The sequence below is a fragment of the Tasmannia lanceolata genome, unplaced genomic scaffold (assembly GCF_043159265.1).
Source record: "Tasmannia lanceolata isolate RefF3 unplaced genomic scaffold, GAP_Taslan_0.1 ptg000011l, whole genome shotgun sequence".
NCBI lineage: Eukaryota > Viridiplantae > Streptophyta > Magnoliopsida > Canellales > Winteraceae > Tasmannia > Tasmannia lanceolata.
The window spans coordinates 10,083,503-10,155,591 of NW_027518688.1; the positions used below are offsets into that span (position 1 = coordinate 10,083,503).

The window sequence follows — 72,089 nt, forward strand, 5'->3', positions numbered from 1 at the left end:
AATCCAAGACCGATTATTAGACTCAAAATTGCATTTAATTTTCGGCATTGATATTCACCACCCACCCCAGGATAACATCCCAGTACAACACTACTCCGACCCGTCTCTCTCTCTCCACTACGGAAATGATTTTAGGGGCACAACCTATTTATATTGCCCATCAAATGGATGGCTTGTATCACCCTATGGTGTGGGTCGTGGAATAACATTAAGGCCCAATTGTAGGCCCCACCCATATTTTTCAAAATGAAGTGTAAAATCACACCATAGGATGCTCCAAGCTGTCCATTTGATGGGCCACAATCATTTCCATAGGATGATCGCAACCCTTTTATCTATAGAGATTTCCATAATATCCAGTTTCTCTTTAGATCGGAGGGCTAGGATCATCCTAAGGAAATGATTTTGGGGGCACAACCTATTTACGTTGTGGCCAATCATATGGATGGCTTGGATCATCCTATTGTATGGGGCGTACAGTTCATTTTGAAAAATATGGGTGGAGCTACCTTGTTCAAAGAGTTCAACAAATTTATGTTCAGCCCACCACGGTTCATGTTGGAGAGAGACATCGGTTGGAGTAGTGTTGCACCGGCTGTGGACTAGAAGGGGGGGATTTTATCAACCCCATAATTTTAACTGAAAGTCAATTCTCAAAATCCAAAACGAAATAAAAGATGGAGAGACATAAAAGAAAGGGGGAGTAATCCACTAATCCAGTGCAACTCGCTTGCACCATATGATGGGCCCACACATCAATGGAAGGACGTCTTGATTCATCCGGTGGGTCCCACTGTGGATGTGCTTCGTAGGACAATATGAACCATCCGATGGTGGCATGCCATGCAGCAGATGGATACAACATCCGTCTCTATTTGGAGACCACCGACCAAAGATTAAGATCTTCTACTCATAATGATTTTTGGGCCCGCTAGATGGACGGTAGAGGATGATCGGGTCCAAAAGTCCACTGTATGGGGTTGGTGCAAATGAGTTGCACCTGTTCATTTATCTTAAAAGGGGATATTTGCCCGTAAATCTCTAATCTACAGAATAGTCATGCAAAATTATGAAATGGTGAAAAAGCTTATTAAGGGCTTCTTTGGGTGCCCACTAAATTGGTCTATATTTGCATGTAATATTATTAAAATATGATTTTATTTGCAAATGCGACAAAATGGCCATGCTTAATTTGGAAAAATATTTATATAAAAATGAGTTTTCCAGCCCATGGCAAACTCATTTCCCACGGATTTTTTTTTTCAAAATAAAATAAATACTTGTTTTCTTATAAAATTACACCCTGCAACACATTTGTAACTTTTTTGGGGTGATGCTTTAATAGTTTTTCCTTTTTTATAAGACTTTTTCTGCAGCAATCCTTCTGCAATTTCAGCACTTGAAGGGCATCTAGACTTAGTATCCAGCTATAAGATTTATATATACATCCTTCAGTCCCTCTATTCGATACCCTCAACTACAATAGCCCCTTCCGCTAGAGTTTCCCAAGTAGATGACGCTCGGAGATCCCCCCGGCGTTGACCAAAGTAGTCCCGCACCATCATTCACACCCCAAGGACTCCAGCTTTTTTACAATAGAAACCCCCTCCTCATGCCCAGAGAGGGACAGACTTGGCAAAAGGATTGAATGAAGTTTTCAGAGGGGAGTGAATTAACTTTCACACTCTCCCTCTCACGCCTCTCTCTCTCTCTCTCTCTCTCTCTCTCTCTCTCTCTCATTTCTCTCTTTAATCTCTCTCCTGTCTTTCTCCTCCACCATGTAGATTAACAGTTACAAACCTAAATTAGTTCGCAACATGATTGATCTTCTTAGAGGGAAGATCAGCCACTTGATTCGCTTCTGAGTGAATGTCCGGTCCTCTGTGCACAAAGACACTTTCTAGATTAAAACAACATATTATGTGATAAAAAATAACCAGTTGGGACAATTATTCCCATCCCAGCCTTTGCACACTTTTGAAAACAAGAAATTGTGTGGTGCTGTTACTGATACTGGGTGTGCAGATATCAAAAGCCCAATCAGTAATTGCAAATGAGATTATTTCTTCTTCGATAAGAGCTAATCTCGTTACAATGGTTAGAATGAATTTATATTTACATTTAACTGATATAGAATGACTTATAGAGAGGCACACTTTTTTTTAGATGTAACGAGTTATTTTATTAACAAATTGCAGCCTACAACATGGACAATGTGTCCCACAAAGCGATTATAAGCCACCACCGATGCCCACTCTACCAAGATTCCCTTTTGAGCTTCCCTTGAAATTTAACTTCACCCACACACCTAGAGACGAATTTAAACCAAATCCTTTTCTCAGGTAAGACCATCCTCCAATTTCTCATAATATCCTCCCAAGGTGTATTACAAGGACAAAAGGTCCACTACTCCAACATAGGATCGTCTTCATGATGGTTCAATGGGAAACCCTAGTCAAAGTGACCCTACAGTTCCATTTGCAAATTAGATCAACTTACTAAAACCTTATTTGCAAATATGATGTTATTTTGGTGGTATCCAAAGAGGCCCTAAATCAAACAGCGTACCACCCCAGTGCTCAACATTTAGCTAATTATCTGTGGCTGTTAAGTGGACACCTAAAAAAAGGGTGCCTAAACCATTTTAGACACTTCAAATTTTCGGTTTAAAGATGAAATACATACCGATATTTCGGGAATATTATTTAGAACTGAGGGAAGAATCAAATTAATCAAACTCAATGTCAAAGTTGAGTCTTTAATACATGTCAGTAATTGGTGATCACACCGCACTTTCGAAAGAGAGCTTCTCCCCACCATCTGAGCAAAACTATAACAGGACTAACCTGCATAGTAAACCACAACGAAAATGAGAATGATTAACATCTAGAAATCAATAAATATACCTAATTAAGCTTTTTTTTGAATGGCAGATACATAAGTTAACTGATTCAAATAATCAACGCATTACCCAGAAAAAATTGGTTCTTGGGATTTGTTATGGGTGAGGAAGGAGATTATTAAACCAACATTTACTAGTTTCATTCACAAAGCAATGGGAATTAAAGAGAAATCACAATCAATTACTTGTACAAGTCTCGAGATCAAACTGCCAAAATGAATGTTCCACATAAGAACGATGCAAATGGATGACTTGACTACCTTTTTTTGAATGGGAAATATATTAAAATAGAGCGAAAAAATCGCGACCAAGAAGGTCAGGAGTACAAATAATGGGAGGAAACAAACTATACAAAAACGAGAAGCCCGCCCAACTCAAACATAAACTGGGCACGCGACAAATCATGGCAGCCAATAGTCAAACATCTCAATAGTAGCCCTTGAAACACCTTCCCTCGGCATTTGATCTACATCCCTGTTGGCGGATCTCTTAACATCGATGAAATAAACATCTGAACCACCAATTTATCCTAAATTTCATCGAACCAGTGTGCAAATCTCCAAGGGATAGGAGTAGTACCCTTGAGCCATTTGATGACATTGAGGGAATCCCCTTCTATCAACACTTGGTTTAATAGGTTAGAGTGAAGCAGACCCTGAAGCACTACTCTCACTTCTGCTTCATTAGAATCCACTACTCCTATTGAACCTGAGAAGGCCCATAAGGTATTTCCAGAGTCATCTCTTAAGACACCTCCTTTTTTTTTTAAATGATAACCAATTTATTAAAAGGGATGACCGAGATGGTCGAAATACACGACAAAAATATCAAAAAAGCAAGTAAAACAGGAATTAAAAACATCAACAACAAGAGAAACAACACAATCATCAGGGTGGGAGCGAATCAAAGAGCGTCGGGTCTTCCATGAAAACACCATCTCTGGGAAGCGCATCAGCAACCGAGTGTAGACACCCCATTTTGTCAAGACTGGACTAATGATAGGTTGCTGCGATGACAGATGAGTCCTGGAGCTTCTCTGGCCTTTCTCGCGATATCTCTCAGTATTTCTCTAGGTTTTTCCAAGACACAAAGTTTTCCAAGCCACCCTAACAACCCAGACACCCAATACCCAAGACCGTCTGCAACCAAGCTTGCATTTAGAACCATCCGAGTTTACCAAAACCTTTAGAAAGAGCCCTGAAATGGTCAAACATAGGTCTCGACGCCCACTTTTACAGCAAACACAACATCCTGAAGATCCAAACACCAACACTCAGCAAAAGCTCCACCGGAAGCCATTTCTGGGAACCGGAACCACCTTTCTGTCACCAGAAACCACCTTTTGGAAACCGGAAACCACTTTGGCTACTAGGAACAACCTTTTTAGCGCCAGAGACCACTTTTCAAGCCGCCCACAAACCAGAACAAAAATTCGGGAACTCAGTACCAACTTAGAGGGACCCGGAACCTATTTCTAGGGCCCGAAAACCACTTTTTGGGAACCGGAAACCACTTTGGCTATCAGGAACAACCATTCTAGAGCCAGAGACCACTTGTCAAGCCACCCACAAACCAGTACCAAAAACCGAGAACCCGATACCAACTTTTAGGGACCCGAACCCATTTCTAGGACCAGGAAACCACTTTTGGTTACCAGAAACCACCTTCTGGGAACCGGAAATCACCCTCGATTATCAGGAAATACTCCTTAGGAACCAAAAATCACATTTGGCTACCTAAGATATTTCATTGGGAACCAGAAACCATTTGCCAATAAACCAGAGCAATCGATCGTTTTGTTGCTACCAAAAACCATAAAGTAACTACCAAAAGTTACTTTTTCACTGCTCGAAACCATTTTCCGACAACTGGAGATCAGTTTGGGATACTGGAATAATTGTAATGGAACTGGCAAGCATCCCTACAGCCAAAAAACCACTCTCGGAATCCCAAAACCCATTCCCGGTGCCTCAAAACCTTGACCGCGTCCCAAAAACCCAAAAATCGGGAGGTGGGACCCACCCCTTGCGATTTTGGGGAGACTCCTGCAATTTTGGAGCCTCCCAAAATCGCAAGGGAGGGGTTCCCTTCGATTTTTCCAAGAAAATCTATAAAAGGGACCCCTCCCTCATTTCTCATCCCTTTCTCCCGCCACTTGCTTTTGCTCTGGTTTTTACAACCCCCCTTTTGGTTAGTTCACCCATTTAGCATTAGTACCCCCTTTTGGTTAGTACACCCCCTTTAGCCTTTAACACCCCTCCTCCTTGGTATTTACACCCCTTTCCCCTTTGGTTTTAGAAAACCCTAGAAAGAGAAAGAGATAAAAGCTTGGAGCGATTTCCAGAACCAGTTTCGGCTGAAATCACTTTTGTTGTATCACCGGGTATAGGAGTTCTGCCGAATTTCTGATGATTTAAAGCAGCACCAACCCTAAACTAGGTACTTTTACAGTTTTTTGCACTTTCTTTCACAAAAACAGGTTGTGGGTAGCTATAGGGTTTGGGGATCCTCTCGCCCCAAACCCTTAGCATAAATCCCCTCATTCTCCCCCTTTTAAACAAAGGCTATTTCCTTAATTCCGGTTATTTGTATTCAACAATCAATCTGATTAGAGATTGACCATGCATCTAGGTGCCTAACAGTGGTTAGAGCGAAGTGTTGCATGGTCCCTCTCAATCTTTTTAGTATTGTTGTCTATGAACATACTAGATTAAAAAAGTTCCTTTACTGCCTATAAAGTCTAAACAAAGGCTATTTCCTTAGAGATTGACCATGCATCTAGGTGCCTAACAGTGGTTAGAGCGAAGTGTTGCATGGTCCATCTCAATCTTTTTAGTATTGTTGTCTATGAACATACTAGATTAAAGAAGTTCCTGTATTGCCTATAAAGTCTAAACAAAGGCTATTTCCTTAATTCTGGTTATTTGTATTCAACAATCAATCTGATTAGAGATTGACCATGCATCTAGGTGCCTAACACTGGTTAGCGTGAATTGTTGCATAGTCCCTCTCAATCTTTTTAGTATTGTTGTCTATGAACATACTAGATTAAAGAAGTTCCTATATTGCTTATAAAGTTTAAACAAGGGCTATTTCCTTAATTCCGGTTATTTATATTCAATAATCAATCTGATTAGAGATTGACCATGCATCTAGGTGCCTAACAGTGGTAAGAGCAAGTGTTGCATGGTCCCTCTCAATCATTTTAGTATTGTTGTCTATGAACATACTAGATTAAAGAAGTTCCTTTACTGCCTATAAAGTCTAAACAAAGGCTATTTCCTTAATGGGAGTGATAGATATGTCCCTTCTCATTACTTGGGACACCCAGTTGTAGTGTATCTATGACTGCAAAAGGCCTATCGTACTTCACATAGGAAGGATTCAACGGATTTGATTGTCACGTACACTGCAGCTGGGTGTCCAAACTAATGAGAAAGGGCAGATATATCACTTCCCTTTCCTTAATTGTGGTTATTTGTATTCAAAATCAATATGATTAGAGATTGACCATGCATCCAGGTGCCTAACAGTGGTTAGAGCAAAGTGTTGCATGGTCCCTCTTAATATTTTTAGTCTTGTTGTTTGTGAACATAATAGATAAAAGAGATTCCTTTACTGCCTATAAAGTCTAAACAAAGGGTATTTCCTTAATTCCGGTTATTTGTATTCAACAATCAATCTAATTAGAGATGTACCATGCTTCTAGCTGCATGACTTGGTCTGAGCGAAGTGTTGTATGGTCTATCTCAATCTTTTTAGTATTTTTGTCTATGAACATACTAGATTAAATAGATTCCTTTACTATATATAGTCTAAAGAAAGACCATATCTTTAATTCTGGTTATTTGTACGCAACAAACAATCTGATTAACAATAGACTGTTCTTCTAGGTATTCGACAGCGATACAGGGAAGCCTGGGCCTCGACCTCCCCGATGTCCGAAATCCGCAGTGACATCTATCTCAATCATTTTAGTGTTGTCTACAAACACACTAGATTAAGGAAGTCCCTTGAAATGTAAATGAAGTCTCAAACAAAGACTACTTTAAATATAGTTATTTGTACGCAACAAACAATCTGATTAACGATAGACCGTTCTTCTCAGTATTCGATAGTGATACGGGGAAGCATGACCCTCGATCCTCCCCGATGTCCGGATCCGCAGTGACGTCTATCGCAATCATTTTATTGTTGTTGTCTACAAACATACTAGATTAAAGAAATTCCTTATTTGTTAACAGAGGGGTTCCGTACTGCTTTTAATACAAAACCCTTTGCCTCCCTCGTAAAGACTTTTCTTTAATTTTCACTCTTCGCTTTCGGTAATTGACTAGCTTGAGATCTCCTTTGCTTCTAGATGCTCATTTGACTTGTTCAAAAAGGCTAACGCCTGAGAAGTAGATTTAGTGGCAATCTCAATCTTCTAAGCATTACCGTCCGTCAAAGGTTGAATTAAAGAAAACCCTTTGTTTTTCTGATTAAATTAAATCCAATCTCCATGCCGAAAGAGCTTTCTTTCATTTTACTTAATTTCTTTACTGCTTTATGTATTTATATTCAGCATAAGCAAAAGACCCACTTTCCTTACTATTTTTACCCTTCCTTCAGCTTGAAATCCAACTCAGGAATAAGCTTAATCGTAAAAGAGAGTTTAAGATCAATTTTGCTAAAGTTTTCCTAACATCAACCAATTCAACTCAAGAGGCTGCATTTTCCGGGCGTGAGGGGTGCCTAACACCTTCCCCTAATGTAACCATATCCCTTTACCCAGATTTCTATCAAGACCATGCCGAAATAGAGTTAATCAGGGGCTTAGGCCCCAAACTAGACGGCAACATGGATCATTGCATTTCTCTTAAAATTCGAATTTTTATCCCGAATTCATTAGAAATGTAGATCATGGGTCCTAGGCCTAACCTAGGTGGCGAGTCCGGAAACCTCTCTTTTCTCGTGAAATTCGGATCCTTATTCCAAGTTCACAGGAAACGCAGACACAAAAACACGCCTGACAAAAAAGGGAACAAGAGAGAACAACACAACAAAACACCACCTCCACCACCGAGTGTGGGGAGACGCATGTGAGAGGCGACATCGGCGATGCGCCAAACTGCCCTCCGCCCGTCTGGGATCCACAACGAGTTGGCAGATCTTTTTTTTTTTTTGAAAAGTAACGATTTCATTTCAAATAAGGTAAATGCAATCACGGGGAACAAGACGACCCTATAATTACATAAAGAAGCAACAAAATGCTAAACAAAAGTTTAAACAATGATAAGCCCAATGGTTCCCACCTTGGCAATCTTCTATGTTTTGATGATTCCAAACACAAGTTGATTTGTGTTGTATTTCTAATGTGTTTGATGTTTAAGTGCATCTGTTGGAGATTCAAGCAATCAAACACAAAAGTCAAAGACATTGCATGGATCGTGGCATGAACCAAATGGAGAAGATCATTTGGTTCCAAAGGAAGATGAAGGCTCGGAGCATTTCATGATGACCTTGTGAAGCAAAAAGAATGGAAGAGATGATCCATGGTGACAATGAAGACTTTAAGAGATGAAGACATTGAAGAAATCGAGTGTTTGTCAAGTCTTAGAATGTAAAAGTCCAATCCTTAGCTTGGGACCTATGAGAGGACCAATGAGCACTTAACAAGGCTTAAACATACACTATTAGGGTTCTAAAATATGATAAATATCTTGGGACGAACCTTAGAGAACACACCCAAAGATAGACATCATTGGCACTTGCTTAGTAGTTCATTTAGTGACCATACACCTTAATTTGATAATAATTGATCCAAGACATTTTAAATATTTTTGAAAATATTTTTAACATATAGATCTCCTCCTTCTAATGTTCGTAGAGCACAAGTACGTCGAAATCCGATAAGAAACGAAGGAGATATGAATATTACAAGTTGCCCGCTGAAATCTGAAAACCAGTTACGGAATTCCATGAAATCCCACCTCGGAATTCCGTGGAGGCTTGTGTTCCAAAATAAAAAAGCCATAACGGCTAGGTCAGAACTCCATCTGTAGCTTCCGTACTAGCCGTTAGGAGCCCTATAATGGCTAGTTTTTGTCTCCCTTGCCTATATAAAAGCCTCTAACCTTTCTAAACACTATTCTAATACTCTTGAAGCCTCATTTGAATACATATTGAGTTAAAAAACATACTTGAGCCTCTCTTGATTCAAAGACAAGGATTGGATTAGGAGTTTTCATTGTGCATCTTCTACATCAAGATCGTAACCCTTTGAAAGGGATTTTTGCTTTCTTTCTTTCTTCATCAAACATTGTAAATGAGCGAGTGTTCGGAGATGCGTAGCCTTCTCTCCGTGGTGGGGATCGCCACCAAGGTTAAAGTGGTTGGTTGCATTTTTGGCACCGATCATCGCTAAAGTTAAGAAGATCAAATAGTGAAGCCATCAACCTATTTTGTTGGAGTGGAGTAGGCCTCATGGGTTTGAGGACCGAACCACTTTAAATCTTTGGTGCACTTATTCTACCTCTCTCTTTATATTTCTTGCACTTAGATTTATCTTTCTTGGTTTAATTTGTTAATTGATCTTCTAACTTTAATTTGGGCTAAAATTGGGTAGTTATTTTGAAAAGGGAAAATTTTTTTTTAACATCCAATTCACCCCCCCACCCACCCCTCTTGGGTTGCCACCATCATACTTGTGCCTATCGTTGAGTTCTCACTTGGTGACAGAGCATTGGCTCTTAAAAGAGATTTTTCAAAACTTTGGTAAGGTTTTCAAAATATAACAAGGGAAAGATCGTTGGCAACTCTTCTATTTGTGAAATGGCTAACATGATTGGAACCGGACTTCCTGAAGGCCATTCCACAAGTAGACCTCCTTTCTTTGATGGGTCCAACTATGGACATTGGAAGACAAAGATGCGCATCTATCTTCTTTCCATAGATGTGGAGCTTTGGCATATTGTCAACAATGGATCCACTTGACCTTCCAAGCCCTTTAAAGAAGGGAGTGTTGTAGAAAAAAGGCAAGCAAACTTGAACTACAAAACTATTAATTCTTTGTTTTGTGCCTTATCTACGGAGAAGTTTAATAGGATAGCTCTTTTTTATTCCGCCAAGGTTATTTGGGATACCCTTGCCGTTACACATGAGGGAACATCTCAAGTCAAGGATTCCAAAATAAACTTGTTAAAGAGCAAATATGAAATGTTTAGAATGGACCCAAATGGAAGCATCTCCAAAATGTATACCCGATTTACTAGAATTACTAATGAATTGGCTAACCTTGGTAAATCTTATTCTAATGATGAGCTTGTGAGTAAGTTGCTTAGGTCACTTCCGCCAAATTGGGATCCGAAGGTAACCGCCGTATAAGAATCAAAGGATCTCTCTAAGCTCACTTTGGAGGAGCTTGTAGGATCTCTTATCACTCATGAGATGCTCCTCAATAGCCGGCAAGAGAAGAAAAAGCCAAAAGAAAAAGAAATCAAGTCCCTAGCACTCAAAGCCTCAAAGGCAGACTCATCATCTTCAAGTGAAGCGGATAGTGATAAGGAAGAAGCTTTGAGAAAATTGAAAAGCCTATGGAGAAAGAAGCACAAGAAAGATAAAAGGAAGAAGGAAGAAAAAGAAAGTGACTTAGGGGGTGGAATAAGATGCTACAATTGTAAGAAGCCGGGACACAAGAGGCCGGAGTGTCCACTTCTCAAGTCATCATCCTCGAAGTACAAGGGAAAGAAGAACGATTGGAAGAAGAAAAAAGGACTTGTAGCCGCTTGAGATGAGTCAAGCTCTTCAACCAAAAGCTCAAGTGAGAGGGGAACTAAGAAAGATTTGTGCTTCATGGCACTCACCCATGAAGATGAGGTAAATTCAAACCCCTTTCATAGTTCATCTAGTAGTGATAGTGGAAGCATGTCTTATGATGAATTGTGTAGTACTTTGCATTCCCAAATCTAAAAAAAAACGTTCTTAAGAAATCTATTTCCAAATTAGAAAATGAACTTGATATTTTGAAAAATGAATCGTCTTCTTTCAAATCTCAAGCTCAAGTGCAAATTGAAAATCTTAAACTTGAGATTGAAACCCTTAAGGATAGTTTGGATGAGAAAACTTGCCAAATAGTTAAATTCCAAAATGTGGCAAGCTCCTCCAAATGTTATGAAGATGGGAAAAGTGAGTTTTTAAAACAAATAACCCGTCTTCATAATGAAAATGAAAGACTAAGATTATGTCTTCATGGTTTTTTAAATGGTGATAAAATTATTGACATAATCTTGAAAAGGGCAAGTCAAGGGCATAAACATGCATATTTTGATAAAACTAGTCTTGCAAACCCTTCTATTAGATGCCATTATTGTGGGATCCGTTACCACTATCAATTTCAATGTGCATCTAAGATTAGGGATAGTGGAGGAACCAAGAAAGCTTGGGTTCCCAAAGCCTCCACTTGATTCTACTCATGTGATTATCCTCGTTTAGGGGCTTGCACTTCAATTTGAATATCTTTCAATTAATTTCAAATGCCCAAGGTTCTTCTTTGACTTGATTTATCTTTAACTCGGCAATTTTTTTATGATCCCCAATAAAAAAAATTCTATCTTCAAATAGGGGGAGATTTGATTTAGGGGGAGCCTGTATATGCTTTACTTATAAAACCCATTTTGTTTATTACCCTCGTTGTTTGAATTTTTATAAGGAGTTTAGATTTGATATATGCCTTGACTAAGGGGGAGTTTATCTTGCATATTTTTATTCCCTTATGTTTAACTCTCACCCCTTCTTTTTGTTGATGACAAAGGGGGTGAAGTTTTAGGTAAATTGTGCTAAAATGTGGCAATCACCTTGTGTGTTGTCATCATAAAAAAGGGTGAGACTGTAAGCCCAATGGTTCCCACCTTGGCAATCTTCTATGTTTTGAAGATTCCAAACACAAGTTGATTTGTGTTGTATTTCTAATGTGTTTGATGTTTAAGTGCATGTGTTGGAGATTCAAGCAACCAAAAACAAAAGTCAAAGACATTGCATGGATCGTGGCATGAACCAAATGGAGAAGATCATTTGGTTCCAAAGGAAGATGAAGGCTCGGAGCATTTCATGATGACCTTGTGAAGCCAAAAGAATGGAAGAGATGATCCATGGTGACAGTGAAGACTTGAAGAGATGAAGACATTAAAGAAATCGAGTATTTGTCAAGTCTTAGAATGTAAAAGTCCAATCCTTAGCTTAGGACTATGAGAGGACCAATGAGCACTTAACAAGGCTTAAACATACACTATTAGGGTTCTAAAATATGATAAATATCTTGGGACGAACCTTAGAGAACACACCCCAAAGATAGACATCATTGGCACTAGCTTAGAAATTCATTTAGTGACCAAACACCTTAATTTGATAATAATTGATCCAAAGCATTTTTAAATATTTTTAAAAATATTTTTAACATATAGATCTCCTTCTTCTAGTGTCCGTAGAGCACAAGAACGTCGAAATCCGATTGGAAATGAAAATGATATGAATTTTACAAGTTGGCCGCTGAAATCTGGAAAACCAGTTACAAAATTCCGTGAAATCCCACAGAATTCCGAGACTGTGGGATCTCACAGAATTCCATGGAGGCTTTTGTTCCAAAATAAAAAAACCATAACAGCTAGCTCGGAACTCCGTCCGTAGCTTCCGTACTAGCCGTTGGGAGCCCTATAACGGCTAGTTTTTGTCTTCCTTGCCTATATAAAAGCCTCTAACCTTTCTAAACACTATTCTAACACTCCCTAAGCCTCATTTGAATACATATTGTGTTAAAGAACATACTTGAGCCTCTCTTGATTCAAAGACAAGGATTAGATTAGGAGCTTTCATTGTACATCTTCTACATCAAGATTGTAACCCTTTCAAAGGGATTCTTGCTTTCTTTCTTTCTTCATCGAACATTATAATTGGGCGAGTGTTCGAAGACGTGTAACCTTCTCTCCGTGGTGGGGATCGCCACCAAGGTTAAAGTAGTTGGTTGTATTTTTGGCACCGATCTTTGCCGAAGTTAAGAAGATCAAATAGTGAAGCCATCAACCTATTGTGTTGGTGGAGTGGAGCACGCCTCGTGGGTTTGAGGACCGAACCACTTTAAATCTTTGGTGCACTCTCTTTATATTTCTTGCACTTAGATTTATCTTTCTTGATTTAATTTGTTAATTGATCTTCTAACTTTAATTTGGGCTAACATTGGGTAGTTGTTTTGAAAAGGGAAATTTTTTTTTAACATCCAATTCAGCCATCCTCTTGGGTTGCCACCATCATACTTAGGCCTATCGTTGAATTCTCAAACAACTTATGTGGCTTGATCGTTAAAAATGGCATCAGTATCCAAAAGCCTCACACCCTCGTTAGCTAGTTGGTCCGCCATAGTATTTGCCAAACATCGTCTATGCACCAGCGAAGGATGGATGACACAAACTAGGTCACGAATCTCGCCCACCGAATTTGCCAACCGCCATGGACGAGCACAGCGATTCTAAAATCCCAATAGGCAAATCAAGAGGGGGGTGAATTGGGTCTAATTCAAAATTTTGAATTTACAATGTGTTTAAACCCTAGAAATTGATAATGGAACTAGCCCTTATTGATTAGTAAAAGAATAAGTAAAAGATATTACCAACAATATTGCACAATGAAGATAAGAGTGAAAGAGACAATGAACACAAGGATTTGCGCGGTTCAAAGCAAGTCCTACGTCCACACTCCACATACGTGCGGGTTCCACTATCTCGATCCTTTTTCAAATGGCCGAATCAATGAGCCAATTACAATCAACAAGCTTCACCTTTCTTGGGTAAAAGCGTAAGAGCCTCTTATAAGAAAGCTTCTCCTTTCTCAAGGGCTGAAGCGTAAAACCCTCTTACAAGCTTGATTCACCATTGCTAGCGGGCCGAATCGAAGACCCTCATTACAATCTTGAAGAAATAAGAAGAATATATAGCCTCTAAGTAGGCTTGATTAGAAGTTGAAGCTCACACAAAAATTCTCTCAAAGAAGATTACAAGTAAGGTTTAATCCACTCACAAAAGGGTTTAATCAAGATCAAGGCACAAATGACATGGAGAGAGATATTCAATGCAAAGAGGGTTTGCAAGTGTTTGTATAGGCCTTAGATAAGTTGGAAAACCTTTTTCTTGAGTTAAAATGCAAGTTTAAACCCATATATATAGCCAAAAATCAAAACTAGCCGTTATGGGGACAAAACGGTAATTATGTGCAACTTTTAGAACTCCAACGTCTATATTTTTTAAGTTCCAGCGCACTTCACGGAACTCCGTGGGATCCCACGGAATTCAGATACCGAATTCTGAATTCTAGATTTCAGCTTCTAACTTGTAAAATTCATATCTCCTTCGTTTCTTATCGGATTAAACGGTGAGATCTTTGTGTAAAAAATATTTGAAAAAATATTTGAAAATGTATTGGACCAGTTATGATAGGATTTATATGCAGGACCCATTTTTCAAGTGCTAATTTCATTTTTTTTTTGAAATATGACAATTGTATTCATTCCATGAGCATTACATTGGGGATTACACTGGGGACCAGGAGTCCCCACTTGCTTTTGCATAGTATGATTGGTCAGGGTGTACCCTAAACCAAAAGAACAAAACAAAAAATACCCACAGAACCCCTCATAGCTATAGTTACTATAGATTGACTTTTTCTTTATACAATACAAAAACTCCACCCCAAAAGCTCCAGCAGCACCATGAACCAAGAACACCTGTGAGTCACCAAGAGATGCTTCCACTGCTATAGACCTAAAATACCTATCTGCCTTCTACTGATTCCAAAAAGTAATGACCGTTTCTAACCTTTGCGATCTTCCCACAGAGATCTTGAGTAACTATGCCGAACACTTCTCCAATTCCTCCACGATGTGTCGGATTTGGAAATCCAGCATATCAATGAGTAATTCCTCCGGAATCCGATCTAGGAATCCTGGGTTTTTCTGCTAGTGATCATTTCTTCCACAAGCTGGATGCCTACTATCTTGTTAGCTTCCCAATTCAGCCTCCTCGCGGCCCTTTCTTCACTCAACATTAATTTGAAGAAAGGGTGTTATATAGTGGCGAATGGGTATCTTTGACCGAGCCCGTCCCACAGAGACTGTACAAAGTGAAGGGGCGGTCTTGAGTCTCTAATTTGAATGATCTCCACTGCTTCCGAAGAAGATCTCCCGACATCTCCTCGTGAGTTGGGTCATTGATGAGAGCCCTCTCTTCATCATAGGTCATCATCCTCATCCTTTTGAGAATATTTTCTAAAACAAGAATCTCCATAAATAGCCGTCAGCTCCTACCTCCAGCGCAACAAGAATACTCGTTATCCATACCTGATTGATTGAGAGTGAAAAAAATAGCCCAGACTCCCAGAGTACCAAATAAATCCAAAAAGCTCTCCTTTGCGCGACTTACTTCTTATCAAGAAACTATACTAATGAAGCCCTATAAATCTAATCCCAAGACCTTACACCTTCCCGCTCCTAAAAAATGAAGAAGGGATCGCTCAAAACGCGGGGACGCGCAAAGACAGGTGGCTTAGACCTAACAGAACATTTTTTTTTAGCATTAAAACTTAAATAATTTAAGGAATAAGGCCCGTTCCCCAATGTCAAAAAAATAATAGAAAAAGGAAACTTCCGCAACACGTTTTGGCCTCTATAACCTCACGTCTACTGAAGGTACTAGATGGAGGGACTCCCGTTCACAAAAAACCAATATCTTCTAGAGATAGGGGGAAGCTACTAGTGACTTATCCGTAAGCTAAGCCTATCCCGGGTGAATGGGAAAAATATTTGAGAGGTTTCGGAAACCGGCTACGGCTTTTTTCCTTTACCCCTCCTAAAAAAGTTCCTGAAGATTTCACCAAAATACTTGTAATAAACTTTTCTTTTGGTCTTGTCACCCTGGCCTTGAGTCCTAGGTGGCTCTCACCAGAAGAAGAGTTCCTTACCCTTGAGTAATAGCCAGCTTTTTTACTCATCTTGGTGGACAGGTCCATCCACGTAACTTTCCGCCTAGGGGCAGGAGGGTCATTTGACTCAGGCTCCACCAGAGACAGGCAAGTCTGACCAAAAATCTTGTTTCCAGGTCCCATAACACCTTTCTCAAGGCCTATCTCAGGTCTAGCCTTGGGCAGCACACCAATGAGATTTGATTGGTTTGGTTTGAAATTTAAAATCTGCAAGGGGTCCGAGGGTACGTCGAAAAGGCAACCCTGAGTCTTCAGAGGGCCTTCAACCGGTGACGATATCGAATTACCCAAGCCCGACCGCCGACCCAGGGAGCAAAAAGGCTCAAAAAATGTTGAACATTCACCTATTTTTTTCGGGATTTCAACCCCGATGGTATAGACGTTATCTAGGATCCTAATTTTAACAAAGAAATCTGAAATCTTCTATCTGGGAGCTAGAATTTTGGCCGAAACAAAGCTCATAGAATTTTGGTGACTTCCTTCCATCTTTGTTTCCAAGACCTTACCAAAAAGATTCCCTATAGCCTCCACCGTTGATATGGCTACCATAGAACTTGACCAAAAGAGCTTCCTCTCCTGGGAGAAACTCCCAATTCCATGGTGAGAGAGAGAGAGAGAGCAAATGAGTCCCTAGAGCCTCAGATCCCTTAAAGAGGATCTGTGAGGCCTGCAGTTCTGATTCAAACATAAACAGGACCTCATCCTTAGCCAGGATGCATGGGCATTGTAAAGATGAAATATCCCAAGACTTTTGTGCCCAAAGCCAAAGGTCCTCTAAAGATCCATTGTGTTCTTTCTATTTCCCTATCAGACAGGCTTTGAGGGTATCCATTCGAACTTCCACTTCCCTACCCGAAATGGATAAGATCAAGATCCCTCCTTCCTCGTGTGAGGAAATTTTACCAGTGTCAGGCCACCGATCACCCCCCCCCCATAATCAGCCTCCGGATGTGGTATTGGACTAGAACGAATTACCCATTTAGAAGGGTTTCTAATCCGTCGACACCAACGGCATTTATCCCGCCACTTGAAGTTGAGATACGTACAGGAGGAGCACCACCAGTCCCCAAGGGTGTTACCTACCCCTGATTTAGCTCTCCCTTTGAGGTCACCCCTGGCCCGCAAATAGCGAAACAGATTTCCATTTGGTTTGCATGCAGATTCTGCATTTTTTCCGCCAACTGAAATTATGGTAGTGGCAATAGGGGCACCGCTGGGCAGCGGACTGACCTCCCAGCGCCCAGGCGTTTTTAGGTGTTTTTCATTTATTTTAGATATTAATATATTTTCATAATATCTTGCACTTTTTTATATAAAATATAAATACTTGAATACATAACAATCCAAACCATTTTATGCATAAGCACTAAACAATAAATAATAACAAAAAGTCAAAAACATAATAAGAAATTAAGCATAAAGTACTTAATAATTTAAGTATTTAACAATACAACACAAATCCATGACAAAAAAAGATTAAAATCCAAGCACTTCTTCAGTCTTCACCAATCATTGTCCTCTCCCTCCAAGACCAAGACTCTATCTTCATCTGAGTCTTCAAACCCGCCCCGCCCAAGCGCCGCCTCATCACTTGGGCGGCTGCCTAATAACACCCAGGCGGTGAGACCGCTTTTTTAAACGCCCAGGACCTGGGCGGTGCGATTTTTCTGCGCCCAGCGCCTAGGCGGCCTGGGCAGCCGCCTTTTAGAACAGAGCCGACCAGATACCATCTGCTCGACTTAACCTTAATCTCACCTCCGGGCATTTCTTCCCCTTTCATCGCTTCCTCCTGTTACGCAATATGCCTAAGAGGGATCCTTCAAGTGTTAATTTCATGTATTTCGATTTTAAAACTTAACTTAGCACTTGGGCTTTGAGGTCACTTAGTTTTGAGTCACTTTTGAAAACATTTTGGAGTATTTTTTAGGTGTGTTTTAGGTCCTTTTATGAGTGCCTTGACCTTAGAAGAAATCACAAGAGATGGAGTGTACAATCTACCATTCTGTGCACTCTCGTGAACATTTCTTCAACTAGCCTTCATTGATCTTCCTTTATGTTCATGGCTTGCTTATGGGATCTTCAACTCGGGCTACTTGATTTGACATCTTCCAAGGATGATGCCGCCAATGTGTTCAATCTCGTTTGACCTTTGTGCAAGTTGATCCTCAAGCTTTGGCCTTCAATGATGTTCCTTTGAATGTTCACTTGCTTGAGATGCTTGAGATTGAGCTCCTCCTTGGTTGTACCTCCAAGGCAAGATGATTCAAGTTTGCTCCTGCTCCTTTGACTTGTATTTGGATCATTCTCAAGCATAGGCCATGTATGGTGGTGTGCTAGCATATGTTAGCATGTTAAAACCTGTCTATAGCACAACACTCAAGGCAACACATTAGTCTATAAAAGAACTAATCAATTTGTGTTTGTTGATCATCAAAACATGGTGATTGGATGAACCCATGGGAACCCTTAGGCTAACAGATTCTCTGCCCAGGCAATAGCATTAGCGGAATCCCCTTCCACGATTAGGGGTCCCAAATTGTGAGATTGATACCACCAAAGTCCAAAGAGCAAAGCTTTGGCCTCCGCCTCATTTGTATCACATGACCCTGCTGGACCAGAATACGTCATAATGATGTTACCATTTGCGTCAAGTATAACGCCTCCAATCCCCGCCGGACCAGGATTCTCCAATGAGCTCCCATCAAAATTAAGCTTGAAGTAGCCATTGGGAAGGGCAGACCATCGTGGATTAATACAATTAGTGGCCTTCTTTTCCGCCGTAACTGTGAAACCATTACACAGAATGTGAATAATGGAGTTGGCGGTACCCCCATTACAGTTGACCCACATTATAATGGCAATCTTGGTACAAAGGCAAGTATGGCGAGCAGCCTTAGACATGTCATTAAATATTCTATTATTTCTTTCTGTCAATAGAAACCAAATAACTACGTAAGGTACGACAGTCCACATTTTCTTGCCTCAGGAGTTCTGTGCAACCGTAAAATCCCTACCAAGTTGAAGGGAAAGTTTTATAAGACAGTTGTGAGGCCAGCCATGCTGTACGGCTTAGAATGTTGGGCCACCAAGAAGTAGCATCAGCATGTGCATAAGATGAGTGTAGCGGAGATGCGAATGCTTAGATGGATGTGCGGCCACACAAGGTTAGATAGAATTAAAAATGAAGACATTCGTAAAAAGGTGGGGGTGGCACCAATTGAGGAGAAGATAAGAGAGCACTGCCTAAGATGGTTTGGACATATCCAACATAGGCCTTTGGATGCTCCAGTGAGAAGAGGCGACTCGTGCCAAGTTGATGGAGTAAAAAGAGATAGGGGAAGACAGAAAACAACTTGGGTAGAAACAGTGAGGAAAGACTTGATAGCTAGGAACAAAATAGAGAACATGACATTGGATAGGAGAGAATGGAAGAAAATGATCAATGTAGATGAACCCAACTAGTGTCAGGATTAGACTTAGTCATTTTGAGCTTGGTAGATTCTTTCACCTTCATCATGAAAATTTTCTAAAGCATTCATTAGCCGACCCCAACTGGTTTGGGACAAAGGCTTAGTTGAGTTGTGTTGCAGCCATAGAATGCGCTCGCCCAATGCATTAATGTATCTGAGATGCTATGATGCAAAACCCATGACATGCCAAAGAATTTGATAATCTCTATCCAAATAAAGAAAAAGTACGGGCATAATAAAAGCACATGGTCCAGCGTTTCGATGTCATTGCGGCATAGAAAGCACCAACTAGCAGGCGTATGCACCTCTTCTGTAATCTTTCACATGTATTAATTCACTTATGTGAAACCAACCATGCGAAAGCTGCAATTCGAGGAGGTACAAAAGATAGATATAAGCACTTCGGGTATGAGATACGACAATCCCCCTCACTAAGCTTATGGAAGAATGACTTCACGGTGAAACCCCCTTGCGTATCGGGTGTCCAAATCCATTTATCCGCCTCGATTGTGAAAAATACCATTTGGATAAGATGTTAAGAAGTGCCGTAAAGGATTCAATTTCATTCTCCTTAAGATCCGGGCGAAGCCGGATGTCCCAAAAATTTCCACCTCTTTCACCACCGCGGGATAGATAGTCGAATATTGTTGCTTGCCAATTGGTTGCAAGGCGGAAAATCTCCGGAAAGGCATTGGCCAAAATTGAGTCCCCTATCCATAAGTCACACCAGAATCCCACCGTGTCACCCCTCCCCGCCCTGAATGTTACAAGTGGTCGAATGTGTTCCTAAGTGGAATAAATTGAACGCCATGCTCCAAACCCCTTCCGACCTACCAGAGCACCACATTCCAAATCCCCCCATCCCCTCCCATATTTGTCCCCAATAATATCATGCCATATAGCCTCTTTTTCCACACCAAACCTCCAAATCCACTTGCCCAGTAGAGATTTGTTGCGCAGTCTAATTTTTCCGATGCCAAGCCCGCCACGCCGTTTCGACCTGCAAACTATTTCCCATTTCAGTAAATGCTTTAGTCTCTTCTTTTCCCCCTCTCTATCTTCCCAAAGAAAATCTCTTTGAACGAGTTGGCAGATCTTCGAACGTGCTAAAATACAAATGCTGCAGACCCCACCCAATCCAATATCTCATTAAAATATCGGTCAAACCTCCGGGATGCTTGGTTGAGCCATTAAGCCATCGGATGACGTTTAAAGAGTCCCCTCCCTATTCAAACCTCCAGGGATACTTGACTATTGACGACTGGGAGTTCCGATACGGATGGGAATAGCAGAAATGATAGTGTGAATTTGGATTTGTAAAGGGTGGTGATAAAGAAAGTTCGTTATTAACAAAAACATAGAAATAACTGGTTTATAAATATTCAGACTGCAATTAATTTGGTGGTGGTGTTGATGGTGGGGAAGAAAGCTAACTTTTAATCCATGGCGTCAATGTCTGGGGATTCGGCTCATACTCAATGCGGCATGAGGCTCGATCTTATAATGACTGAAAATTTCTTTGGGAAGTTTTAGGATGTAACCTGTGGAGCAATGAACCCAAATGAATGTCCCGCAAGTAGATAGCAGGGCCACTGGATGAGCTATTCTATGTATATAATGCCTTCATCTGGGTCGTCTTTGTCCCAATCACCATCATCTCGAGATAGATGGGAAATATCAGATTGCACTTCCTCTTGATCTTCAGAAGTGCTCTTTTCATTTTTTAACCTATCCAATATTGCAATCACCTGTGAAAGTAAACATTAGTTAGATTATATTTAAAACATTCAGCCGAAATGATATTCCAAGTCACTAGATCAAAAGGATGCAGAAGGAAAAGAATATCACAAAACGACCAAGGAGAATACAGGGGCCAATAGAGCAAAGAAATAACCACTGATTTCAAATACTTGACGGGCAAGTATTCCTAAACTAGAAGGTGCATATGCTATATACATGAATTCTTCTTTTGTGAGTAAATCGCACGAAGAAAAGTCAGATGCAATCAAAGGACTTCAATCAGTAACTGCAGCAACTACTTAGAAGTGTTAAAACACTAAGATTCACATTTACTTGGACCATCAGACATTAATTACCCATTCTACAATTTGCTTTGGTCTCCTGCATGAGAGCGTGTTCTTGCCGCAATGGGGAACTCATAAATTCGTATCCAAGGTTTTAGGAATGTCAAGTTTCAGGATGATAGGTGTACTTCAAACTTAAGACATACAGTTTTCTGTGGGTATGTCAATGGTAAGACAGAAGCACCTTTACTCATGGGGCAGGTGTATGACTTGGGTGGCAAGCAACCTCATTACTCCTGAATTTGAAGTCACAATTATGGGGACTATCCTCGGGCCCATATTTTAATTTTTACCGGTTTTTAGGTGTCTTTTTCTTTTATGGGTAAGCTGGGGTTTGGCGGGGAGCCCTACTGGTTTTTAGGTGTCTTTTTAAGTCATTTAAGTTATAGAAGGGGTATATAACTCAACTCAACTCAACTAAGCCTCTTTCCCAAACTAGTTGGGGTTGGCTAATGAATCCCTTAGAAAATTTTCATGAAGAAGGTGAAAGGGCCTACCCGGCTCAAATTGACTAAGTCTAATCCTGACACTAGTTGGGTTCGTCTACATAGATCATTTTCTTCCATTCTCTCCTATCCATGGTCATGTTCTCTGTTATGTTCCTAGCCATCAAGTCTTTCCTCACTGTTTCAATCATTTATAGAAGGGGTATCATTCAAAAAAAAGTTATAGAAAGGGTGCCAATATCAATTAAGGTGGGTGCATTAAAGTACTTTTGGGGTGTCCTTATCAAAATTACTAAATATAACAAGTTCGAATTTACTAAATATAGTAAATTTAAATTTACTAAAAATAGTAAGTTTGGGTTTACTATATTCTTTATCAAAATCAGCCCATGTGTGCTTATGGGCCCACTAACTATTTGTTTTGGAATAGGAGTTCTAGTTTGTGGAGATTCCATAATTTACATGTAAATCTCAAGTAAACGGACAACAAAATGGAATAGGTACCCATTTCGTATCAGATTTCAGTCTGGAATTAAGCGTTTCGTGATGAAACGAAACGGAATTGATAGCTGAGATTATTTTACATTATTTTAATTTCGTTAGAACATAGTTAAAAATTATGAAACTGTATTTTTTTTTAAAACATAATTATATATGTATGTTATCTTCTTTTTATGAGTTACTCTTGTCCTATCTGCCGATTATCAGAATCAAAATTTTCGCATCAATTCAAAATTAATTATTTTATTTATTTTTATTAAAATTATGTAAATACAAAGTCATTGATAGAGAGAAACTCCTCATAGCACTTGTATGGAAAAATGATAAATAAGCAATTCTACAACATTAAATGCATCAGTATAACTATGTTTCAACACAAACAGTCATTGATAGAGAGATACTCCTCAGAGCACTAGTATGGAAAGATGATAAATAAGCAATTCTACAACATTAAATGCTTCAGTTCAAAGAAAGTCAAACATATTGAAGGTGACATCATCTATTTTAGAAAAATGAAAATGTCTCCAGCCTGCAAACCCATTCTGCTCCAAGTGTTTGTAAACAAGATCAATTGAGCAATTTTGTTATTATCTATGACTTGTGAACAGTGCCACAAGTGTCGCATGTCGACATGAACACGGAGTGTTGGACACTGGCAACACCCCAAAATGTAGAAACAGAGGCAGGGTTAGAAACAGAAAAAATTTCCAAGAAAATTTTTTGACAAATTTATTTCTTCGGAAATTTTTTCTTTCCATTATTTAAAGGGAAATGATTTTATAATAGTTAATTTAGAGGGATATTATAATAAACTAAAGGTCCCTAAAAGTAAAAAATAAAATAGGGTTGGTTTAAATTATCTTTTTTCGTGTGTCAAAAAAAGTAGGAAATTTTAGAAATATTTTTCCTTTCCAAACTTTAACAGTAAATTTAGATCTTGACTAAACTTCTAAAAAAGTGAGAGCCATTATCAAAAAAAGGCAATGCAGATGCTAATTTCATATCAAAATATTGATGCCATGCAGGGTTTAACTTTATGACATGCTGCAGGTTTGAAATTTTGAGCAACAAAAAAGTTTCAGTAGCAAAAAAACAAGAGTTTCTACTATTATTACAACCCGGTACTATTGCTGTTGGGGAAATAGGCTAAGCGGTGAACGGATTTGAAAACGATGGGAGAAATTAAAATTGATGGGAGGAATACAATTATGATAATAATCAAATTAAGGGCAAGACGCACCACTTAAGGTACTGTCTTTAAGACAGTAGATTCCTCCACAATAGGATAATACCCAAAATGATTTGCAAGTGGCACTTGGAATCTCTGCCCCTAGGATACAATGCCTGACACACTCTTGTAAAATCAACGGTGAATCCGTTGATTCACAATAAATCAATCGCCCAAAAATAACAAGAAAAATAAATAATATTAGTAAGGGTTAAGTCAACAAAAGCACTTAATGGGAAGATAATTAGAGAGAGAGACAACATTATTTCAAAGTGAGTGTACTGTTGGAAAGAGCACTCCCTTTTTAATAAAGTATTTTTTCATACTACTGTTTTGTTTTTCACTCTATTTATAGAGTTATAGAGTCCTCCTAACATCTTTTTTTTTCTCAAAGGGATGTGCCTTTTAAGACACACATTTCCCCCTTTTTCTCCACCAATAGAAGTGTCTTTTAAGACACATCTCTCTCTCATCTTCTTTCATCCAATAGGAGAGATTCTCTCTCCTAATTACCACTAACTAACCCACGTATCTCTTCCTTTCAAATTTTGAAATTGAAAGGTTGGTTATATTTAGTTAGTGGATGGGATTTCTCATCAATCTCAACCATTGGATGAGATTTCTCAAAGTGCATTTGACCACCTAGAAATGAGATTTTATTTATAAGAATATGCACTTAAAATGTTGTCTCTCACAACATTTCTATTGCGAATAATTTATTGGCTAAATTTCCTTTGAACTCTATTCTTGAAAAGTCAAGAAGAGTAGGCTACAACCAATATTATCTCAACTCACCGGTAATAATCCCATATCTCTCAAGGTCTTAAAAAATCCTCTCTCAAATAGAGGTTTAGTAAGAGGGTATGCGCGCTTCCCTTCTCTTACTATTTTCCAAATATGGTATATTTCAAGTTTACTCATATACATCATGGCTTCTTGAGAAAATAAAATATTTCTCAACAAATTTTATTACTCATATCAAATATTTCAATCTCATGGATAATACACTCATACCATAACTTTACCTTTTAGTGACTGTGTCACTGCCACAATCTTAGGAATAATAGCATAATATTTCATTGTTTTTTGAAAAAACAAGAAACAGATTCTCATTCACTTGTAAAAAACCAGATTCACATTTTTGCTCTTGGATTTACTTGAATCCGAATCACTTCTTTCATTTTGGATTTTGAATCCAGATCTCATCTTCTATCTTTTGGATTTACTAAAATCTGAATACCACCTGCAACCTTGGATTTACTCAAATCCAAAAAACTCAAATAATTTCCAAACTATGCATGCTATCTTCTCAAAGTAGATGTAATTCGTATTGAACAATTTTTTTCTTTATATAGCATACTAACAACATGATACACTATAATCATGTATTTTCAAAGAACTCAAATATCCACTTTATGATATAAATCATAAATTCACATTATGATTACCACCAACTCATGTTAATTAAATCATAACACATGAAACACAATATCTACCAATATAGATATAGATATAATTTTCACTCAAATGATTGTCACTCATGATAATCAAATCACATTATCAAAATTATAGAGTTTGGGGCATCATTAAGATATTTTTATCATATTCTACTATTCATGTTGTATTGCTTGCTCATAAATCATAATTATAAAGTAATCTCAATTACCCCCACATTTAATGTATTTAATATCACACAATATAATTCAGAAATTATATTGTTTACTATGATATCTATTAATCTCAAATTCATAGATCATATATATCAGGTATAGCATATCAAATATACCATATAGTTATCAGAGGTATTTATTAATGACAAGAAATATTTAGTAAAACCCATGGTAAATAATTTCTCATAAAATTCTGAATAATTTAAACATTTGTGGGTTAAAAACTCAATTATCTAAGACTCTTACTAATCCAATGAGTTTATTTTCCATGACTAGCTGCGTTTTTTTTTTTTGAAAGATGACAATTTTATTGATACTATGGAAGTTACATTGGGGACTAGAGGTCCCGACTTGTAATACATAGAATCAATTAAGGATGGCCAGGAACATACTCCTAGACCAGCAAAACAAAGGAGTAAATCTACTAATCCTTCCGCTACAGTGAGGACCACCCAACCTTACACTGCCTACCTGCCGGGAACCTAGATTACATCCCTACTATCTAGAGTCACCCCCTATAGTCTTCCCCACTCCCTAAAGAACCAGGCACAACCCCGAAGCTTCTAAAAGGTCAAATCCAACGAAAAGTGCCATATTTGGGGGCCTCTCATGCAAGGCTTTCCTTAAAACAGACTTGTCATCACCAGTTAGATAGTCATTTAGTTTGGTGATCTAGGCAAGCCATCAAAACCAAAAGAGATTCATCCATGCTATGCTGAATTTGGGGCTCTAGCAGATATACAACCCAAGAAATCGAGATCAGGACTTCCATAAGATCACTGGTTACATGTCCTTCCTCCACCATATGGCAGCCTGCCGCCTTCATGTGGAACTGATTTTGTCTCCGTCCAACCCAAAAACCGATCGCTAAAATTCTGGCACAAGCCCAGAATAAAAGAGAAAGGGGAAACTTACTTAGGGAAGCTGATCTTCCCGAATCCACAGGGGAGGCCATTCCTACTTTGCTAAGGATTCTATATTCAAAATGGATAGGGAGGGCCTTTTAATAGCAAAACCAAGGGCTATAGAGCCTTGATGTCTCCAAACCTAGAGAAGAGTGATGTGAGTCGAACAATACACCTCCCTCGCTACCGAAGAAAATACGAATCAATAAATCCAACTACTTTTAATTAACTTAGACTTTTTCAACCCCGGGAACCCCAGCTATAAATTTAGCTATAGATAGGGCCAAACCTAGGGGGTCTGGAGATTAGAAGTCCAACCAATCTGCTAAAAATCTTCTTTGCACCCGGTTTGGAACCCAAGATAGTGCTTAGTTTATTCATAATGAAATGTTCTTGGGAGCTTAACCCCCTGACTGGGAAGATTGAATCTTTGTAAGAACCGCCAGGGGCGCATTTAACAAAAGTCTGCCTGGCGTGTGAAAAATGCCTCCGCCGAATATGAGGGGTAGGTTTCTTGGGATTCACCAACAAACCCAAATAGTCTTCATTCCTCTGTTCAGGTCCCATCATGCCTTTCTCAGGAATATCTAACGGCTCAATCTCAGGCCTCCCGGCAGGAAAATTTGAATTCGACTTTCTAATGGGGCCCAGTGGCTCAACGGGGGTCGCCGGAGGCCGGTCCGCCGATAGGGAGGAACCTAATTCCTGGGTGGCAGATTCATACGTTTCCTTAGAGAGTTCACCCCAATGGGATAGTACTGATCCGAGATTTTGAGCTCTACTCCAGAACTAGGGAAGAGCCATCGAGGGGCTAGAATCTTAGCCGAAACGAAGGTCATACAGTTCTGATGGTTGCCTTCCATCTTGATTTCTACTACCTTACCAAAGAGGCCCCCTAGCGCCTCCACCGTAGAAACAGCCCAGGCATGGAAAGGGATGCCATAAAAACGAACCCAAAGCTCTTCCTCTCCTTGAATAAAATCCTTTTTCCAAGATGGGAGGGAAAGATGGTTGTCCAAGGCCGCCGATCCCTTAGCAAGGATTTGTGAAGCCTGCATTTCTGAATCAAACATAAAAAGAACTTCATCCTTTGTGAGTAAACAAGGGCAATGTAACGACGAGGCTTCCCAGGACACTTGTGCCCATTTCCACAACTCCTACAAGGTCTCATTTTGATTTTTCTTTTTCCCGATCAAGCAGGATCTGAGGGAATCTGTTCGCACATCTACTTCCTTCCCTAAAATGGATAAAATTGGAACCAGTGAGTTGATGTTGCGATAGATTGTACCCGAATCCGGCCAAGGGTTGTTTTCATCATCTTTAGATTGTGCCCTAGAAGATCGAAGAATCCATTTTAATGATGATCTGATCGAGTGACACCAACGACACTCAAGCCGCCATTTATAGTTTAGGTTTGGCACGGGGAGCAAAACCATGCCCCAAAACCTTGGGCCGGTTTAGATCTCCCTGAAGGTATTCCTTTCCTTCCCCAAGAAGGCAGAGAGGAGGGATTGAGTCTAGTCTGAGAGCACCTTCTACATCTAAAACGCCATCCATAGTTATGATATCGACAATCCGGACATTGCCAATCCTCTTCCCCGCTCTTCATCGTCTTCTCTTTTGCAAAATCAATTCCATGACTAGCTGCATTTATAACATCAAGAAACACACGCAAATTGTCAAACTAGAAGTGAATCAAGGACGTCACAAGGCAAGTCAAATGGTATAATTCCCATGTGAATCAGACATCTTATTTATACGAGGACTTACAAAACTCATGCTCTATCTTTTCTTGGTTGAACCCTAAAAAAGGACTTGATGGATCAAGGCCCTAGGATCACCATATTAAGTTGTTTTCAACGGAATTTAACGATATGGATTTAGTTCTCATATGTGTTGTTTTTATTGATCAATTCACCGTGATCTAAATGGATGATCGAGATCATCTCTCAATCTTAGTATTTATTGTTATCAATAGTTACGATCTGATGAGTCTCACGACCATGACTTAAATGAGTATGGTTCAATATGTCTCAATCCGACGAAGGGCATACAAGATTTGAATGAATGGTTAAGATTATATCGATCTGAGAGTTTTCTAATGGAAAAAGCTCATTAAACTATATGATGTGTGACCTCACCATTCTAGTCTAATCTAATTGTTAAGTGAAATTAGCATTCAACTCAACTTTAACAAAGATCTCACTTGATCTTCAATGGATGGTCAAGATCATCTCTAGACCTAAGTTTGTATAGAGTAAAGAAAACACCTATTTTTTGTAAGTAGGTACATACATATGTGCTTGATTACAATGACTGCTTATAAAATCAAGAACATTGATCTTGCAGGCTATCAAGGAGGTGACTATATGGTTTTGGTTTCATCTCTATCGGGCATTTCATATATAAGACAAATGACTAGAAAATTTAACTTTGTTGTAGTTCTTAACCGAACAAATCCTAATGGATTAAGAGCCTAGTATCATCCAGTGAAGGTGTTCTAAAGAGCTTATACCCATATTATGATCTTGGTTAGGGTCAACGTATCAGATCACGTCTCGAGGTTCAATTTGGGGACCAACTTGTGTATTTTAGAAAAGAACATTTTAACCACTAATTTTCAGTGTGATCAAGTGTCATTTTAAAAATTTGCATCTCTTTGTTAAACGGTTGGTATGACTACCATTTATTCAAAAATATAGTTCAAAATTTGAAAAACATAACTGTCAAATAGTGCTTTTTCAATCTAAAATTGGTTTAAAAGTATAAAGAAAAACTTATTCTTCTCTTTTCTTTTGCCTGTCATCTCATAGATCGCCACTGCTCCTCATGGCCGTTCCACATTCCATCGTGGATGGTATCGCTCGGCCCTTCGTATCCGGATTATTGATCCATACACCATCTACAACCACAATGCCAGCAGGTGAACAACCTGATAGGACCTTCGACTCCGCCTCACTAACGGATAATTTCTCTTTCTTTTTTAATATAATTTTCGAACCCTCACTATGATAATGGCACTCTTTTCTGCCCTTCTAATTTCTCTTGTTTAGACCTGATGCAATATGTGTTGCAGGAGAAAAAGAGAGAATTCTTTTTAGAATAGGGAGGTGCATATGTGATTCAACATTATTATGATGACATGGTGAGTGCAACGTGTGCTTAATGACACACATGTCAATAAAAAGGCAAAGAAGAAAAATAAATGGAATTTAAATGCATGTATCTTTTACGCCTACTTATATTCCAAGTATTTTTTTTTTATTCTTGTAGTTATTCATCTCTGTCATGAAGAGACACAACTTTCCTGGATTAATGTAGTGACCAATTGGGAAACTTCACTCCCAAAAAAGGCATCACTTTATGCCATGTCTCCTTACAGTAATTACTCCCACAATCAAGTAGATTTCCAAAGACATGTCTATGGCAAAATACACGCATATGATCTTTTTATCCTTTTTTTTAGTTGGGTTTTCTTGTCTTCCAAAGGCTCATACTAACTTATGTGGCACTCATTTCTCTTGGTCTCTTCCTGTCTCCTAACTTCTGATCTCAACCCTTGCCATTAGATTTCTCAAAATCTATGTGATCCAGGTTGTGATGTGGTACAGTTGTTGGTCCACTCAAGGACTACAATGAGATTTACCACATATAACGGCGTTCATACTACTGCTAATCATCATCATCGAAAGAAGAAGATCATATAAAGAGAGCAAATTGTAAAACAACTTGTATGAAACCCAATGTATTTAATTAATAATATTCTTTATTTGGCTATTTTAAATTCACACAATTCACAAACACATACTCTAATTTAGAAATAGAAATTAAGATGCTCTGGTTATTCATGAAATCACTCTCAACACAGAATTTTTGACTTACATATTGGTCCTCATCAAATTGAATTTCATAGCCGATTTGATCGGGCTAGTCTCCTACTTGGTCATGTTTAATGGTCTTCACTTTCCATCAGTACACATGATCAAACCCACCAAATGGAGAATAATTTAAAGTCACCGCTTGATGCCATCGGAATTGGAATCTATTGTCTTAAAATTGTTGGGAAAATAGGCTAAGCGGTGAACAAATTTGAAAAACGACGGGAGAAATTAAAATTGATGGGAGGAATACAATTATGATAATAATCAAATTAAGGGCAAGGCGCACCACTTAAGGTACCGTCTTTAAGACAGTAGATTCCTCCACAATAGGATAATATCCAAATGATTTGCAGGTGGCTCTTGGAATCTCTGCCTCTGGGATAAAATGCCCGACACTCTTGTAAAATCAACGGCTGCAATCAGTTGATTCACAATAAATCAAACGCCCAAAAATAATAAGAAAAATAAATAATATTGGTAAGGGTTAAGTCAACAAGAGCACTTGATGGGAAGATAATTAGAGAGAGAGAGAGAGAAAGACAGCACTATTTCAAAGTGAGTGTACTGTTGGAAAGAACACTCCCTTTAATAAAGTATTTTTTCATACTACTGTTTTGTTTTTCACTCTATTTATAGAGTTATAGAGTTCTCCCAACATCTTCCCTTTTTTCTCAAAGGTATGTGTCTTTTAAGACACACATTTCTCCATTTTTCTCTACCATTAGATGTGTCTTTTAAGACACATCTCTCTCTCCTCTTCTTTCATCCAATAGGAGATATCCTCTCTCCTAATCACCACTAACTAACCCACGTATCTCTTCCTTTCAAATTTTGAAATTGAAAGGTTGGTTATATTTAGTTATAATGTATCCTTTGGGAGCATAATCTCAACCATTGGATGAGATTTCTCATCAACGGTAAAGATCATCCCATAGAGGAGATCAATTATACAAAAAGGTAATGCTCTTGAGAATTGAACCCATGACCTTTAATATAGAAAATCAAATACTTACCACTATACCCAAATGCCTTTTATGAAAAATCATGCATTATAACTAACTATAACCAACCTTTCAATTTCAAAATTTGAAAGAAAGAGATACGGGGTTAGTTAGTGGTGATTAGGAGAGAGAATCTCTCCTAATAGATGAAAAAAGAGGAGAGAGAGATGTGTCTTAAAAAGACATCTATTGGTGGAGAAAAAGGGGCAAATGTGTGTCTTAAAAGGCACATCCCTTTGAGAAAAAAAGAAGAAGACGCTGGGAGGAATCTATAACTCTGTAAATAGAGTGGAAAAACAAAACAGTAGTATGAAAAAATACTTTATTAAAAAGGGAGTGCTCTTTCCAACAATACATTCACTATGAAATAGTGTTGTCTCTCTCTCTCTCTAATTATCTTCCCATTAAGTGCTCTTGTTGACTCAACCCTTACCAATATTATTTATTTTTCTTGTTATTTTTGGGAGATTGATTTATTGTGAATCAACGGGTTGCAGCCGTTGATTTTACAAGAGTGTGTCGGGCATTGTATCCTAGGGGCAGAGATTCCAAGAGCCACCTACAAATCATTTTGGATATTATCCTACTGTGGAGGAATCTACTGTCTTAAAGACAGTACCTTAAGTGGTGTGCCTTGCCCTTAATTTGATTATTATCATAATTGTATTCCTCCCATCAATTGCAATGTCAAAGTTGCAGAGTAAGAATGTTGTAGAGTTGTAGTAGTTGAAGTTGTAATCTCATTCCTCCGGTCAAAGTTAAAGTTGCTTTTTACTTTCTGCATCTTGTTGTATGCAAGAGGAAAAGTTATTGGTAAAGAAATATTTTTACTTTTTACGTAACTGACGAGAAAAAGGAGGGTGGACATGTCTAAACTCGTGTCCACACCCATGTCCATGTTGACAAGGGTCTATGCTGAAAATATGAAGTGTCCACGAATCATAGGTTTTTATTGAGACAACTATAGATTCATTGGAGACAATTTGACCTCTATAACTTTGAAAATGCCTTGAGTTTATGTGAAGCATTTTTCGGCAAAATTATGAAACTCATGACCAGGGTAACTAGAAACAAGACCCCTTTTGTCCCACAGCCTGGGTAGTAAAACCTTGTTCAGGGGCTTGCTTCAACCTCCAAACACTAAAACTAGTGTTCTGTTCGACTTGGATATCCCACTGAACAATTAGCTATGATCTCACTAAGTTGGGTAATTGTTCACAATCATTTTTGTACAAATCCTTGTGTAAATTTTATACAAATTTCTCTTAGAAATAAGCGAGACCTATTTGAAATCTGCATGTATGTTAGTTGCTCATACAACTTTTTTAATGGCAACAATTTATTAGAAAAATGAAAAGGACCGGGTCCTGGCCAAAGAATCGGAAGGCTTAGTGTAGTAGGAATGGTGTGTGTGGTAGTTTTCTAAATAAGCCAAGGGAAATAGTTTGTAACATCATAAGGTAATTAGTAGAGGGATACTATAGTAATAAGATAGTGAGTTGTGGGAAAATATAGTGAGGTTTCTTGTAATGAAAAGTGTGGGAGGGGGAGAATCGGTTGGGAGAAGTAGGCCACACATGCCAAGTGGCACTTGGTTGGGGACCACACATGACAACTAGCAATCAACCACTCATGGGGGAAGTTTGGCACCACATAAAGGGAGCAAGGATGGGACCACCTTGAAGACATGGAATCATGCCAGGTGTCAACTTCTGAGCAAGGAGACCACTTTGGCCATGGGGGACCACCACATTGGGTGCATAGCTTGCTGCCATGAGGCGTGCCACATCAGCTAGCCAGATGGCTATGACCTGGCCTTGCTGGCAAAACTTGGAAGCAACTTGAAGGCCACCCTCCCTCTATAAATAGAGGTGAGGGACCTTTTTTAACTCAGTTTTGGAGAGTGAAGAGAAAACGAGAGTGAAAGAGAGTGAGTTCTCTGGTTTCTTTGTAGCTGTGCTCCATGGATTCTTTGCCGCCATATGCCGAATCCATATTGACATGCCTCCACATGCGAATCGAACATGAATTCGCGTCGGACACACCCGGATTCTTTTCATAGCCGTGTCCGGTACGAATCCTGTTTTTTCAGGTGAATCCAACCCATCGTTGTCTCTTTTAAAATGTGAATCTTACATACTTTCCCTTTAAACGTGTTTTCTTGTTAAATCTTTTATAGAACCTGTAATCTTCTAATAAAATCCATAGCGCCTCGACCCTCGACCTTGGAACATTGACCCCCCTTCCTCCTTTGACTCTCTCAATAAAAAACTCAAGCGCCTCGGTCTTTCACCCTCAAATTTTTCACGTATATATATATATATGGAGCTGATTTTTTGTACACGCCCTATCTATGTAAGGGCCTTTCAAATGAATGCTTTGGATCATCCTAACAATGTGGGCCCACATGTGTTTGGGCCCTCAAGCTCATATAAGCTATATGAGCTTCAAGCTCACAATCATTTTCCTCATATATATATATATATATATATTTAAATTTTATTTTATTTAAAAACTACTGAATCCACAAATTCTACTTTTTGGGGCTGGCCAAATCCGACACAGTAAATTATTAATTTTTAAAATTTTATTTTATTTAAAAATAACCGAATCCACAAAACCTACTTTTTGGGGTTTGCTGAAAAGACACCTCGAGCCCGTGTCAGATACCGACACTTGAATCTGAATCCATGCAACACAGGCACACAGCTTTGTAGTAGTGAGAAGAGTGAGAGGGGGGATTCGAATGAAGAGTTGAGAAATAGCCCCTTGGAAGTGTAAGGTACCTCTTCTCTCCTTTCAGTTGTATCTTCTGTTGAAACGAATTCCCCTTTGAACCTTTTCATTCCAGTTAGTTTTCTGCTACTTCTTTAAGTCCAGTTTTATTTTTATTTTATTTTTCCCTCTAGTTTGAACTGGTAGAGTTTTATTATTCATGGTCTATCATTACTCATTTCATTTTCCTGAATTCACTCTGTTTGAACAAATTACTGCAAAGCATCTAGCTACATCCTTTGCCGTCAGTTACTTAGGACAGAGAGGTGTCGCCTCTGATCTCTCTCTCTCTCTCTCTCTCTCTCTCTCTCTCTCTCTCTCTCTCTCTCTCTCTCTCTCTCTCTCTCTCTCTCTCCATGAAAACACTAGTAACCGAGTACATCTTTAATCTTTAGATCTGGCTTATTAGGGTGAGTAACTGAGAATTCATTTCGAAACTCCAATTTTGGAATGTCGAATGTCTTCCATTTCTTTAAGTGCCTTTGAGTCTGGAAGTGAGCAGAAAGAATTCATCTTCTATTAGTTTTTTTATTCTTCTTCAATAACTCCTTTTCTTTTCAGCTAACATCAGATCCACAAGCTGCTACCAACCATTCCAAACCTCTTTGATTCCACCCTATAGCCAAATTAGTGCAGAAAGATACTAGTTCTGCACCGAACATTCACAAATCCAATCGATCTTGAAAGGTTTTTTTTTTTTTTGCCGACCACCCACTAGGAGTCAGATCCATGAGTTTCTTTGAAATTTTCTACCTTTGGATTATTGTCTCCACTTAACACAATATTCTGTTACATTCTAGTGTCAAAATTCAAACTCGGAAGGTGAAGTTTTCCTCTCGGTAATTATCCATTGCTGATTTGGTTAGCAAGTATGAGCTCACTGATTTTCATCTCTTGATTGTGAGCTCCACTGCCTTGGTTCACATCACAAAAGAGTGAAGTTGAATGCCTGAGATGGTAGGAAATAAGCCGAACAGAAAAAAAATGAGCAACAAAAACCCTCGAGGGGAAAAATCAATGTCTATAAAGCTAATCTATCCACCCGGAAATGAGTTTAGACACGTCCACCCTCCTCTTCCTCGTTTGTTATGCAAACAGTAAAAAGGTTCCCATGCAAATAACTTTTAATCCTACATATAGAAAGATGCAGAAAGTAAAAAAGTTAACTTTGACTGAAGGAATGAGATTGCAACTTTAACTGCTGCAACTCTGCAGCATCCTTGCTCTACAGCTTTGACTGTTGCAACAATACCAGGTTATAATAATAGCATAAAATCACTTATTTTTTTGCTACAGAAACTTTTTTGTTGATCAAAAAGTTCAAACCTACAGCTCGTCGTAGAGTTAAACCCAGTAGGACATCAATATTTTGATATGAAAATAAGACCTACATTGGCTTGTTTCGATAAAGGCACTCCTCACTTTTTTAAAACTTTGTCTAATAAAGACCTATATACAGTTACCTGTTTGGATTGCAGGAATTTACTAGAAATGTTTGGAAAGGAAAAATCTTTCTAGAATTTACTACTTTTTGACACGAAGAAAGATAATTTGAACCAACCTTATTTAATTTTTACTTTGAGGGACCTCCAATTTATTATAATATCACTATAAATTAACCATAATAATATCATTTCCCGCTAAATCATTGAAAGAAGAAAAAAAATCCCACTTGGAAAAATTTTATGTTTCTAGTTGTGTCCTTGTTTCTACATTTTTGGGGGGTTGCCGTGTCCGTGTAGACATGCTTCGCTCGTGTCCATGTCCAAAAATCATACGATGACACTAAGCAAATCACCTTCCATGATGAGAAAGTTCAAGAGATCCTAGTCCACCAGTTAAATCCCAAACAACAAAGCCTGCACCTCAGCATCATCAGAGTGCTCGTCAATTGCCCAGAATAAGCACTGAACCTCACATCACTACAGAGCAGACCTCCATAGCAGGGCTCAGGTTTCTCAACTTGAGGAACCCAGAAAGGGAGGGGGGGGCACCTTGGAGAAGTTTTATTTGTTGATATCCTACTCCTTAAGACCTCATCTCAAGAATGGTGACTGGCCCACTCCGAGATACTGCAAAAAAAATAGGGGGACTGGAAATGCCAATGCATTATGGTGAAAAATTATGCCACTAAGTGGAATAGATTATCCTCGAAGATCCATTAAATATAATATTATTCCTTTTCTTCCAAAGGAGCCATAGAGAGGCAAGCAAAGCAAAGCTCCATAAGGTACAACCTCATTGCTCAAAGAAGTCTGAGAGATGGTTTGGCAAGACCCAACTTGTACCAAAGAGATTTAAAATGAATGATCAAATCCATCTAACAAACCTGCAATCAATAAAAAGATGATCCAGCGCAAGGAAGCAGGAATCTCAGAATGGGGAATCTTGATTCCCCGAAAATCATTTCCGAAACGGGAATCTTCTCAATTCCCCGATTTTTGGGAATCCTGTTTAGGAAACCTGGGAAACGTGATTCCCACTCTATGGGAAATTCGATTCCCACTCTATGGGAAGCGTGTTTCCTATCTACCCTCCTTGTCTCTTGCTAGTCCTCTTCTCTTCGTCTTCTTAGTATTTACATGTCAAGTCATTTAAATACTTAAGATTTACATGTAAACAAGGGAATAACCCCATTTGAATCTATTAAAAATAGTTTCATGACCCAAGTCTAAAAGGATAAAAAGTCAACTTTCCAGTTCTAATACAAAATTCGAAAAAAAAAAAAAAAAACAAGTCGGGTCAAAATCTTAACTTCCAAACGATGAGGTATTTTTCCAATTTTAAAAATTCATAAATTTTATCATGTCCAAACATTATTAAACCTCAAAAGTCCAGTAAAAAAAATCTCATAATTTGGTTTCTAAAATTTCCTCTTCTTGTCAGGCACTGGTCAACAGACTGGTCAACATAGGCATTTCAGCTGATAATGATTTTCCTTTAAGTAAATGTTGGATCTTTTAATAAAAAGTATTTTTTTATTATTTGGTTCATATAATTATTTCTTTTAGTAATTTTTTATTTTTTTAAATTTTTTTAAATATTTAACTATTAAAAAAATTCTCCGACCCTTCACGCTTCCCACTTCCCACCTTCCTGAGAGCCTTCGCTTCCCCCTTCTCGCTCTGGCAACCTTGATCCAGTGTATCCCTACAACGAGGCACATAACACTAACTAATGATGAATCAATTATGACCCCGAAGGCCATCAAGATTTTATCCAGACAAGTTGCCTAGCAAAAGGCACATACCTGGTGCATAGCTGCGGGCGGAAGGAATGGACAGGACCAAATGACGGTAGAAAGATTAAATCATAAACTTATCATCTGAAGACCAACACCACAACCTTCTATCATCACCAGATTTTCTGATATACACAAAGCAAGCCACATATATGCCTCAACCAAGTGTAACTATCTATTGAAGAAACGTTTACGAAACAGCACTTTCTCGGCCGCCTAGTCCTCCTGCCATTCAATGGAATGCCCCACATTGATTCCACTCATTGAAACCACCCTAAAAATCTCGAGTACATCCATAAGAGAATTCACCCCACACCATAGGTCAAGCAGATACTGAATTCTCCCCCCATTACCAACTCTGAGACTAGCCATTCCTGGAACTGAACTAACAAAATCATGATGTCTCTCCAAAGTGTGACAATAGGAAACTGAACTCATCAAGAGAAGTTCAACCTCCAAAGCTAGAGCCATACTTATCCTCGGTTACCTTTTTGCAAAGATTATTATTTCCCTCTTCAAGTCTACATAACCATTTTCCAAGTGACGTGCTATTCATCGCTCAAAGATTCTTGATTCCAAGCCAACCCTCTTCCTTCGGAAGACAAATCTCAACTCAATTGACGGGGTGATTCTTTTTACTTTCTTGTTAATCATTCCACCAAAAATTCTTTCTGGTCAATTCTGTTAATCATTCCAATCAAGCTCATAAAGAGAGACATGTAATAAAACGGAACATTAGCAAGGACTGATTTCATCAAGGTAATCTGACCTCCCAGAGATACATGATTTTCTTCCAAGGATAAAACCTGTACTCCACCCTCTTTCAATGACGGGGTTCCAATGGCTTTAGACAGCCAACCAACCCAATATATGAATTTGGGATGGATCCCTCCCCACACCCAATCATTCTGGCAAAACGATTGCATTCTTCAGAACTCAAATGACCATCCATCAACAAATATTTGAAAAAAGTAATCCTCGACTCATAAACGCTTCATAACATCGAACAAAAGCCTTATGCTTCATAACATTTTCCTCCTTAGCACTACTAAACAGCAAAGTACCATAAAACCATCAAAGAGATCGTCGATTCTAGCCTTATCAAACAAACGACTAAGAGAGTAAGTCAAGATGGTAAAGATAAAGGCAGACAAAGGATCGCTTTGGCAGAGCCCCCCAAAAAATTCAAAAAATCCACAAGGCGACCCGTTGATCAAGACAGAGCACCAAGACAAAGAAACACATTTGCTCATCTAGGAATGCCATTGATCGCCAAATCCAATTCTGCCCATCATGTAATCCGAATAGCTCCAATTCACTCTATCATAAGGTTTCTCTATATGCAACTTACAGATAGTACCATAAAACCATCAAAGAGATCGTCGATTCTAGCCTTATCAATCAAACAACTAAGAGAGTAAGTCAAGATGGTAAAGATAAAGGCAGACAAAGGATCACTTTGGCAGAGCCCTCCAAAAAATTCAAAAAAGCCACAAGGCGACCCGTTGATCAAGACAGAGCACCAAGACAAAGAAACACATTTGCTCATCTAGGAATGCCATTGATCGCCAAATCCAATTCTATCCATCATGTAATCTGAATAGCTCCAATTCACTCTATCATAAGGTTTCTCTATATGCAACTCACAAATAACCCATCTCTTTAGGAGTCTATCACTCTATCTTTGTATGTTGATGAGCATGATATACAACAAGCTAACTATGTGGATCTTCCACAACAAAATGGGATAGCGAAGAGGAAGAATAGACATGCTTGTCATTTCACAAAAAAATTAAAGAAAAAGAATAGACATGCTTGAGCCCTTTTGTTTCAAATGCATGTCCCTAAACATTATTGGGGTGAGGCGGTTCTTACTGTTGCCTACCTCATCAATTGAATGCCTTGAAGACCTTACTGTTTCAAATGCATGTCCCTAAACATTATTGGGGTGAGGCGGTTCTTACTGTTGCTTACCTCATCAATTGAATGCCCTCTAGCCTCTAGGGTATTAGGACTTAGGACTTCAAGTCACCTACTGAGGTTCTTATGTCTTCGTCCTTTACTAACATTTTCCTATTCATTCTGGAGTCTTTGATTGCATTTACTTTGTTCCAATCCCTAGTCACTCTCGTGGTAATGTAGACACAAGGGCCACAAAGTGTATATTTTTAGGTCATCCCCCTTCTCACAAAAAAGCCACTCAAAAATGGTATAGCTTTTACCATCCTCCTTGGAAATATCTTGTGTCAATTGATGTAATTTTTTTGGAGTACAAACTACTAATCCTCTGTGAAGACATCTCTTCAGAGGGAAAAGAGGAGTGAAGAAATGTCTTCTATATTATTGCATTTTCCAGATCCTACTCTTTCATTTCCATCTTATGATCAGGAGATGCCATCAAGAGACATCACAGGAGCGACCAAGTAAGGAACTTCAAGTATAAGTGAGACGGCAGAAGTATAAACCACTGCTCCCTGTGAGGACACCACTTCTCAGGATCCAGGTAATTCCGACTCTATCGCTCTTGCCCCTGTTAGTGATTCTATTTCTGTTCATTTTAATCTTCTTTATTGCTCTCTGGAAAGGGGTTAGGTCATGCACCCAACATTATAATCATAACAGTGTTTTTTATCATCATCTCTTGCCATTTTATCGTTCTTTTGTGTACCAGTTGTCTTATGCCTTTGTTCCTTAGAATATTCTGGATGCACTCATGTATCCTAAGTGGATAGACTCCTCTATGGGCAAAGGGATGAGAGCTATTCATACGAATAACGCCTAGGAGATTGCTACACTGACCCGAAGAAAGAAAAGTTTTAGGTGTAGATGGGTATTTACAATTAGGCACAAGGCAGATGGTGTTGTGGATAGGAACAAGGCAGGCTTGTAACTAAAGGAATCATCAAGACATGGGATTTATGGATCTAAACAAGGCATCTTCATCTCACAGAAGTAGTATGTTCAGGAAATGCTTAAGGAGACACGAATGCAAGGGTGTAAACACATTGATACTCCTATAGAGGGAAATCACAGGCTTGGGGTACAAACTCTTCGGACCTCCCACATGGAAGCTACTTCTAGGATCCTATGAGATTTGAAGATTGCTCCAGGAAAGGGTCTCTTGTTTTACCAAGCAAGGCCATATGAGAATAAAATCCTATGTTGATGCCGATTGGGCTGGCTCCATTAATGATAGAAGGACAACATCACGGTATTGAACTCTAGTTTGCGATAACCTAGTAACATGAAGAAAAAAATAGTCAGTTGTTGCTCGGTCAAATACTGAAGCAAAGTCTAGGGCCATGACACATGGATTTTGTGAGCTACTATGGATAAGAATTATCAACCAGGAGCTAGCACTTGGTCATCAAGATCCGATGAGATTATCTAGTGATAACAAGACTTCCATTAACATTGCCCGTAATCACAATCGGTGTGAAAGGACAAAGCATAGGTTTATTAAGCATTTCATCAAGGAGAAGTAGAGTTCGAGCCTTATTTTCACTCCTTTTGTGAGGACAGGAGATCAATTTGCAGAAATCTTGACAAAGGGACTCATCAGTACAATTTTTTTGCTCTATAATATGCCAGCTGGGGGTGTGCGATATCTTTGCACCATCTCGAGGTAGTGTTGAATATTGTTATACTTGTATCATGTTTTGTTTAGTCGGCCCCATAGGGGTCTCATGTAATCTCCTTTCGTATTTTTTCTCTTCATATTATTATGAGTGGGGATTATGAAACAACTCACTAACTTCATTCTCACTTCTCCTCCTTTCTTCTCCTTCTCCATCGTATTGAATCAAACCCTAATCTTGCTACTCAACTAGTTGGTGCTCAAAAATCCATTTTGGCATTTTTCTTGGTTCTCTGGTTTTGTGGACAAACACGAAAGGAGAGACATACTAAATTTAGTGCAAACGCTGAAAACAAAGCCATGCTGGCAGCTGCAGAGTCGAGGTCAACCATAGTTTTAAAACTCCCCCGCGTCATCGTGGACTCCCCCGAGTCGACTTCCTTTTGCCTTGGCCATGTTTCGTGTTTTGCCTCCGAGTTCCATGTTTTGCCCTACAGAGTCAATAAAAACTCCTTTGACTCGCCCAAATTAAGACCGCGTCAACCGAGTAGTGAACGAGTTGTGCTGTGTCGACTAGGATTTTCTTCAGCCGCGTTCCTCACCGCATTCGCATTTTTAAACACCGGGCTCAATGATAGTTCTATTCTTATCTTCCATATGCCTCTACGTAATGTGTGCATTAATGATGAATCGGCTATATTCTTAACAAGATATTATCATTCCCTTTTAGTGAACTGATACTTATTGACTAAGCTACATTACTATATACATCATGTATATTAACAGTAATTGGCTATTTGATATCATATGTAATTATCTTGTATAAGTATGAATATATGACTTACTTTGACATTTTTCACTTACTATTAATCATATATAACCAAAAAGAGGATTACTAATCTCATTGAGACTATTCTCCCAACACTAAATGTATGCAAGTGTTTCATACCCAAGGTTACCTGGAACGCGGTTCGTTCTGGTAAGCGGTACGGGAACAGGTACGCGGTACGATGGTAGCCTGGTATGCGGTACGATAAGGGTAGGCTAAGTTGGTTCGTTATATAGGGTCGCAGGTCGATTTGGAGCACTAATCCGGGTCACACCGGTGTGCTCTCTCTCTCGTTTAATTTTATGCCAAAAGATGGTAAAGCATTTTTAGGCCCTTATCTTAAATACGACGGTCAAGCATATCAACTAGTGGTTGCTGACAGTTTTTGGGAAAGGTAATCACATTTGACAGTTATTTAAAAAAGAGATTAAAACTTGTAGTGCCAATATCAGTTTTTGGGAAAGGCAATAATATTTGACAAATGTTTAAAAAAGTGGTTAAAACTTATATTGCCAATATCGGTAGGCTTGTGGTCGGATTTTTTGTTTAGGGTTTTTAAGTAGTTGCATGCCTTCCACGATTTCCTTTTTCGCTCATCTCTTATGCTATTTACAACCCCCGCCCCCCGCCCTTTCACTCTCTGTAAGAGCAAGAAAGCGAGGAAGGAGGTTTTACAATACCGTACATGAATTGTATTTTCATTTGCGATCTTCAGTGTAAGTTTCTGTCGAAACATTTGTTTCAGGTTAGTCTCTTTACCTTTTCTCAGTTTCTTCTTTTTTCGGCCTCCAATGAGGTATGATTAGGTTAAATCTAGGAACGAGAGTTTTTTTTGTTCTCTTTCCTGCTCCTTCCCTCTCTCTCTCTATGCAACTCTCCCTTTCTTGTGGGTCGCCCGGGTCGCCATTTTTGGTGATCCGGGTCGAAAACGACCCCGGATCGCAGGTTGGAGGGTGGGAGGGAAATCCCGGTAAAGTTTCTCATACCCTTCCTATAGAAATTTTAAAAAAAAAACAAATAGTGAACACATATCACATCAATTCTCCACCAGTAGCTTACTAATCTGGCTGATGTGGATTATATTTTCCCAGATATGTACCAGAGATACAAATCTTCATTAGTTAGTGATTTCTAATGCAACTATGGTACAAGCTCACCTGAACATTCTACATGAAAGTAAAACAAAATTTAGCTGTTCCCAACCACATTGGAAGCAAGCTTTCCCTAAACAACTCAAACTGTAATGGTCAAAATTTGCCCAACTCAAGCTTGTGTAAATAAATACAGAAGATGGAAGGAAAATCATATCTCCATGATAGAACAGAAAGACAACAATGGTAAAAACAGAAGGTGGAAATTGGTATTAGAAAATATAAACTGTCAAGTTCTTTCTATTGAACAACACAAATATTGAGTGAGAAGAAAACAAGCAGCACAAAAAAACTAAACAGCTAGGTAACCCATTCTTCAATAAATCATATTCGACCTCATATGCAAACTAATGACAGCCAATTCATTAATCATTTTCTCGTCCCAGAATGTTCTATTGACAGTAAGAATTTATTCAAGAAATTAGCTGATAGCAGAATTAAAGATTTAATATTCAAAAGATGCTTCCTTGTCTGCAACATATTGGGTTACTGGTTAGTGAGATCAACATGCTGACCAAAATAAATAAATAATGGAACACACAGCAATATTGAATAATCGCAATATAGGTGTGCTAGATCATCTGATTTTCGAAATCCTTGAGTGAAAAACTTTTACAAATCTGGCTGACTAGGACGTGTTCTTATTTCAAAATGAGTGAACAAGATACACTATGACAAAATGCTTCACTAAGGCTTCCATACAGTTAACCAATATAACAATGTTCAGGGTAGATAGCCTTGTTTTTTAGATAGCTTTGAAGTTTGAACCTCTGGCCTCTATTTTATGCATTTTAGGTGCTCGGCACCAGGTTTCATGGTAGGGGTGCAACTCGGGTTGCATTCAACCTGAAAAAAAACATGGGTCGGGTTGTATTTGAGTCAGGTCGGGTTGTATTTGAGGTGTCGGGTTGACCCAACCCACATCAAAACCCGACATTTCTAAAAAAAATACCATTTTTCTGATTTTTTATTTGGGAAATCGGGTTGGGTTCGGGTTGAGATATTAGTTGTTCAGGTTGGATCGGGTTTAGCCTTCATCAGGTTGAGAGTCGAGTCGGGTCGGGTTCGGGTTGACGGTTTAGAGGTTCGGGTTGGGTTCGGGGTGGCTTCAACCTGACCCAAACCGACCCAAGTTGCACCCTTATTTCATGGCCAATTCTATACCTAACAGAAAGCATCACTAGTACAACAAAAAAAAGAAGCCTAATGAAAAGAAAAGGAGAGAAGAGATTTACCCTGCTGCCTCGCTCCAAAGACTCATCCTCGATAAACCGTATCTCAGGAGTCAGGCGCAACTTCATACGCTTCCCCAACTCACTTCGAACGTACTTTGCCTTCGACTTCAACCCTGCAATAGCTACCTCTCTCCCCCTTTCATCGCCAAATACTGATACATATACTTTAACCACCTAAGACATTGTAAAACCAAAGTTGGAAGTATTCATATGATGAGTTGCATAATTTGCTCCACTGATGAAAATAATTGTTGTAATAGTGAAACTTTCCACCAGCACTTTCAAACACAGAACATAGAAGATATTTGATTTATGTTCAAACGGAAAAGGTGACCTATTTGCCATGCAGAACAGTGTATTGTAGACGATTTAGAAAGAGCAAAAGAAGCAACAAATAATAAATCTTTTGAGCCCCAAATATTATATTATCATGCAGTACAAACTGGAAACTCCCAAGACCGCAACCAAAATAACTTGCTGACCTGGATTATGGCAGGAAATCAATATGAATTTTAAGATCCATAGGATGGTTATTAAACACAGAGAACATAGGGAACCAGTCAGCAGTATCTCCCACAAATTAGTATTCTAAAATCAAAATGACTACGAGGGAAATGATAAAAATACTCCGCCATTTGTGAAATTCTATGCTCACCCTTGCTAGAAAATAAAGTCCAAACTCAGCCATTTGTTAAATCGGTTCAACTCCTAGTGCTTACGTGGATGCTACCTTGATTATCTGCAGGTAGTTTCTTGCTTCCAAACTTTTTCAAGCATAGAAGACTTCTATTTTAAAAAAGAAAAACAAAATATGGCCCTTTATTATACATAAATTTAAAATTCATGTACTCTTTCTTCCTCCTTCCCTTTCCACCACCAAAAATACCATTACCAGACAGTTGCCATTGCTTAACACTATCTCCAACTAAAACTCTTGAACTCTTTGGAACAGCAATATCATTTCCTCACTTTTCTCCAAACCCTAATCTCTCTTATGAGGAATATGAGAAACTCGGGAAAAACTTTCAACAGCCAGTACATCATCCTTTTATATCCACAGCCTACCCTTGCTAATTTAGATAAAACATAAATCTTCTCCTTGGGTCGTTGATTCTGAAGCCAACTATCATATCAAAGGTGAATTTTTTGCATTTTCTTCTATATTCCTCTGTAACGTTAATTGATGGCTTGGTTTCCGTATACGGCCAAGCCAATATCTTTAGTGTTCAATAACTTCTTCTCATATTTATTGATGACTACTCTAGGAAGGTCTGGGTGCATTTTTTGAAACACAAGAATGATGTATTTTTCACTTTTAAACCATGGAAAGCTTTGATTGAGAAGCAGATAGGCAAGCAGATAAATAGGTTTAGAACTGATAATGGCCTAGAATTTTGTGAGGGTGACATTAATGAGTTCCAAGAATGAGGGCATTTTGAGACACCGAATAGTTGTAAGAACTCCTCAGCAAAATGGGGTTCCAGAACAAATGAATAGAACTCTCTTGGGAAGAGCTCGTTGCATTGGATGTCTAAAGGCTTTTGGGATGAAGCAATTAACACAGCTAGCTACTTGGTGAATAGGCCTCATTGTACTGCGATTGGCTGTAAAACTCCACAAGAGGGATGGCCTGGTCCTCCTAGAGATTACTTTGATTTAAAAATATTTAGTCGTCCTGCAAATGATCATGTTAATGATGTTAATCTTGAGCCTAGGGCAAAAAAATGTTTAGTTAACATGATGATAAGCTTGAGGCTTGGGCAAAGTAATGTTTTTTTCTTGGTTATGGATATGTGGTGAAGGGATACATATTATAGTGTATTAACTCGTCCAAATTCAAGTATGGTAGAGATGTTAAATTTGATGAATAAGCTATATTGAAGCAAAGAAAGGAGGTTGTTAGTGCAAGAAAAGATTAGGAAGTCAAGGAGCAGGTGGAGTTTGAGGTTGAACATTCACAGTAGTACCTCAAGAAACCTCAATCTGCCCTTTCATGATGAGGTGGAGGATCCTAAAGAGGATGACGGTGTAGTACAGAATGCTGCAAAGGAGTAGCAGTAAAGCATTGCTATTGGGAGAGAGAGAGAGAGAGAGGAGGCAGATTAGGCCACCTCCGAGATTTAGCTATGTAGAGTTCATGTACTGTGCATTGATTGTGGCAGAGACTATAAAAGTTTAAGAAACTGTCCCTTACTATGAAGTTATCACAGGTAGCCATTCAGCTCAGTGACGTATTGCTATGAGTGAGGAAATTGAATCTCTTCATAAAAAACCAAACTTAGGAGCTTGTGAAATTACCTAAACATAAGAGGGTTGTTGGTTATAAATAGGTCTTCGAGAAGAAGCAAAGAGACCCAGGTATTGATGATGTGAAGTTTAAAGCTCATTTGATGGCAAATGGCTATAGTCAAAAAGAATGTGTAGACTTCAATGAAGTGTTCCCACCTACTGTAAAACATAGCTATATCGAGTGTTGCTTGCTATGATGGACCTGTTTGATTTAGAGTTAGAGCAACTTGATGTCAAGACAGCTTTCTTGCATGGTGAGCTTGAGGCGCACGTTTACATGCATCACCTAGAGGAGTTTGTTACTCAAGGAAATGAGGACCATATTTGCAGGTTGAAGAAATCCTTGTATGGCCTGAAGTAGTCTCCTAGACAGTGATATAAGAGGTTTGACACTTTCATGCTTAGTAATGGTTACACCAAAAGAGAGCATGGCAGTTGTCTGTATTTGAGGAGGCTCTCAGATGGGATATTTATATACTTGTTGTATGCTAATGACATGCTCATTGATTCTAGAGACATTTCAAAAATAAACAACTTGAAAGCTAAGCTTAGTGATAAGTTTGATGAGTTTGAGATTAAAGACTTGGATGTGATAAAGAATATTTGGGGAAGGGAATGTAAATTTGGAGGTATAGTAAAGCAAGCAAGCAGTGTTTGTCATAGAAGAAATACATAGAGTACTTGAGTGTTTTGCTATGCAGAAATGTAAGCCTGTGAGTACATCACTTACTGCCCGTTTTAGACTTCCAGCGGCTTTGCCACCACAACCCGAGGAGGTGGAACACATGTCATGTGTTCGATATGCTAGTGCAGTTGGGAGTGTCATGTATGCTATGGTTTGCACTCACCCTGACATTTCACATGCCGTTAATGTTGGTTTTCACTCGCCCTGACATTTTACATGCAGTTAGCGTTGTTAGCAGGTTCATAGTGAACCCCGGAAAGGAGCATTGGCATGCTGTAAAGTAGATACTTCGGTACTTGAGTGGCACTTTAGATGTTAGCTTGGTGTTTGACAAGAGTAGGAGTATTGGTAGAAATGTTTGTGGGTACGTGGATTCAGATTATGCTAGTGATCATGGCAAGAGGTCTTTGACAGGGTATGTGCTTACTCTTTGTGGTAAGTGCTGTTAGTTGGAAGGCAGCGCTACAATCTACAATTGCGTTCTCTACCAAAGAGGCTGAGTAAATGGCAGTGATTGAGGCAGTGAAAGAAGATATTTGGATGAGAGGGCTACTTGACGACCTGGGATCAAGGTTTCAAATTTTAGTTTTGGTTTCAGCCATCATGGAAAGGGAAACATTTCGGTTTCGGTGAAAATTTCAATGGAAATCTTGTAAAATCACAGAAACACATGGAAACATGTTGAAATAATGAAAGTTTTTAATCTTTTAAAAAAACTTGTGCAAATGATGAAATTTTAAGACGAAACTTTGGAAAATGCTAGAATAAGAACAAATACATACTTAAAAACCATCACATAAGCAACAAAACCATACATAACGGTTTAATCACATCAAACATCTAGTGACATGCATTGTCGCACATGTCTAGAACAGTAAAGTCAATAATGTAAAAAAGTATAAGAAAGTACAATGACTAGTCTCCCCTCTAAGGACCCCAACTCTATGTCAATACCACATAGAGTTACGGGGTATTGTTGGTCTCGCGTCGATCTGACAACCCATAAATAAGATACGGTAACTTTGTTGTGCAATTCAAAGCAGTGTTTAAAACGCGAATGCAGGTCAAATGCAGCCAAGAAAAATCCTTGTCGATTCGGTGCGGACGCGGCCAAGAACGCAGTTGAGTACTCAGTTGACGCGGTCATAACTCGGGAGAGTTGGAAAAAAATTTATTGACTCTGTAGGGGTAAATGCGGGATGCGGCCAAGGGAAAAGGGAATCGATTTGGGGGAGTCTGTCATGATGCAGGGGAGTTTTAAAACTTTGCTTCAATGATGTTGCCTTCTAAATATTATTCTTTGCATTAACGAAATGAAATAAAATTTAAGAATAACATCTTTCCATTTTTTGTCGTTCCGGCCATTTCGATCGAATTTCGTAAATTTCGGTAATATCAGTGATTTTGGTCGAATTTTAGGAATTTCGGTCAAAATTTCAATGAAATAATGACATAAAAGGAAATCGTGTAAATTTTGTTTCGGTAGAGGTAGAAATGGAAACATTTCAGTCATTTCAGGGAAATTTAAAACCATGACTGGGATTGCCGCAGGAGTCTACAATTGTGTATTGTGACAACGATCACTCTGACCAAAAATCAAATGTATCACAAGCTGCCACTTGTTCGAGAAGTTGTGTCTCGGGGAGATATTGCTATGAAGAAGATTGGTACAACAGATAATCCAGCAGACATGATGACCAAGTCTATTCCTGAGGCTAAGTTCAAGCGCGGCTTGGACTTGTTTGGTTTTAGCAACTTGTGAGTGCCCCAAGGGGGCTGTTGCAGAGGTGATTGGAGAGAGAGAGAATTCCAGCCAAGGTGAAGATTTGTTGAGTTGAGTGTATTGAATTCACCCTGGTTGGGCCTGAAATATTGTGTGCGACCCGAAAGCGGCCCGTCTCGACCCACTATTAAGTGAGTTCAGCCCGGCTCGGGTAAGCTTGTTCTGACCCACTTTGTGTAAGGGGTTTTATGGATTATTTCCGTATTCAAGTTTTAGAAGATGGTTGAGAGCACAGAGAGGGTGGGAAGGGTGTAAAGGATTTCAAGGTGGGTTTGGTGAGGGATACCAATTTTTCTCTTGGAATATCTGAGTTCCTATAGTCCTCGTCGCCTCTGTCATGGACTTGGGCTTTACGCAAAACCACGTAAATTTTTGTGACTTTGTGTGTTTGCTTGTGTTTGGCTCTTTCGTTTTTGCTTTGCCATTGAAATTGCAGGTTGCTAGTGAGGTGGTTTTTCACAACACCCTGTAGACACCCCATTTTGACCGTGCCCTAAGCCTTCCATTTTGTGCAAAAAACCTACCAAATCATTGAGTTGGGACCCCAAAATTCACCCTAGGCTAGGTTAGGATCCCACCAGGGTCCCTGCGAAATTTCGTCGAAATCCGAGCGCGTTTGCCTAGCGAACGAGCTAAGGCAGTGTCGTGGTGCAAGTTCAGAAGGGGGGTGAGTTTATCCTGAGAAGGGGGAGAATTTATCCTGGAACGGTGTGATCTAAATCTAAATGGGACACGATGGTCGGTGCACTTATCATTTTTTCGCGCGCATATCAATTTTCTGCACGCCTTATCAAATGGTCGTACCAATATCAACTTCTCATTTCACCTATAAATACTAATTAACCCCTCATTTGTGAAGGATCAGATTTTTCTAAGCTGGTTTTAGAGAGAGAAACTGTGAGGATTTTAGAGAGACAAAGTAGATCTAGAAGCCCCAAAATTCAAAAACCTAATTTCGTTTGCTTTTTTTCTTCTTCTTCTCCGGTGAATTTCACCAGAAACCGACTCATTCTCCGGCTAGAAATCTGTCCAAGCTTAGCTCTGCAATCATGGCTAGTCTCTGCCTTCATTACAACTTCATCTTCCATGGAAACCCTAACTTCATCATTCTTTCTCTTCTCCGATCAGATATTTTTCTCCTACCGATCTCCGTTTGACCTCCGGCGAACTCTGACCTAGTCTTTTATTTGTTTAATCACCATAAATCTCTTCTCATTTTCATTTTTTAGCAGATCTTATTGTTCCTTACTGTTAGAAACCCTAACTTTTCCCTTTGTCTTTCCCCTTCGGCCATTATTGCTAGAGCACCGGTGAAACTCTGGCCAATACATTTTCTTCTCTATCTTCTATTCTCAGCCATAGATCTCCTTTTGCTTTCATCTAAGAAGGCATAGATCTGATACTCTTCTGTTTTAAACCTTAGTTTCTTTCAAAGACAAGGAAAAACTCTAATTACAAGTGATTTTTCTTCAATTGGAGCGTGCATCAGAAATTCAAAGCGTGTGTGGTTTCAGCAGATTTTTTTTTTTTTTTTTTTTTTTTTTTGTTGAGTTATAAACACGTTGATTCGAGCGGATTTTAGATCAGCGGCTTAAAATATTCATTTTTACAGGTATGTGTTTCAATTTCATAGTTCAAGGTATGAATAATGTGCATTTTGCTTGCTAATCTCTGAGTTTTTTATATCGTCAGTGAAGATAATGATTCTTATATGTGTGTGATTTACATTGATTTTGATTTAATCTATTCCGTTTCTTTGTTTGAAAAGTATAATTGATTGCTTAGATGACGTAATTTAATATATTTTTTAGACTGACATATTGATGGACTATCATTGATCCGAGCATTATTTGATTTATTTCCAGATCATTATAATTGATGATTCTTAAACAATTGTTTGAGAAATGTGATGGACGTCATGGACTTAGTGTACTGGTTTTGTAATCTTCACCTAAAGATTAAGTTTTCTTTTATAGCTTGATGATGGTATGAATGAGTTCAGAAAGAAATTGGATGTTTAAAATGTGATAATTCATTTTTATGGATGACAATTAATTATCATGTTCTGAATAATATGTTAGTGAACATAAAAAAAAATTATTACTCAAAAGGATTAAAAAATTATGTTCTTTAAGTTGTGCGTATAAGAGTAACAGGTAGTTCATTTGGGTTCAAATTTATCAAAAATCAGCATTATCATGTTTTTATGGAATAAGAAAATTTTGGATCAATAGTTTTAATCTACTCATTGATGGTAACTATGTTGTTTTGATGTTCTTTTACATTTTGAAAAATGATATTAAATCTTATCTTGGCTGTAATGTTGTCAAATTGCATGATCTAGCTTGTCCCTTTATTTGAGTAGGGTTCTTGGGTAAAAATTTATATGGTCACAGGTGTTTTGAAATAAAAAAGAATGTCATTTAGCTAAATTTTTCACATAATTCATGCAGTCTAGATTTCACCTTCACCTCAATTTTCACTCACAATTATTATTTGTAACCTGTTTTTCTCATCCTGACTAGTTGACATAACCTTAGCCTCCAATAGTATAGAATTTAATCTCTCTTTACTTTTGATTTGTTCTTAATTTGTACATTTGATAACAAAAAGAAGGTGATAATATAGTAGTACATAGTGCTAATACATAGGGGCTGACGAAGAAGAGCATGTTGAGGTGCCCTTTATTTATTTTTATTTTTTTTGTGTTATATGCCGATGGATGGAGTTGAATGGGCATGAGAAGATAATATAAAAAAAGGGGCAGTTAAGGTTGTTAATAAGTATCATGAGCTGATACTTGATGAGAGGTCCTGGTACCATCATGTTTCTTAACATCATTTAACATCAGTTGGGTTGACTATAATGCATTGATTGATTGTTCTTATCAGCTGATATGCTATACAGTTCAGACACCATTTCAATTCCCTTCTTTCCCAACTATATTTTTTTTTTTCTACTCCTAAGATTTGATCTTTGACCTACAGGGATTTTGGCAAGCTAACTGAAATCTGATAGTTCTTTATTTCTGTTCTGATCACATTTTCTCAAATCCTCTTTGTTAAACACAATTTTCTCTATCATTTCCTTCCAATCTAATCTTCCCCTTTATTTCTTTTTAATGTAATAAAAGGAGTGTGGTCAAATATGGAAAGACTTTATTTTACAGATTTGGTTTTTAAAATATATGAAACTTGTTGATGCTTTTACATTTTAGTTAATAGGGTAACACAGTATGGGACAAGTACAAGTTTCATTCAATATGAGTTTTCTTTGATGAGTTAATCAACAGGTCAATTATGTCCTATTTAGTAACAATTTTCCTGATATGATTTCGTAAGTAGTGTTTCTTTGTCTCAGATCCCTTCATGTAACATTCTGGGGAATAATTATTTCAAAGTATAAAAGGGGTTGTTTCAGGAAGGTTTAAAAAAAGTTAAGACAATTTAATGTGGTTGTTGAAGTGTTTTTCTAAAGGTATCTCAATTATACGACTATATAAAATTAATATGCAAGTTCTTTATGAACTCTAGTGTATCAACCCTCATATGAAAATTCATAAGTTCTTTCAGTTGAATCCTCTGTGCATTATAAATGCTAATGAATTATGCCTCTTTTAGATAGGGCTACAATGTAATACTTTAATATCATATTTCCCCAAGGTAAAAAAAATGAGGTCCAGAATTAGTATAGTATTGTAACAATTTCAGGTTCAAATAATGTGCTTTGGTGATCTGTGTTAGCATAGATATGTATTATTGACTACATTGTAAGTATTATTTTCAAACGAAGCTTGCAAATGGCATGTCTTTAAAGTTGATTTCACGATTGTGTCCTCTTAGCTGAGTCTTTCTTTCATTCCTTATGATAATGATTGTACAATTTTAGTAAGATTAGTATCGTTATGATATATTGATTATAATAGTAATAATAATGTTATTGTCAGATTATGTTGATTGCATTAATGGTGTTTAAAATGTTAGATTTTAGGTAATATTTAGTAATAATATTATCATGCTAAATAATAATTACCTTATTTGAACTGAATGTTTTATTGATTGGTTCGCATATAAATTGATCATAGTTGCTAGTTTTGCCAAAGTTTCATTTCGTAGACGAACCCTCTGTGGATTTTTTTATTAGACAATTACTCATGTTTTAGAGGTGATAATCATTCAAAATTTCCCCTGAATATGATACACTTAAGATATACAGAGCATGTAAGTCAAACAATCTCCTGTGTAAACTGGGGAATTACATCATAGGTAGCTTTTATCAATAATATTCTCCCGATTTCTTTTATTTAGAAGACTTTCATAGTATTTTAGACATGAAATTTGGATGGTAATTCCCTCTGTCATTGCAAGAGCGATGAAGGCGATAGCCCAAGCCCATCCTTAGAGGGATTTATTGGATCATGATAGTATCATCTTTCCTCTTCTTTCCTCTTATTTAGGTAAAGAATCCTCGGTCTTTTAGATACCCTGAAACCTTTAGTTCTTCATTGCAAGGGCAATGAAAGAGTTATCTAGAGCCTTTTTTTTTTTTTTAGAGAGAGACAAGCTATGTCTCAACATTAAAGTCGCACCCCTTTTAGGGAGACAAGCGATGTCTCAATAAACAAAATCAAATCCTTTGGAAACAAGATTTGTCTCATTAGCGAGTCATACATAGGAGATTATCCAAGTTTCAAATAGAACACTTCCTTTAGGTTAAGGACCGACTTGGTCTGTTAAATACCGTACCCTTCTTATCATTTGCAAGGGCAATGGAGCCCATCTCTGTGTTTAGGAGACTTGCCCAGTCTCACTAGCACCCTTTTTTATCTCTTCTTTTAGGAGACTAGCCTAGTCTCATTGGCACTCCTCTCTTAGGGTTGTGCACTAGAAGTCAGTCTTTTCGTATAGGAGTCAGTCCTTTAGCATAGGATGTCTGTCCTTAGCTAGAGAGTCCTCTTTTCAGGAGTCTGTCTTATCATCATGGGAGTTAGGATTTTGTCCAACCTCTCATCAAGTCATGTGTTTTTATCCACTCCTGTAAGGTATAAGATGCTATCCAATCCTTGCAGAGGTGTGATTCTGTTCAATTCCCCCGCAAAGCATAAGATGCTGTCCAACCTTTGCGGGATATCAGGAGTCCGTCCTACCCTTATGATAGGATTCTGTCCTCTTGAGTCAAAAACATCTGAAAAAGCAAAAATCTCAAAAATCTTGAGTCATTAGAAGTAGTTAGGAAAGTCTTTTCCGAACTACGTTGGCTTGATCTCTTTCCACAGGGTATGTAGTGCAGCTTGGAATCTATATCCCAAGTCCAGCCAAAGCTTTCAAAATAAGCATTTCAAACTTTCCAAAAATACAAAACTTATTCAAAACCTTTTCAAAAAGATCTTCCCCTAGAGTTAGGAGTCTGTCCTAGCTGTTTGGGGTATTTTAGAGCTAGAAGTCTGTCTTGTTTGTGTTGATTTGGTGTGTCTTATCATGTGAGTGTCCCTAGAGTTAGGAGGCCTTGAGTTGATCGGTTAGACATTTAGTCGAATTGATAGCTAGACTAGGAAGCATATAGTCAGCCCATGTTTTCATTAGGTTGCATAGCCTAGCTACACATAGGATGTAGAGCCCACCTGCATTAGCTTAAGGCTAATCAACTTGCATTAGTTAGGGCATATAGAGAGTCCTAAAAATTACAATTCACATGAACTTAAGCAATTGTACAAAAAGCTTTAAAAATCAGTCGAGTCTAGTGGATCGAGTCCAGGATAGCAGTTCTAGATGGTTAGGCATCGTAGTTTAGAATAGGTCATCGAACTACGTTGATTCTGATTTCTTCCCGAGGCCGGGATACGTATAGCAGCCAGGGTGGATAGTCATTCTGGTCCGAGTCAAGTATTGCATTAGAGTTTTAGGATTCGTCTTGTCGAGTCGTGTATAGAGTTGAATTGTGTTCTGTGTTTTGTTGTGTTTTCTTACTTTCATGTACAGATCTTATACCTTTGGCTGTAGCATGCATGTGTTTGCACACCAAAACTTAGACACCAATTAGCTATGACACCCATAACCTAGCTATTCTTAGGCGACACTACTTTCATCTATTTTGTGTGTGCTTATTATTCCTCCGAGACATGCATGATTAGGTAGACGTCTTCTCGGAGATATATGTTCCCATTTCACATGACTTTCGCCCAAAACTCTTCAAAATCAATAAATAAATGGCATAAGAGACCAGGTGCTTGCACTTGGGCGGATGAGGTGCTCTTCGGACCTTCCAAATTCGTAATTAGGCACGAACCTTCTTTATATCTCTGGTTATCCATTGCAACAGAGCATAGTATGGGATCCAGGGCCCACTTTCTTGGATGGCGACTCTTCTTTGTTTAAGGTACGTCTCGAATCCGGGCTAGTCCCCGAATTGAGAGGTATCTCAGTTTGCATCGCGACTCATGCTGTGAGAGGTACTTCTTTCGAGAGTTCCTTGGCAGAGCTCTCCGTTCACGTGGATGATCTAGAGACTCTCGTGGGGGCTCGTCCCCCGCCTCTCTCGGATCGGGGTCCACACACCCATTCATAAATACACAGTTCCTATCCATGTGATCTATAAGTTCAAATTACTGAAACCCATAACATAGACAGCTCAATCATCCAATGTGCAGTCCAGAAGATACATAACAGTATAGATTCTATGAATACAAAAGTAAATAAACTCAAGCCAAAGTTCCTCCTAATACGCATACACACATTTACAAACTTGCTTTGGGCATATTTCAGCACGCGCCTAGATAAATGCAGAGATAAAGCAAAAAGCTAGAAATATATGTACAAAAAAATGGTTCAAGCAATCAAATCTGTTAAAGTATGATAGATAAATAACGCCTTTCTCCAACAGCTTAAGCTTTTGGAGAAGTTGGTTAGTTAACATGGTGTCAGAGCCAACGGTCTCGAGTTCAAACCTCCCGGATAGCAAAAATCCGCATGCGATGGTCAGCCCGAAAGTGGGACCACATGTGTCATGTGTTTGCCAAGTAGGCCACACATGCAGGGGAGTGTTAAAGTATAAAAGATAAATAACGCCTTTCTCCAACAGCTTAAACTTTTGGAGAAGTTGGTTAGTTACAAAATCCATTCATTCAGAAACCTAATTAGGTTAAGAACTCCTAAACGAAATGCAGCAAAGCAATACTTATTCTGTTGAAAACAAGTACAATTAGATAGATATAGCCAAATAAGTAAAACACAATCGAAAAAAAAATAATCAAATTCTACCATCATTTAATAACCAAATCCAAATTCCCTCAAAACCCAGTTCGAATGTGCCGAAAAAATCAATTCCATAGAATACCCACATCAGAAATTAATCCCATACCTGCAAATCTCCTGAAACCTCAACATCACTGATAGTAGTTAAAGAAGAGAGGTATCTGTCAGCGCCAAGAGCGGCTTCGGGAAGGACGGCGTACTGGAGAACCTTATCAGTGAGGAGCATGTCTGAGAGCTCCCTTCTTATTTGCTTGGCCACCATTTTAACTCTCCTTTGATTGGCCATACATGTGATGGGTTTTGAAAAGATTACGTAATTCCCCAATGATTGCTTACGAGGGTTTGGAAATGGGTTGCAGAGAGAGATGGTTGGAGTGGAAAGAAATGGAGAGATTTTGAGGAGTGGCGGTGGGTGCAGATGTAGTTGCTGAAAGAGGTGAGGCATTTCAAATGGATTTGTTCTTTATGGAGGAATGAGAAAGGAGGATGGTTTTCTTTTTGGTAATGGATTTGAGAACAGTGTTCTGAACGGAGGGAAGGCAGGGATGGATATTTACAATGTTTTTACATGTTTGGATTCAAAGAAAAAAATTTCTGATGAAAAATGTTTTCATTCCACAATTTAGAGGAAAATGATTTGATCATGGTCAATTTAAAGGGATATTTACAAGGGGATATTTACAAGGGCAGGGTTTCGCCACCCTGCGCTTGTAAATTTGATAGTCGGCCACCATATAAATTCTCTTATCATAAAGGGTCCAACTTGGGTCGGTCTCAGCCAGTACCCGGGTACGGGTTCAACCCAATTTTCGCATTGGTTGGCATTTCCTTGGGTTAGGGTTGGGAAAAGCTAACCCGATTTAATTGCGGGTTAGGTTAGGGTTGAGGGCTTGGCAACCCAACCTAACCTCCATCCTCTAAATTAATTTTGATTTTATTTGGGTTATGTTTTTTCTTGTATGTTTTGTTTGGCCCTAGGTGAACCCAACCCAACTCAACCCAACCCGATTTTGGGTTAGATGGGTTAGGGTTGAGAGATTTACAGGCGGATTGGGTTGGGTTAGGGTTGACCATCCTCAACCCAAGGCATGATTTGGGTCAGGTTAGGATTGATGGAATGCTATCTCAGGTTGGGCTAGGGTTGGCCTCAACCTGATCCAACCAGACCCGAGTTGCACCCCTAAACTGAAGGTCCATGAAAGTGAGAATTGTCTATGCCTGGTTCAAATGATCTAGTTTCCGTGTGTAAAAATGTAGGAGCTTTTAGAAATATTTTCCTTTCTAGACAATTCATGCAATCCAAACAGGGCCAAATTTTTTTCTAATGGTAAATTTGGCAAGTGATATAGCCGTCACCTTTAAATCCCTACGCCACCCCGTCTATTGTATTTATGACTCCTATGTTTACACTACTAGGCGTTGGCCCGGAGAAGAGAAGGGGCGAATATATTTATCCCTGGGCAAGGGCGTTTCAAGTCCAGTAGTTAAATGCCGCCAAAATTTCACTAGGTGATTGCAAAAGCCAATAATACATGTTTCTTTTCGTAGAATGAGTACATAATAAGCTTATGGGCAAAAACACCCAAACTAGCTTAAGGGGAACTTTGAGGGGACGTCTAGGGTGGAGGAACGATCTATGAGGCAACAGAGTTCAATTTATTATTAGTTTGAGTAGAGAATGATGTTAATCAATGTGATCCCAAGTACGGATGGCAACCCAAGAGGGAGGGTGAATTGGGTCCAAAAACTTTGCCAAAAATATGCGGAATTAAAATTTAATGGCAAATTAAAGCTTCAAGCATAAAAATGAAAACAAACCACAAATGCACAGAGAGATAAAGAGAGATAGAAAGAGTGCACCCGAGATATATAGTAGTTCGGTCACGACCAAGGACCTACTCCACTCCACCAAGACTTCTTGGTGATTTCACTACGGATTCTCTTAACGGAGGGGAGTTAACCCAATTACAAAGATAATGGTTCCGTCTCGCAAGACTCGCCAACCCGGAGAAAGCTCTGCGTCTCCAACACTCGGTCTAGAGATAGCTACACGCGTCTCTTCACACATGCTCTATGGAGATGGCACCGCACTTGCCAAATACAATGTTTGAATCAAGAGAGAAAAACAAATCCCTTCAAAGAGGGTAACAAAATATGAAGAAATGATGTACAAATGAAGCCTATGTCCAATTCTTGCTCAATGAATGCGAGAGGCACTAATCGAGGTTTAATCACTCTTTAAGATGTTCCAAATAAGTTGTAGAGTGTTTTAGATGCTTTAGAATGAAGAGGAAACACATATATATAGTTTTAGACCAAAACTAGTTGTTATAGTAGCATTTTGGTAATTCTCACAACTTTCCCAAATCTAGCCCGCCATCATAACTCTAACGGATGGATTTTTTTACCGTGGCAGTCGATTGGGTTCGACCAGTCGGCTAGCCCGAAGAGTCTGGTGGCTATATATATATATATATATATATATATATATATATATATATATAATATACAGCCGCTCTAGTCTTCTGGGGTGTCCAGTCGACTGACCCAAACCTACCAAACTATGTTTCTCCAACATATCCTTATTGACAGTCGGCTGGAGTGGTCCGGTCGACTGGCCCGAAATGAAAAACATATATGTTGAAAAACATATCAAATGAGCAGTCCGTTGGAGGAGTCCAATCGACTGGCCCTGTCAATTTAGCACATTTTAAAATGATATTTAATCTTTGGGGTATGTTCTCTAAGTCTTGTCCCACTTAGTTTATCATGTTTAAGGACTGTTTTTACCTATGTTTAATGCCTTAAACAACAATGGACAATTACAATCTAATTTTGACTTGAACACAACTTGATCTTCACTTTATCTTTAAGACTTCATGTCCGCCATGCTTCTTGGATCTCCTAGCTTTGGGGTACACAAAAATCACTCCAAGTTAGCTTCAATGCCTTGATCCAAGCTTCCTTGATTGCACACTAATGAGATCTACAACTTAGACAGCCAAAAAACACATTAGTGATACAAAATCACTCGTGTATGGAATCATCAAAACAAGAAGGTAATGCTAAGGTGGGAACCATTACGCTTACATTCTCCTCCTTTTTTATGATGACAATCACAAGAGATTTTCCAATAAGCATAACAATTCTCTCACCCTATAGCATCAACAAAAAGGATGGGGCAAGAGAACAAGACAAGGGAAAAGATATGCAATCTATAAGGTCCCTCTAAATCAAGGAAAACGTGCAAACATACAACTCCCTCTATTTGATTGACAAATATCATAGATGAGGGTGGGTTTCAAACATTGGGTAATAAAGGATATGCGAAACAAGTTAAAGCTCTCCCCTTTGGTAAAAAAATAACCCCCCCCCCCCTATAAAAAACACAAACTCAAAACAAGAGGGTTTTTTGAAAGACGAAAATATGCCAAGGCAAACAAGTAACTAAGAATAAATTTGAACTTTGGGCTTTAAACCACCAAAGACAAAGGATGTTCAAGTTTAAGAACAAGCCCCTAAACTACACTTATTTCAAAATGAAATCAAGTGGAGACTTTGAGAACCCAAGATCTCTTGGTCCCAATGCTATCCCTACCCAATTTAGATACACATTAGAATTGGGAATGCCCATGGAGGCCGCAATAATGGCATCGAATTGAGGGGTTAGCTAGGCTAGTTGCATTATGAAATGCACTTTTAAATCTTACACTAGCCTTCTTAAGGATTATGTCTATGATATTATCTCCATTCATAAAGCCATAGAGACACATCCTTATCCTCTCATTTTCATTTTGAAAATAGTTTAAATGATTTGAAAACTCAAATCTTTCATCTTCAAAAGACTTGGATGAACTTGCCAAGTTTTGAAAGCTCAAAACTTGAGTCTCAAGTTCACTCAAGCGACCCTTAAGGGTCTCATTTTCAAGATTTAAATCATTTTTCATTTTGGGTTGGGCTTGAAACGTAGAAGAAAAGTCTAGATTTAAAGATTCACATTCTTTTTTAATATGAAAAAGATTTTTCTTTAAAACTTTATCTTTAGACATTTGCAAATCCAAGGTTTGACATACTTCAATGTAAGACATATCATTATCACTAGAACTTGAGCTAGAAGAGGGATAGGAGCATACCTCATTTTCTTTGGTGTTGGCCATGAGACATAAGCTCGGATCAAATTGGGCCGAGATGCAAAATGTTTGCTTCTTTTCCGTTGCTGGAGCTCTCACTTGATGATGAGCTATTTCCACTAACACTTAAACCATTCCAATTTGCTCTGTGAGCTCTATGCTTCTTCTTGTTGTGTTTTTGGAGGGGGGCAATCGGGTCTTATGTGTCCGGTCTTTCCACATTGATAGCACTTTATAGGATCGTCCTCCTTTTCCTCCTTCTTTTCTTCTTTCTTCTTCTTCTTCTTCTTCTTTTTCTTTCTTTCTTCCTTTCTTTTTCTTTCACATTTTCTTGAATTTTTTAAAGGCTTCCATTTCATCGCTCTCGGAGCTAGATGAAGAAGACGACGAAGACGCTTTGGCTTTAAAGGCGACGTATTTCCTTTATCTTTCTGTTTAGTCTTCAAAGCTTGGTTTTGTTGGACTTCCCTTCTCTTCATTTTCGTCTCATGTGTGATGAGAGATCCAACAAGCTCATCTAGCTTCACATTGTTAAGATTTTTGGATTCTTCCCTGACCTTGGGCTCCCAACTAAATGGAAGGCACCGGAGAAGCCTTGTCACCAATTCCAAATTTGCACACGCTTTACCAAGACTTTCAAACTCATTCACAATATTAGTAAAACGCGAATACATTTCGGAAATAGATTCCTTTTCATCCATTTTAAAAGCTTCAAGATCACTAACAAGAAGACTAACTTTTGAGATTTCTTGACTTGTGAAGTTCCCTCATGAGTGGTCTCCAGGGTAGTCCAAATATCCCTAGCGGTCTTACAAGTAGGGACCCGATTGAATTCTTCGGGAGAAAGAGCACAAAAAAGTGTGTTTACTCCTTTGGAATTCAAAGTGGTCAATTTCTTTTTGGCCGCCAACCACTCACTTCTTTCTTTTGTGGGAGGATTATATCCATCTTCCATTATCTTCCACCTCTCATAATCATGAGATTGAAGAAAGAAAATCATCTGGGTTTTCCAATAGCTGTAGTTAGATCTATTGAAAAATGGAGGCCTAGCTACGGATTGGCCTTCGACATTACCGGATGAGGTTGCCATGATCATTTACTCTGTTAAATTTTCAAATAAAATAAAAATTTCAAAAATCTCTAATTAAGAGTCTTGCTTCGATACCAATTGTGATCCCAAGTACGAATGGCAACCCAAGAGGAGGGTGAATTGGGTCCAAAAACTTTGCCAAAATATGCCGAATTAAAACTTAATGGCAAATTAAAACTTTAAGCACACAAATGAAAACAAATCACAAATGCACAAATAGATAGAGAGAGATAGAAAGACTGCACCCGAGATTTGTAGTGGTTCGGTCACGACCAAGGACCTACTCCACTCTACCAAGACTTCTTGGTGATTTCACTACGGATTCCCTTAACGGAGGGGAATCAACCCAATTATAAAGATAGTGGCTCCGCCTCGCAAGACTCACCAACTCGGAGAAAGCTCCGCGTCTCCAACACTCTCTCTTGAGATGGCTACACGCATTTGTTCACACTTGCCCAATGGAGATGGCTATTGCGTCTCCACCACACTCGCCAAATACAATGTTTGAATCAAGAAAGAAAAATAAATCCCTTCAAAGAGGGTAACAATGGATGAAGAAAGGATGTACAAATGAAGCCTATGTCCAATTCTTGCTCAATGAATGTGAGAGGCACTAATCAAGGTTTAATCACTCTTTAAGATGTTCTAAATAAATTTTAGAGTGTCTTAGATGCTTTAGAATGGAGGGGAAACACACACACACACACCCATATATATATATATATATATATATACACACTAGTAAAAAACCCCGTGCGATGCACGGGCCGACAAAGAACTGTACGGACCACGTCATAGGTTGATCTAAACCGTCCATGTGATGGAACACAACATAAATAGGTTGTGCCCCAAAAATCATTTCCATAGGCCGATCCTAGCCCTCCAATCTATAGATGTTTCCATAATTCCTCTTATCTTAAATCCGATGGTCAAGATCACCCTATAGTTTTTTAATTAAAAAACCATAAAGGAGGGGGTAAGATCGAAATTATATGGCTTTAATGGGTGCCTTTGTTAAAAGCATAAAGGAGGGAGTAGGATTGAAATTATTTGATCTAATGGGTGCCTTTGTTAAAAGCATAAAGGGGGGTAGGATTGAAATTTTCTCGGTGAAAAGATGCGGATGGCAACTGTTGCTAGAAAACAAAAAAAAAGTAATCATTACAAATAAAAGATCCTTCGTGCAAAGATGCGCATGGCAAATGATGGCAAATGTTGGTAGCAAAAAAAAAAACGTAATCATTACAAAAAAAAAGTAAATAAGCTAAAGTTATAAAGTTTTCAATGAAAAATTACCTATAAATGGTTGCAAAGTTTTTAAATTACGAAAAAAATACGAACAACATGTAGTAATATATGACAATTACTGGAAAAAAGTCAAACATCTCTGACATAACTATACACAGAAATACAGTGTATATCTTTCGCTTTAAAAGGAGGTATACACAGAAGCTGCATGTATATGGGGTAAATTGAGGGGACGTATTCCTTCCTATACACAGAAATACAGTGTATATCGTTCTCTTTAACAGGACGTATACACAGAAGCTGCATGTATATGGGGTAAGATTGAAATTATATAGTTGAATGGGTGCATTTGTTCAAAAAAGTCAAAAACTGTGACGTGTAAATCTCACAGAATTTTGGAAATATTCAAAAAATTCTCTAATTTCTCTTCTGCTATAATATATATATATATATATATATATATATATATATATATATATATATATATATATATATATATATATATATATATATATATATATAGTTTAAGACCAAAACTAGCCGTTATAGTGGCATTTTCGTAATTCCCACAACATTCCCAAAACTAGCTCTTATAACTTTACGGATAGATTTTTTATCGTGGCAGTCGACTGGGGTGTCCAGTCGGCTGGCTCAAACCTGGACCAAACTATGTTTTTCAAATAGATCCTTATTGGGAGTCGGCTGGAGAGGTCCAGTCGGCTGGCCCGAAATGAAAAACATATCTGTTGAAAAACAGATCAAATGGGCAGCCGGCTGGCCCTTCCAATTTAGCACATTTTAATCTACATGATACTCAATCTTTGGGGTGTGTTCTCTAGGTCTTGTCCCACTTAGTTTATCATTTTTAGGGACTCTTTTAATGTAAGACCAAGGGTGCAACCCATTCATGTTTTGATGATTAACAAACCCAAATTGATGGTAGAATGCTAATAAGTGCATCGTGTTGTGATTTAGACAGAAGGAGAATAGTGTATTTCCAATTGGCATTTACTGAATTAAAGTTCTTAGTGCCAATGTTTATTATTTTGATTTCTTCCTTGAAAGGTAGGGATCGACGCTCCCCCTCTTGTTCAAGCAATTGCTGTGAATTCATTATTCTGAACTACCAGCTCATGGAGTAAAGAATAAATGATTTTGATTACATTTAATTCTAGGACTTCATCTAGTGTTTTTAGCATTTAAGATTGCATTGTGTGTGGTGAATCTTTCGTTGATTAAAGCTACGCGAAATGATTCTGTCACTTTTGAAAATCACAAGCACAAAAGCAAGATAGAAGACTCTTCCAAGTCAAGAACATCTTATGCAAGTATTTAGAAGACGAAGACTAAAAAAGACTCAAGGTCCATTATACTCTAGATTGTATTAGAGTCCTCTTGACATTAAGTTATTTGCATGAATTTGTGTTTTCAAAATATTTTAAAACATGTTTCAACAAATTCAAAAAGGTAATTGAAAACTTAGGACAAAAGCCCAAATACCATAGCCCAAAGCCCCAAAGTCTCAATATGTTAAAACAAGTTTTCAAAACTGGGCCAGTTGACTGGGGTCACCTGGGTGACCGCAGGATGGATGCTGGAACTCCAGCACCTACCCATCAAGAGTGGGACGATCGACCGTGGATATGCTCCTGGAAATTTATGAGCAATCCAGAAAGGTCTTGGCGGTCGACCGCCAATGGTTCGGACGGCCGCGGATAAGTTTTGGACAAAGAATATAAATGTCCAGAAGGCCTTCGTCGGGCGACCGCGACAACCCAGGTCGACCGCGATGGTTCAAAAATTCAAAATAAAAAAAAGGAGCGACCGATAAGGGCGGGCGACCGCCCCCGTTTGGCAAAGTAGCTGTGGGGCTTGTGCGGCTTAACTTTTCTTAAACAAGTAATTACCATAGTGCCCCCAAATGGTCATATTTTCAGTTGGGCTATATATACCCTATCCAAGACCTTCTAAAGAACCTTTTGAATCATTATTTCAAAAACCCTAGAGCTTTGCTCTTGAAAATCAAAAGGATTTCTCTTCTTCTTCTTGAGCATTTATTTGCGCATTTACTTCTTATCAAGAGGATTCTATAGAGCATTGGTTTGTAATCATTAGGAGTGATTGTGAGCCTTGAGTGTTTTGTTTTTGCCTATTAAGAGGCTTGAGAGCTTTTATCTTTATCTTTCTTCATTGTATTTGCAAAGAGAAGTTGTTCCCTTTGAGGCGGTGTCCAAAAAGTGTTGACTTCTAGGAGGCGGCTCTTGCAAAGAGGGTTTGTTCCCTTGGAGACAGCGTTTGTTGTAAAGCCCGGATATTCGGCGTGTGGAATCTCACTATTGTGAAAGAAAAGCCCAAGGAAAGACCAAGTACTTGGGTAGTGGAGTAGGTCTGTTTGTGACCGAACCACTATAAATCGTTGTGTTGTCTCCTCACTCTTCTTCCCTCTCCTTGTGGTGATTGGTAATTTCCTTCCTTTACTTGAAATATTAATTGAACAAGGGTTAGCATAATCTAGGATTAATCTCACACTCCCGAGATTAATCTCACACTCCCGAGTTGTTTAAGGAAAATTTAAATAACCCAATTCACCCCCTCTCTTGGGTTGGCCTTTGGGATTTCAATTGGTATCAGAGTTAAAGGCTCTTACTAGAGATTTTTATTGATTGAAATCTAAAAGAGGAAAGATCCATGGCAACCTCATCTTCTTCCTCACAATATCATGAGGGTCAATCTCATCTAGGCCACCATACTTCAATAGATCCAAGTATGGTTGTTGGAAAGCCCAGATGAAGATCTACCTAAAAGGCCAAGAGTTTGGCATTTGGAAGATTGTCGAAAAGGGGTATACCAAACCGACCACCAATAGTGAAACGTGGAAAGACACTGAAAAGGCCGAATCCACTATGAATTTTAAGGCAATAAATTCCCTCATATGCGCTCTATCTCCGGATGAGTTTAATAGGGTTTCTACCCTTAAGACTGCAAAAGAAATATGGGATACACTTGAGGTAACCCATGAAGAGACCACTCAAGTGAAGAAGACGAAAATCAATCTACTTCTTAGTGATCTAGAATCTTTCAAAATGAAACCCCGTGAGTCCGTCACCGAAATGTATACTAGATTTACTAATATTATGAATAAGTTGGAAGGATTAGGTAAAGTCTTCTCAAACGAAGAAATGGTCAACGAAATTCTCCGATCACTCCCGAAGACTTGGGATCCAAAGATAACTGCCATTGAAGAAGCTAAGAATTTGGAAACTATGAAATTGGAGGAGCTAGTGGGATCTCTCATAAAATTTGAATTGAAGATGACGAAGAGAGAGACCGAAGAGCAAGGGGCTACAAGAGAAGATACAAAGAAGAAGCGCATAACCTTCAAAGCTCAACATAATGGAAGTGAAAGTGAGAATGAGAAGGAGAATCTCAAGGCCATGAGAGAAGACATCTCTCTCCTCACAAAGAAGTTCAAGAAGTTCACAAGAAACAATAGAAGAGATTTTCAAAAAGAGAAGAGTTCTAGAAGAGATAAGGAACAAGAAAAAGATGACAATGATGAACTAAGGTGCTTTAGATGTCATAAGCTCGGACATGTAAGATTTGATTGCCCCCTCAAGAAGCTTGATGAGAAGTTCAACAAAAGAAGAGGGAAAGACAAGAAGAGTTTCAGTGCAACATATGATGGGCTCAGTTGCTCATCTGGAAGTGAAGAAAGTGATGGTGAAGTTTCTCATATATGTCTCATGGGAGTTTAAGAGGATCATTCACCCAAAGAGGTAAATTCTCTATCCGCCCTTAATGAGGAAATTAATGATGAAGATGAAAATATTTCCTTTACTTATGATGATCTGTATGATGCTTGTGAGAAATTTCAAGAAGCACACATTCTTGAGGTTTCCGAAAACATCAAACTTACAAAGGAAATAGAAAAATTAAATCTTGAACTTCAAAAATTTAGAAAAGAATGCAACGCTCTTACTTGCATAGTTAATGAAAATAAAGCCTTGATAGATAAAGTAAAAAATCTTGAATTGTTAAACCAAGAGTTTCTAAAAGAAAATCAAGAAATTTATTTAAATATTGAAAAATTGGATTTGGAAAACAAAGAATTAAAATGGGAAAATGAAAAACTGTCATTAAAGTTTAAGTGTGGGAAGACTAAACTAAATGAGATACTTGATATGAAGATCTCTTATGAGAAGAGTGGTCTTGGCTACCAATATTCTCAAAAGAAACCTTCATACAAGAAAGATACCCACAAGTTATATATTTCATTTGTAAAAGCTAGCACATCACATTCCCATTCGGAGAAGCAGAGCCCTCTCTTCGTGGTGAGGATTGCCACCAAGGTTAAAGCAATTGGAGATTGTAATTGGCACCGCACTTCGCCGAAGTTAAGAAGATCAACATAGTGAAGCCATCAACGTGTTTGGTTGGTGGAGTGGAGTAGGCCTCGTGGGTTTGAGGACCGACCCACTTTAAATCTCATGTGCACTCTTTCTTATCTCTTGCTCTTTACATTTGCATTGCACTTTAGATTTAACTTGTATGCTTGATTGTTTTTTATCTCTTATCTGTATTAAAGTTTCAAAAGGTTAAAACTTATTTTTATATACCTAATTCACCCCCTCTTGGGTTGCCACCATCATACTTGGGCCTAACATTGCATTCTCAATTGGTATCAAAGCTAGTGCTCTTATTTTTAAAAGCCTTAACCGGTAAGAGTTAAAGTTCATTTTTGGCAAAACCCATGGATTTTGAAGTTGGTCATGCCATCTCTATCCTTCCATCCTTTGATGGAACCAACTATGGGAAATGGAAAACCCGTATGAGGTTCTTTCTAGGATCCTTGGATTTAGAGATTTTGAATCTTGTAGAAAATGGTATTTCTAAAAGGGGGAAAATATGTTCCAAATTGCATGCATTAAATAGTAGAGCTTTGATTGCAATTTGTTGTTCGTTGTTTCCAAAATGTGTTCGAGAAAATTTCTAGTTGCATAAATGCAAATGAGACTTGGACAAAACTTGATAGTATCTTTTCAAATCTTGTTTGTAATTTTGAATTAGTGGATGTAAATGCATCTCAAACACATGTTAAAAGTGATGTTTCTTATAAGGATTTGAATACAAAATGTGAAAATCCTTTAAAGGAAAATCAGAAACTCAATTTATCAATTTCAATGTCGAAAAAATCAAGTGGAATCTTTGACAAATGAAATTGGTAATGTCTCATCCTTAAATGATACTTTGAATTAAATGAACAATGATTTGATTAATGTAAACAAAGATTTGATCCAAAGATGTAAATCATTTGAAAATGAAAATGAAAAACTATATGAAGAGAAGAGAAATTTTGAAAATCCTAAATCTTCTTGTAACCTTACATGTCCATCTACTTGGTGTGCAAATTGCCATTTTTGTGGTAGAGTAGAACATTTTAAAAGTAATTGTTTGTTTAGGACTTTGCCTAACACCAAACTTGTTTGGATTGAAAAGAGTATTTTAGGCAAGTCTAAACCCCTTGGAACCAACTGGTTTTGGGTTCCAAAAGCCCCAACCTAGCTTTCTATGCATTTGCATTAGATTAGGGGCTTGTGCTTTAACTTGAACATCTTTATGATTTTGGTAGTATGTGCCCAAGGTTCTTGTCTAAATCGATATATCTCATACCTTGGCAATGTATGTTTTGATAATTGTCCCCATCTATTCATTTTATATTTTAAATAGGGGGAGATTTGATTTAGGGGGATCTTGAAAAAGTGTTCATCTTTCAAAACCCCATTTGTGTTCCTAAACCCTCCTTGTTTTGAATTTTGATTTTAAAAAGGGGGAGTTTTGGTTTATTTTATTCCTTGACTAAGGGTGTGTTTAAAATTGTATATCTTATTCCCTTATTGTTAAGTCTCACTCCTTTTTGTGATGACAAATGGGGAGAAGTTTCGGAATTATGTGCTTAGATGTGGCAATCATCTTGTGTATTGTTATCATAAAAAATGAGGAGATTGTTAGCCCAATGGTTCTCACCTTGGAAATCTTTTATGTTTTGATGATTCCAAACACAAGTTAATTTGTGTTGTTATTCTAACTTGTTTGATGTTTTAAGTGCATGTATTGAAAATCCTATCTATCAAACATCAAAGTCAAGGGAAACGACATGGATCGTGGCTTGAACCTATCATAAAGATCAAGATGAGCCAAAGGAGAAAGAAGGCTTGGAGCTTGTAATGAAGACAATGTGAAGCCAATAGAATGAAGGAATGATCTATGAAGATAAAGACTTGAAGGTTGAAGACAAAGTGAAGAAATCTAGTATTTGTCAAGTCTTAGAATGTGAACATCCAATCCTTAGCTTAGGATTTATTTGAGGCTCAAATGAGGCATTAATAAGGTCCCAAAAAATATTAGAATATAAGGAAAATACCCATGGACCAAAGCCCTAGTGCCATAGATAGCTTAGAATTGAAAATAATTAAGTTATGAAGGCCAAACTGAGATCAGCACATAAAACCTATGATAATCAGTTCAAAATATTTTCAAATATTTTTAACAGATAGATCTCCTTCTTCTAATATTCGTAGAGCATAAGAATGTCGAAATCCGATAAGAAACGAAGAAGATATGAATTTTACAAGTTAGCGGGTGAAACCTGGAAAATCAGTTACGGACCTCCGTGGGATTCCACGGAGCTCCGTGGAGGCACCTGGACCAAAATAAAAAATGGCTAACGGCTAGCACAGAACTCCGTGTGTAGCCTCCGCACTAGCCGTTGGGAGCCCTATAACGGCTAGTTTTGGTCTCCTTTGCCTATATAAAGGTCTCTAACCTTTCTAATCTTTATTCTAACACTCCTAAGCCTCACTTGAACATATTTAGAGTTGGAAAAACACCCTTGAGCCTCTCTTGGTCTATTTGCAAAGGATTGGGCATATGACTTCATTGTATATCTTTGGGAGTTTTTTTGTAAGTTCTTGAGAAATTGATCTTGCCTTTGAAGAGGCAATTGTATTTTCATTTTCTTTTGATAATACTTGTATTTGGGCGAGTGTTCAGAGAAGCGGAGCCCTCTCTCCGTGGTGAGGATTGCCACCAAGGTTAAAGCAATTGGAGATTGTAATTGGCACCGGTTTCGCCGAAGTTAAGAAGATCAACATAGTGAAGCCATCAACGTGTTTGGTTGGTGGAGTGGAGTAGGCCTAGTGGGTTTGAGGACCGAACCACTTTAGATCTCGGGTGCACTCTTTCTTATCTCTTGCTTTTTACATTTGCATTGCACTTTAGATTTAACTTGTATGCTTGATTGTTTTTTGATCTCTTATCTTTAATTGGAGAGTTTAAAATTGGGTTAAAGTTTCAGAAGGTTAAAATTTATTTTTATAAATCCAATTCACCCCTTCTTGGGTTGCCACCATCATACTTGGGCCTAGCATTGCATTTTCAAGTTATCTGCTTATTTTATTACCTGCTTATCTTATCTCATTATATTTGCTCATTATATCTGCCATTATCTGCTTAGCTGTAGCTATGCATGTGGTTGTTTGCTGCTTCCTTAGACGTGATGAGTTAGGATTAGATGTAATGAGTTAGGATTAGTGGAGACAGATAACAGGGTTATCTGGTATTGGATTAGCACTAGTCTTCTCTGCCTCCTCACGAGTGATGTGAGGATATTCTGATGTACGCACTCATCATTATATATATTTCATTTTGAGAGGAGGAGATGGCGGATTCTAGTGTTCATTCCAATGTCATGTGATACTGATATCAACCCTCCGTAGGACATGGATGCTTTTTCATTTTCTTTTGATATGATTGCCCGTCCCCGGGTCATGCATGCTTAGATAGGTCGTTCTTCTCGGGGATGCCGGGTCCCAATTCATGATTTTTGCCCAAAATCCTTCAAAAATAATAAAAATGGCATAAGAGAATGAGTTTGCTTGGGCGAGTGGGGTGCCTAACACTTTCCCCACTCGTAACCAGGCATGTACGTTTTTCATCTCTGGTTATCCGTTGCAATAGAGTATTTTATGGGTTCAAGGGTCTTAATCCCTGGATGACGACTCTTCTTTATATTTAGGCACGTCTTGGTTTCGAGTTCTACTCCAAATCAAGAGGTATCGTATCCGCCATGACTTATGCTATGAGGGCACTACTTTGAGAGAGCCGCAGCGGAGCTCTCCGACTTCGTGTGGAGATCAAGAGGCCCCTCGGGCGCCTCGAGATCGGGGATCCACAGCTGAGGACAAACCTCGATCTGTTGGAGGAAGCAAGAGAAAGAGCAGGGATCAGAATGGTAGCGCACCACCAAAGAGTAGCAAGGTACCAGGGCACAAAGGTGAAAGAAAGACTTTACTGGGTTGGGGATTTGGTCCTAAGGCGGGCCGCTATATCACAACCAAAAGACTTTACTGGGTTGGGGATTTGGTCCTAAGGCGGGCCGCTATATCACAACCAACCAAGGTAGGGAAGCTCACCTCAAACTGGGATGGCCCCTACAAAGTCACAAGGATCATAAGACAGGGGACCTACTGGTTGGAAACACTGGATGGCCATTCGCTCCCCCATGCTTGGAATTCTAAGAACCTCGAAAGGTTCTATCAATAGATGAGAAAGAAGAAGTCGGTTTAATGACCCAGTTGCGACCCGGTTTATCTTATTAATGAAAATGGCCACTCAGATCTTGTCTCACTTTCTTGTTCAGAACTTTGTTTTAAATCCTGTTTATATACAATGAGATACCAAGATCATCGTTAAGCTCAACGGTTGGGGGACGTCTTATGAAAGGTCGTCCAGAAACCCAATCGACCTTCTTATGACGCAACTTTTAAGGGATTCTCTAAAATCCCAAGTTGTAGTTCGTACGAAGGAAGGTCGTCCACGTCAAGGACGACCTCTCCACAACGTAACAGTTGGGGGACGTCTTATGGAAGGTCGTCCAGAAACCCAACCGACCTTATGACTCAATTTTTAACGAACTCCCTAAAATCCCAAGTTGTAGTTCGTACGAAGGAAGGTCGTCCATGTCAAGGACAACCTCCACAACTCAATGGTTGGGGGACGTCTTATGGAAGGTCATCCAGAAACCCAACCGAACTTCTTATAACACAACTTTTAAGGGATTCCCTAAAATCCCAAGTTGTAGTCCGTACGAAGGAAGGTCGTCCACGTCAAGGAAGACCTCTCCAATGCTCAACAGTTGGGGGACGTCTTATCAAAGGTCGTCCATAAATCCAACCGACCTTCTTATGACGCAACTTTTAAGGGATTCCCTAAAATCCCAAGTTGTAGTTCGTATAAAGGAAGAAGGTTGTCCAGAATATAAAATTCTAAAACATACAAAAAGATCAACGAACTAAGACTTAACCAAATTTGGAACAAAGGGTCTTTTTCATTGATTATCTAGAAAGATACAAAATGGGCTTCATGGCCGAATTACAAGGGGAAGGAAAATGAAGCAACATAAACAGGAGCCCAGCACAACGGCTCAGGGGTCGATTTCATGGACTGGAGGGGCGGAGTCGGTGACCTCCTCGTCTCTGCCTTGGCCTCTGTCGTCCTGGCCATTGCCGTCCTGTTCGTCGCCTTCATCTTCAGAAATAGAGACATCATCGATCACTAGCCCAAGATTAGTGTATTTCTCTTCAACCTTCCTCTTACAGTCGGCGAAGCCCTGCTCGTACGAAAGGGTATTGAAATCGTACATAGCAGTTTTGTACTCC

The 72,089-nt window shown here is 38.6% G+C and overlaps 1 protein-coding gene across 2 annotated transcripts; it reads right to left on the bottom strand.

Annotated features, from left to right (window-relative positions):
* Positions 1-2,601: 2,601 nt before the first annotated feature.
* Positions 2,602-56,544, bottom strand: LOC143886143 (ribosome-binding factor A family protein). 2 transcript variants are annotated; one of them, XM_077390100.1, is made up of 4 exons: positions 56,012-56,544; positions 43,899-44,072; positions 20,809-21,122; positions 2,602-2,846 (listed from the first exon to the last, which is right to left on the bottom strand). In XM_077390100.1, the coding sequence occupies exons 1-3, from the start codon at positions 56,348-56,350 to the stop codon at positions 20,976-20,978; spliced, it is 660 nt and encodes a 219-aa protein (XP_077246215.1). In that variant the 5' UTR covers positions 56,351-56,544; the 3' UTR covers positions 2,602-2,846; positions 20,809-20,975. The 2 variants fall into 2 exon arrangements, with proteins under 2 accessions (XP_077246215.1, XP_077246214.1); XM_077390099.1 differs by having other exon boundaries at positions 20,916-21,122; positions 56,012-56,543.
* Positions 56,545-72,089: the final 15,545 nt, after the last annotated feature.

Excerpts from the sequence above, each read along its gene's own strand:
- LOC143886143 (XM_077390100.1), bottom strand. The coding sequence starts at position 56,350 with ATGCCTCACCTCTTTCAGCAACTACATCTGCACCCACCGCCACTCCTC. Across the intron at positions 44,073-56,011 it reads AGGTTTCAGGAGATTTGCAG|GTGGTTAAAGTATATGTATC; the intron begins GTATGGGATTAA and ends ACAATGTCTTAG. Across the intron at positions 21,123-43,898 it reads CTTTGGAGCGAGGCAGCAGG|GTGATTGCAATATTGGATAG; the intron begins GTAAATCTCTTC and ends TTACTTTCACAG.